At 49.5% G+C, this 63301-nt stretch overlaps 3 protein-coding genes and 1 pseudogene across 3 annotated transcripts in view; 3 read left to right on the plus strand and 1 right to left on the minus strand.

Moving 5' to 3' along the window:
• Positions 1-5301, minus strand: part of LOC117883158 — a 6358-nt gene extending 1057 nt beyond the window's left edge. The window contains 1 exon segment of the mRNA XM_034782256.1: positions 1-5301. This exon segment is cut by the window's left edge and continues 1 nt beyond it. Within this exon segment, the coding sequence (XP_034638147.1) occupies positions 1-4831 (4831 nt within the window). The 5' untranslated portion in view covers positions 4832-5301.
• Positions 5302-15657: 10356 nt separating this feature from the next.
• On the plus strand, positions 15658-16593 carry LOC117872017 (olfactory receptor 51G2-like). The gene has a single exon (XM_034759968.1). It carries the CDS (start codon positions 15658-15660, stop codon positions 16591-16593), a length of 936 nt encoding a protein of 311 aa, XP_034615859.1.
• Positions 16594-35147: 18554 nt separating this feature from the next.
• LOC117872022 (olfactory receptor 51G2-like) lies at positions 35148-36083 on the plus strand. Its single transcript, XM_034759977.1, has one exon. It carries the CDS (start codon positions 35148-35150, stop codon positions 36081-36083), a length of 936 nt encoding a protein of 311 aa, XP_034615868.1.
• An 8144-nt stretch (positions 36084-44227) lies between these two features.
• LOC117872029 lies at positions 44228-49750 on the plus strand (annotated as a pseudogene).
• Positions 49751-63301: the final 13551 nt, after the last annotated feature.

A 63301-nucleotide genomic window follows, 5' to 3' on the forward strand; every position in this document is an offset into this window, starting at 1 on the left:
GTGCCAGCGAGGGCCCCTCGGGCGCTGGGCGAGAGGCTGCGCGAGCGCTTTCTCCCGCAGACCAGTCGGAGGCCCTGGACTCGCTGCCCTCCAGAGACGACGGAGAGGAGGCAGGTGGTTCATCTTTGGCCACGCTGGGAGCGCCCTGCCCCTGCCATCCAGGCTCAGCATGCAGAGGGTTTGGATCTGCCGCGTCTCCTAGGAGAGTTGCTGACCCCCTTACATGGATACGCTCTGTCTGCCACACCGGAGAGCTGGTCCCCGGAGAGCGGGCGCCATCCTCCCCCTCTAACTTGCAGCACGGGCAGTCCAAGCATGTGCAATGGTCCATTTCCAGGTGGCCCACGATTTCCAGAGACAGAGGCTGCTTCCCCCCTGGGCCATGGCGGCTGCGGCTCCGGACCATTCTCCTGAAGCTGGATTCCAGCTCCCGTGAGATCCTCTTCTCACTCCAAACGGCTGTCTCCACGGACGAGCTCTGGGATCGCCTGCCGGTCCCCGCCAGCCGCGGAGCTCCTTCACCATCATGGGTCCTCCAGTGCCCGGGACTTTCCTCAGAACTCTGCTCTCTCTGCTGTGGGTGAGGCTCATGGGTCGCTAGGCGAAAGGCCAGTCTCTGGGACTCCTGGGCCCGGTGGGAAATACCCAGCACCTTCTTCCCGGGAAAGTCCAGGGTGGATTTCAGCTCTGCCTTGTCCTCCGGGAAGTGGCGTGAGGAGCCGGGGGACCCTTCCCCATCACTCGTCTGGGAGGTCTCCTGGCTTCTCCTGCTGCTGCTCCCCAGGACGTGTTGGGACACTGCCTCGGGGCAGCTGGCTTTGCCCTCCTTTACCCCCATTTCATGCCAGTGCTGGGACCGGTGGGTGAGGGGCTCCCTGGGGCCTGGCTGGAGCTCTCCCGATTGCCCCATGGAGAGGGCTGTAGGACCTTGGCGGGGTGTATGGCAGACATTGAGCGGGGGCTGGGTTTGGCCTCTGGGCTCTGCTCCTGGTGGGGCAGGTGGCAGGAACAGCCGCAAGGACTCCTGGATCCTCCGGGAAAGCCCCCACCTCCGCTGCAGCGTCATCTTCTGGAGGTGGCGCTCCAGGCGGCCTCTCGTGTCCCCGTCCATGAGCGAAGGCTGCTGCCCCAGGACGAGGATGTGCAGCTCGGCGCACTGGCAGGCTGCGGTCGGCCCCGGCAGCGGGGGCTCCGGCATAAAGGCTCTGAGCGACCGTTGGATGAGTGCGGGGAAGCCCCATGCGTGCTGCAGCCCTTTTTTCCTAACGTGCAGCTCCAGGGCCTCTCTGGCCTCCGCGCCCAGAAACAGAGCCTCCCGCGCCCGGAACTCGACTTCAGCCTCACGGGGTGGAACCGGCGCACGGGGCGCCCTGGGAACCATCCTGCTGAGGGACTGGGTGTAGAGAGTGCCCAGGCCCCACAGGGCCGTGAGATGTTTGTGCTGCACATTCAGCTCTAGGTGGCAGACGTCCTCCGGGTGCACAAAGGGCAGCAGGGGGTTCCTGGCTTTCGGGGCCCTGTCCCCAGCAGGGATCAGCTTGGGGAGGGGCAGCCGGGACACGAGATGCAGCCTTTGCCAGGAGCGTCTCACTGCAGCGGGGATGGCCCCCAGCCGGGTCTCCACACATTTCTTTGCCACGTGGAGCTGCAGCCTCTCCTGAGCGTCACGTCCCAGGATGAGCCGCGGGCGGGGAGCAGCAACCACTCTCCTGGCTTTCCCCACGCCCCGCTCCAGGTGCACGGTGCTCTTGTGCCAGGGCAGCAGGAAATGCCCCTCTACATCCTTTTCTGTACGGCTGCGAGGCCCGAACTCCGCGGGGGCTGAGGCAGGTCGGAGCATCCACACCGACTCCTGGATCCTCCTGGGCAGCCCCCAGCGCCGCTGCATGAGTCTCTTGCGGAGGCTGAGCTCCAGCTCTCGTCTGCTGCCCTCGCTGAGGAAGGACAGCTCGGCCTGGAGAACGGCCACGTCCCCGTCGGCCGGCGGAGGGGCCTTGGGCTGTCCGGGGCAGGGGGGAGCCGCCATCAGGCCCCGCATAGATTTCTGGACGATGAGAGGCAGCCCCCACTCGTGCTGCAGCCTTTTCTTCCTGACGTGCAGCTCCAGGGCCTCTCTGGCCTCCGGGCCCAGGAACAGAGCCTCCCGCGCCCGGAACTCAACTTCAGCCTCACGGGGTGGAACCGGCGCACGGGGCGCCCTGGGAACCATCCTGCTGAGAGACTGGGTGTAGAGAGTGCCCAGGCCCCACAGGGCCGTGAGATGTTTGTGCTGCACATTCAGGTCTAGGTGGCAGACGTCCTCCGGGTGCACGAAGGGCAGCAGGGGGTTCCTGGCTTTCGGGGCCCTGTCCCCCGCAGGGATCAGCTTGGGGAGGGGCAGCCGGGACACGAGATGCAGCCTTTGCCAGGAGCGTCTCACTGCAGCGGGGATGGCCCCCAGCCGGGTCTCCACACATTTCTTTGCCACGTGGAGCTGCAGCCGCTCCTGAGCGTCACGTCCCAGGCTGAGCCGCGGGCGGGGAGCAGCGACCACTCTCCTGGCTTTCCCCACGCCCCGCTCCAGGTGCACGGTGCTCTTGTGCCAGGGCAGGAGGAAAGGCCCCTCTGCATCCTTTTCTGTACGGCTGCGAGGCCCGAACTCCGCGGGGGCTGAGGCAGGTCGGAGCATCCGCACCGACTCCTGGATCCTCCTGGGCAGCCCCCAGCGCCGCTGCATGAGTCTCTTGCGGAGGCTGAGCTCCAGCTCTCGTCTGCTGCCCTCGCTGAGGAAGGACAGCTCGGCCTGGAGAACGGCCACGTCCCCGTCGGCCGGCGGAGGGGCCTTGGGCTGGCCGGGGCGGGGGGGAGCCGCCATCAGGCCCCGCATGGATTTCTGGACGACGAGAGGCAGCCCCCACTAGTGCTGCAGCCTCTTCGTCCTGACGTGCAGCTCCAGCTCCTCCTGGGCTCCCGGTGGGAGGAAGGGCAGCTCCTGCTCCAGGAACTCGGTCCCAGCTGCGCGGGAGCTGGAGGGCGGTGGGGCGGGCGAGGGGCCTGCGTGGAACAGCTTGGCCAGGGACTGTCGGTAGAGCGTGGGCAGCCCCCACCTGAAGCTCAGGTGCTTGTGGAGAAGGTTGAGCTCCAGGTGATCCGACGTCGCCTGCTCCAGGAAGAACAGCTCCCGGGGCCGCTGCTCCAGGGATCTCTGGCCCGGCCGAATCAGCCGGGGCAAGGGGAGCTTTCCCGCCTGGCGGGCGGCTTCCTGCGAGTGTTGGGCCCTGCGGGGGATCAGGCCCAGGCGGATCTCTATGTTTTTCCTGGTCACATGTCTCTCCAGCAGCTGGTGGCACGTGTCCGGGCTGAGCTGCTGGCTCCATGCGGTTCCCAGGGGCCTGGCTAAGGAGACAGCCACCGCTGCGGGGCCCACAGGTGCCCCCCTGGAGGGTGATTCCCTTGGAGCCCTTCTCGCTGACAGCCCCCTGAGAGGCCGGCTGGCCCTTCTGCCTCGCGTGTCTGGATGTGTCCCCGGAGCTGCGGTCGTGGGGGGCATGAAGCCCCGCAGGGACTCCCGCACCCTCCTGGGGAGCCCCCACCTCCTCTCAGCCACCCTCTGCCGGATGTGGGCTTCCAGGTCCCTCTTGGTGGCCAGAGGGATGGGAGGGGCCCCGCTGCTGACACGGAGCTCCATGGCTGCCGGCCGGACTCTCCCCTTGGCCCTGGGGCGCGTGGGCGGGGGTGGCATGAAACACCTCAGCGATCGCCGCACCAGGCCCGGCAGGCCCCATTTGTGCTGCAGCCGCTTCCTCAGGACATGCCTCTCCAGCAGCTCCCGGCCCTCGGGGGCCACGAAGGGAGTCTCCAGCGGGCAGAACTCGATGGCCGTGCCGTGGGGCAGCAGGGGGGCGTGTGGCATGGGCGGGCTGGGCACCATCTTGGCCAGGGACTCCGCGTACAGGGTGGGGAGAGCCCTGAAGTACTGGATGTGTTTGTGCCTCACGTCGAGCTCCACGCTGCCCGCCTTGCAGCTGAGCAGGGGGCAGAGCCGGTGACGGGTCAGGGGAGCCTTGTGGCCTGGGGGGATCAGTTTAGGCAGGAGCAGGTCTCTGCGCCCCAGGGTAGCCATTTTCTGAGAGCTCCTCAGCACGGCGGGCAGCTCGCCCAGTCTGATTTCCAAGCCCTTCCTGGCAATGTGTCCCAGCAGCTCCCGGGTGTCTCTGCAGCAGTGCGAGCCGGGTGCGGATACGGACGCTCTGGCGGGGCCCTGGGAGGCCCGGGCTAAGGCTCTAGCTCTGAGGCCGGGCGTCTGGGCTGCCCTCGTCACTGGGCCTGGCCCCTTTGGAGCCCATCTCCCGGATGGCTGGGGGCCGAGCCGGGGGTGTGGAGATGTGGCTGGCATCAGCAGCCTCAAGGACTCCTGGATCCTTCTGGGCATCCCCCATCTCTTCAGATGCACCATTCTTTGCAGATGCCGCTCCAGCTCCATCCTGGAGCCGACGCTCAGGAAGGGCAGGGCCTGTGGTATCGTCACCACGCTGCCTGCCCCCGAGGGTCTGCGTGTGGTGGGTTTCGGTGCTGGGGGCATGAAGATCTTCAAAGTGTTCTGCAGGGTGCAGGGCAGCCCCAGGGCGTGCTGCAGCCTCTTTACCTGGACGTGCCGCTCGAGACTCGCCCTGACGTCGCTGTGGAGGAAGGGGGTCTCCACTTCGGCCAATTCTATCCTTCCGGGCACATGCAGGGGTCCAGGACTGACCCGCACCGGGGGTCTCCCAGCCAGAGATGTCAGAGCTTTCCCCGCGGCCCTGGGTGCCGCGCTCTCTTGATCTCGCTGCCGTTTGGCCTCCCGCCCTGACATCCTGGCCCCACCTGGGGACTTGGCCAGAAACGGCACCCAGTCGGGGCGATGCACCTGCTTCTGGGGAGCAGCCTGGGGGCTCCTTGCTCTGCCTCTGCGCAGGAAACTCCTTCCCCAGCCACGTTCCCCTTGGCTTGGAGGGAAGGGCTCGTGCTGGGCAGGAGAGGGGCCGGGGTACTCCTCATGCCTGGGAAGAAATGTCTCGTGCTGGCTCGATCCAGTTCTCAGCTCCCAAGCGAGTAGGGGCGGCTCGTGCTGGAGAGAAGAGGAGCTCCGAGCTAGCCCCCAGCTGTGCAGGAACGGCTCCTGCTGGCTCCGTGCGATGTTCTGCTCCGGCTTCCAGCTGACGCGGGATGGTGTGTAGTGGCCGGACAAGGAGGTGGGAGGGGGAGGTGACCCTGGCCCGGCAGGGACCCACGCGCCGGTCCTGTTGGTGTACGCCAGCCGCTCAGCTTTCCGGGCTGCCTCGTTGCACANAATCCCTGCAAGCTGCAGGGCGCTTTTTAAAGACACCATAATAGAGGCCCAACTTCAGTGTATCCCCCAAATTAAGAAACACAGTAAAAGAACTAAAAAAGAGCCACCGTGGCTTAACAACCATGTAAAAGAAGCAGTGAGAGATAAAAAGACTTCCTTTAAAAAGTGGAAGTCAAATCCTAGTGAGGTAAATAGAAAGGAGCATAAACACTGCCAAATTAAGTGTAGAAATGTAATAAGAAAAGCAAAAAAGGAGTTTGAAGGACGGCTAGCCAAAAACTCAAAAGGTAATAACAAAAGTACATCAGAAGCAGGAAGCCTGCTAAACAACCAGTGGGGCCCCTTGATGATCGAGATACAAAAGGAGCCCTTAAAGACGATAAAGTCATTGCGGAGAAACTAAACAAATTCTTTGCTTCAGTCTTCACGGCTGAGGATGTTAGGGAGATTCCCAAACCTGAGCCGGCTTTTGTAGGTGACAAATCTGAGGAACTGTCACAGATTGAAGTGTCACTAGAGGAGGTTTTGGAATTAATTGATAAACGTAACAGTAACAAGTCACCAGGACCAGATGGCATTCACTCAAGAGTTCTGAAAGAACTCAAATGTGAAATTGTGGAACTATTAACTAGGGTTTGTAACCTGTCCTTTAGATTGGCTTCTGTACCCAACGACTGGAAGATAGCTAATGTAACGCCAATATTAAAAAAGGGCGCTACAGGTGATCCCGGCAATTACAGACCAGTAAATCTAATGTAGGTGTGACGAAATGGGGGATTTTCTTGTCTATTTTCTTGTTTTCAGTGGGGTTTCAATGGTTTGCATGCGGAGGGGGTGGGACTCAGTTTCCCTGGGTGTTACTGGTTTAACGAGGTGAGTGGAGAGGGAGTTTGTTGTTACCGAGGACCGGAGAGGCAATGTGGGACCCCAACCAATGGCCTGGAGGATGGATACCCCAGCGACCGGACCCGGAGACCCAGCTCAGGAATCGCAGCCGGTTCTGCCCAGTGGGAGGACAATGGCTGCAGAGTGAGGAGCCAGTGACCTAACCAGCCGGTTCCAGCCAGAGGACAGAAGCGAGGAGAGGAGGCCCCGGTTTATGACACTGTTTATCTGGAGAGAAGACAATGGACAGAGGCCGGGCTTGGGGCCGGGGATCTCAGATAACCAGCTGGGAAGCAGGGGGGCTCTGGGCTGGAGAGGGGGAGCAGGTAAAGCCCACCTGGATGCAGAGAGACTGGGATGTGCTGGGCTGAGGGAGGCCAGGCCTGAGGCCCTGAGAGATTCTTGTGCTGCGTTCAACTCTCAATAAATCCTCCTGTTTTATGGTAGCTGAGAGTCACTCCGGTCTAGAGAACAGGGTTGCATCAACCCCTTCGGGGGTGGAGTCCCCGGGGGTCCAGAGCGAGTGGACTCCCTGAGGGGGCCCACAGCAGAGACAGACGTGCTAAGGCTCAGAGAGGTGCGGCTCCAGGAGGCGGAGGGGCCTGACCCCGAGAGAGAGTGGACCCCCAAGAAGGGCTGTCGCACTGAAAGGGGCACCCCCCACGGACCGCACGGGGCCAAGAGCGGGCACGATCTGTGAGTCCGTGACAATAGGTACCGGGCAAATTAGTCGAAACAATAGTAAAGAATAAAATTGTCAGACACATAGAAGAACATAAATTGTTGGGCAAAAGTTAACATGGTTTCTGTATAGGGAAATCATGTCTTACTAATTTATTAGAGTTTTTTGAAGAGGTCAACAAACATGTGGACAAGGGGGATCCAGTGGACATAGTGTACTTAGATTTCCAGAAAGCCTTTGACAAGGTCCCTCACTAAAGGTTCTTACGTAAATTAAGTTGTCATGGGATGAAAGGGAAGGTCCTTTCATGGATTGAGAACTGGTTAAGAGACAGGGAACAAAGGGTAGGAATTAATGGTAAATTCTCAGAATGGAGAGGGGTAACTAGTGGTGTTCCCCAAGGGTCAGTCCTAGGACCAATCCTATTCAACTTATTCATAAATGATCTGGAGAAAGGGGTAAAAAGTGAGGTGGCAAAGTTTGCAGATGATACTAAACTGCTCAAGATAGTTAAGACCAAAGCAGACTGTGAAGAACTTTAAAAATATCTCACAAAACTAAGTGATTGGGCAACAAAATGGCAAATGAAATTTAATGTGGATAAATGTAAAGTAATGCACATTGGAAAAAATAACCTCAGCTATACATACAATATGATGGGGGCTAATTTAGCTACAACAAATCAGGAAAAAGATCTTGGAGTTATCGTGGATAGGTCTCTGAAGTTGTCCGCTCAGTGTGCAGAGGCGGTCAAAAAAGCAAACAGGATGTTAGGAATCATTAAAAAGGAGATAGAGAATAAGACGGAGAATATATTATTGCCCTTATATAAATCAATGGTATGCCCACATCTGGAATGCTGCGTGTAGATGTGGTCTCCTCATCTCAAAAAAGATATACTGGCACTAGAAAAGGTTCAGAGAAGGGCACCTAAAATGATTAGGGGTTTGGAAAGGGTCCCATATGAAGAGAGATTAAAGAGGCTAGGACTTTTCAGTTTGGAAAAGAGGAGACTAAGTGGGGGATATGATAGAGACATATAAAATTATGAGTTATGTGGAGAAAGTAGATAAGGAAAAGTTATTTATTTCTTCCCATAATACAAGAACTAGGGGTCACTAAATGAAATTAATAGGCAGCAGGTTTAAAACAAATACAAGGAAGTTCTTCTTCACACAGCACACAGTAAACTTGTGGAACTCCTTACCTGAGGAGGTTGTGAAGGCTAGGGCTATAACAGCATTTAAAAGAGAACTGGATAAATTCATGGAGGTTAAGTCCATTAATGGCTATTAGCCAGGATGGGTAAGGAATGGTGTCCCTAGCCTCTGTTTGTCAGAGATCACTTGATCATTACCTGTTAGGTTCACTCCCTCTGGGGCACCTGGCACTGGCCACTGTCAGTAGACAGGATACTGGGCTGGATGGACCTTTGGTCTGACCCAGTACGGCCGTTCTTATGTTCTTATGTTCTAGGCGGCAGGGTTTCTAACCTTTCAATCATTCTTGAGGCTTTTTTTGACTTCTCTTTCATTGATAACATCCTTCTGGATGGCGTTCACCAGCATAAGCCCTTGGAGAATGGCATTAAATTGGAGTAACACCACAGTGAATCAGGCAGGTGCTGTGAGGCTCCGGATGGGACTGGTCCCCAGATCGGGTGTCTGTCTGTCAACATCCCCTGGCCACTGTCAGAAGACATGATACTGGGCTAGATGGACCTTTGGTCTGATGCAGTATGGCCGTTCTTATGTTCTTATGTGTCACCATCTTCCACCCTGGACTGTTCAATTCAGAGACAGGGAGAGGAGAATGTTCAGAAGAAAATCTGATTAAGCAATTCTCTGCTCAGTATGACTAAGGAGACCTCCATTTACTGTACACATTCACACAGCATTGCTCATGCTTGCATTTCATCAGGAGATTCGCTACATTTGATGCAAAGCCTCAACTGCTGGAGTCACGTGATTATATGAGACTCTCAGCTTCCATGACAACAAGAAGTAAGTTTCTGGCATTCATGGTTATTCAGGAAAGAAAAAAATGTGACCCAAATGCATCCTAAAGATTGAAAACCCAGAAGGTGAATAAACAGAATCCAAATTTATTATTATTATTATTATTAAAAATCATGGTTTTGGAACCAATCTCTCGATTTTTGGGGTGTCCTGACTCAAGATTTTTGCACTTTGGAGGTTCATAATACTGAAATTAAAACTGTTCTGTTTGCAACACATTTGTGACCTCTTGATAACCCTCTTATTTTTCATGTAGATTTAAATAAATAAAAATAAACTGAGTTGTGGAGTTTTATTTTTGATAAATCTGGGAATTAAAGCAGCAGCCATTTCTGTATTATTATTAGAGCTGGTCCAAATTTTCAAAAGAAATATTTTTGCTGATTTTCTTTTTTCAAAACAAATACATTTGTACAAGGAATTATTGATATTGTCAAAATTCTTCATTTCCCCCCCTAAAAATATGGTTGTATTTGATTTTATTTTCAAAAATTGTATCCAAAAATGTGTTGACCTTTTCTTTCATGAACAATCATTTTGATTGTGTTTTTATAACAATCTTTTGGAAGAAAACACAAATGGACCCGTTAAAAAATGTTTGTTGGGGTGTGATTTTTTTTCAATCTCCCTCCCAAACAACACTTCCTAATCTACTTTCTTTACACCAGTCATGATTTTATAGACCTCAATCATATCTCCCCTTAGCCATCTCTTTTCCAAGCTAAAAAGTCCCAGTCTTATAGATTCATAGATTCTAGGACTGGAAGGGACCTTGAGAGGTCATCGAGTCCAGTCCCCTGCCCGAATGGCAGGACCAAATACTGTCTAGTCTTATTAATCTCTCCTCATATGGAAGCTGTTCCGTACCCCTACTCATTTTTGTTGCCCTTTTCTGAACCTTTTCCAAGTCCAAGATATCTTTTTTGAGATGGGGCGACCACATCTGCACGCAGTATTCAAGGTGTGGGTGTCCCATGGGTTTCTAGAGAGGCAACATGATATTTTCTGGCCTATTATCTATCACTTTCGTAATTCCAGCTATTCAAACAAAATGATGGGGTATAAATTAGCTGTTACCACTCAGGAAAGAGATCCTGGGGTCATTACCCCTAGTTCTTTGAAAACACCCACTCAATGTGCAGCAGCAGTCAAAAACCACAACCAAATCAAAACTAACACAATGTGAAGAACCATTAGGAAAGGGCTAGAAAATAAGACATAAAATATCATATTGTCTCTATACATACCCATGATCTGCCCAAACCTTGAATACTGCGTGCAGTTCTGGTTGCCCCATCTCAAAAAAGATATACTGGAATTGGAAAAGGTACAGAAAAGGGTGACAAAAATGATGAGGGGTATGGAACAGATTCCACATGAGGGGAGATTTAAAAGACTGGGACTGTTCAGGTTGGAAAGGAGGGATATGATAGAGGCCTGTAAAATCATGAGTGGTGTGGAAAAAGTGAATCGGGAAGCGTTGTTAACCCCTTCAGAAGAACCAAGGGGTCACCCAATGAAGTTAATAGGCAGCAGCTTTTAAAACAAATAAAAGAAAGTATTTCTTCACACAGTGCGCAGCCAGCCTGTGGACTCACTGCCAAAGGATGTTGTGAAGGCCAAAAGTATAACTGATCCAAAGAATAATCAGATAAGTTCATGGAGGGTAGGTCCATCAATGGCTAGTAGCCAAGATGGTCAGGGACACAGCCCCATGCTCTGGGTGTCTTTAAACTTCTGACTGCGAGAAGCTGGGAGCAGATGATGGGATGGATCACTCGATAATTGCCCTGTTCTGTTTATTCCCCCTGAAGCATCTGCACCAACCACTGTCAGAAGACAGGACACCGGGCTACATGGACCATTGGGCTGACCCAGTCTGGCCTTTGTCATGTTTCTAAAGTGTTCCACTGATGGATGGGCTGCTGCAGACAAGCCTTTTCCAGGGGATCCCTCTGGTACAGAGCTGGCACAGCCCCGGCCTAGCAGACGTCCAGGGGGTGCTGAGTGTGGGAGGCTGATGGAATCTAGTGCTGCCACCTAGGGGTGTGGTCCTGTAGCAGAAGGACAGAGGTGCATGATTTGACCTAGAGCTGGGCTTGAAAACAGAGTTTTTTCCCCCATGAAAATTTTTGACACAAACTAAAATGTTTCCTTTTCATCCATGTTTTGGGGTGAGTTTTCATAGAAAACGGATCATTTTTCTCTGTAAGCTCAGCTGCCATGATGCTGCCCAGCTGCAACTGCCTGGATCCCGAAGAGAAATGGAGGCTTTTCATCTGCCTCGTCCTCGTCACATAAATGAAGGTGGCACTGACCGAGTCTATGGCTGTGGTATGGAAAGGTCAGAAGCTCCTGCCCAGTCTATGGCTGGGTTATTATGCCCATCAGCTACTCTAACCAACTTCAGCAGGTGCTGCAGTGACAAACTCTATTAGCACATCTCTGAGGAGTCTGTGCTAGCAGGGAGCTGGAGAGGTCCTAGAGCAGTTGTGGTGGCCCAGAGATTGGGGGTGGGCTTGGCTACCAGTGGATCACTGAGATCTGCACCTAACTTCGGGGATCTCTGGATCCTGGGTCCCTCTGTTTATTCCACAGGTAAATTTGTTGGACTGGAAGGGACCTCGAGAGGGCATCTAGTCCTGTCCCTGTACTCGTGTCACGACTAAGTATTATATCGACCATTCCTGACAGGTATTTGTCTGACCTGTCCTTAAAAATCTCCAACTATAGAGATTTCACAACATCCCTGGGCAATTTATTCCAGTGCTTAACCCCCCTGACAGGTGAGAAGTTTTTCCCCTACTGGAACGATCCAAGGGTTAAAGCTGGTGCGCACTCAGCCAAGCAGCTGAGGTTCCCTGATGGCCAAGTGGCCCCCAAGGGAATGTGCGAACATGCTTCATAAAGACACTTGCCTCCCTATCTGAACAGATACTGCCTGCTGCCCTGCAACCTCTCCGATGACTCCTTGCCCTCTAGGATGAAGACCTCTGGCAGCTCCCCTTCTAGCAGGAATTGGGTACGTTGGCAGGTTTCACTATCTTTATAATGTGCAGTGGAGGGGAAAGGCTGCCAGCTGTTTCCATTGGCAGATGTTCTGTGCAGCGGCAGAGGACTCAGCTGGGCTGTCGGGGTGACTAAGGCTTTGGCTACACTTGAGAATTCACAGTGCTGCTGCGGCAGTGCTGTGAAGCGCGAGTGTAGTCGCGCCGCCAGCGCTGCGAGAGCTCTCATGCAGCGCTGCAAGTACTCCACCTCTCCGAGGGGAATAGCTTGCAGCGCTGCGAGCGAGCGTGCAGCACTGCAGGCTCTGATCACACTGGCACTTTACAGCGCTGCACTCGCTGTGCTCGGGGGGGGGGGGCGTTTTCACACCCCTGAGCACAGCAAGTTGCAGTGCTGTACAGCGCCAGTGTAGCCAAGGCCTCAGTGACGGGGCTGGAGGGCAGGCAGTGCTAGGTAGCTCGGGAGCCCCTCCCTGACATGTACCCAGGTTCCTCGGTGGGTCATTCAAGCTACACAGAAATTGGAGTGTTAAAGCCCTCATGCCCCGAGTCAGGATTTCTCAGTGGGTCCTATTTTTGGAGGTGCCGTGTGCTCTGTACCCGATCCTGACAGGGGCCGAGTGACAGGAGACCCCACAGAATACCAGTGACTAGTTCCCAAATCACCTCAGGTTTATTTACTCCTGGAAATTTAATCAGCAAATGTATTTTCAAAGCTTTTATTCTCTGGCTCGATTGTAAACGCAGGAATTCAGAGCTGTGTTGTTCTGTGGTAACAGGTCAGATGAGGCATATTTCTGTTTCCTGACTGGCTGAGGGCGCCATTTCTGCCTTCACAGTTACAGGGCTACCTATATCTCTGCCCCCTCTCTAGTCTCTGAGTGCCACATGTCAGGCCTCGTACCCTGCCCTCTCATGGGGTGGAGTCCGGCGATCCTACCACCTTCAGACTGGACTCTGGGATACAACACACTGTGGGTTGACTGTGCTTGCCGAGCAGGTCCGAGTGGGTTCGGCACTTGTGGTTCTTCCCTCTGGGACTCTGGGACTAGTGGTGAGACGAGTGACCAGCCAGCCTTCCCGAACCAAAATACTGTTTAATCTGAACAGTGGGGAGAACAAGAGGGTTTTCAAACAGTCTGTACACATCTCTGACCCCAAGTCCTCCCACTCTGATGGGGACTCAGACAGGCCGAGGGCCGTCAGACTTCCCCAGCACTGTCTGTGCCTGTCAGTCTGAAGAGCTTCTCAGTAACGGCTGCCCCACAAATGAAAAATGTTGAAAATTAGAGTGAGAGCCCAGGGCATGAATAATTTCCATACTGATCCCAATGTCTGTTACCACTCTGGATACAGGCTACAGACTGACAGAACAGAACCTGAGGAGAACCAGTCAGCTATTAACCCAGGGACAGAGGAGCTACTAGACTTTTGTTTGCTGACAAGGGATTGACTGAGGGCTGAGATGCTGCGAACTTTTCAGGTTCTGAAGAATTCCAGATGACAGATGTTACATTTTAAGTTCCACTCGAACCTGAGAAATCATCTCTGAAGGAAGATCAGAGGGGAAAGAATGGGTTTATGTGTGTGCTACACCATAGATGTGTAAATGATATAACTTTTCCTTTAGAAAGTATTTCAGAAGTACTCCAAATACTGTGTGCAATGGGTTTGTGCTATTAACTCTTTGTTCAGTGAACAGTTGGACGATACCGTCTCCTGGTAACTGACCAGAAGCTGTTTCTAACACTTAGATTCAGGGTCATGCACACAATATCTCTGCAATCCACGTGCCTGACTTTCCAAAAAGTCATGAGAGACCAGAACCGGTCATTAGTGTTTCAGCAAAGAGTAGAGCTGAGGTGCAGGAAAGGGGAGTGTAATAGTGCTTGTATGTAATTTAAACTAATCACCTGTACAGAAGCATGGCTGAAATCATCAACAAACCCTTGCATGGGGCGAGGATGCAGGTCCTGTGAGGATAAAGAGAAGCCTGTAGGATGAGTGAACTCTATGGAGTCAGTCAACATTGGCCAGACCAAGCACCTCATCTTCTCTTGGAGGGATTCTTGGGGGTCAAAGTATATCACTGGGAGAATTTGGAAAGGGAAAGTTAATAGAGCCCGGTTCTGATCGAATTTACACATGTAAATCTGGAGTGAAACCACTGAAGTCAATGCTATTGAATTCTGAATCTGGTCCTAAGAATTGATCCCATGTGCTACAAAGAGGCAGTGACCTAATTTGGACTCTCAGGAGTGGAGAAAATAAAGAATATACATAAAGAGGCAATGAACAACTCCACATTTATAAATTGCTTGAATGCAGGACAGATGTAACCTGATCTAAAGATTATGAATAGATTCTCGGTTATCACGTTGAGGGTTGACAGGTTCTGGTCCCAAGATCAGGCCCAGTCAGATTATTATTAAAGTTATTATATGGTTGGGAACCCCGATGTGCACAGGTGCGACACTCACACTGTCGGAACTTTTATATAGCACATCTGAATATCCATACTGACACCATCCCTTGCAGAACAACCTGAAATGTTAGCCATTATCTTCCTCATCACCGTCACCATTCTCATCTTCACCAGTGGCCATCATCTGGCCCCTCCCAAAGTCTACATCTCTCCCTCCTGCTGCCCTGGGATGCCACTTTTATAATATGTTACGCTTATGCTACCATGTCAAATGCATATTTCATAGGGGTTTCTCCCCTCTTCCTTATACATATATCCTTCCGTTACCAATGTTAAGGTGTCCTTCGTCTATAGGTTAGTGTATTTATGATTTCACCCCATTATCATATACATCAGTTCATTGTCATGGCACCCTTGCAGTCAGATATTCCAACCGAAACCTTCCAGAAGCTGGTGTCAGTTCATGTTCTATGGTTGGTTGATGTTGTTATGGATAAAATTCCCCCTTACACTTTACTTCCAGTTCCCCATAACTTAGGGGTTACCTGAGTTTATTATGCCAAAGTTCATAGGCCTCAGGCCTCATGCTAACTGCTGAAGACAATGTCTTACAGGATACGAGCCTGTAGGGTCCTTGCATTACAGTTGAACATAATAAAGCAAAATATAATGAAAAGTGGTGAATATAATAGAGATAAGTGGGCCCACTGGGCTACACAGATAAGTTTTCACCATGCATTTGCTATGGCATGATACAATGGGCCGCACTCAGAAGTGGAGGGCGAGAAAGGGTGTTTGTGGGAAGGTCACGAATGTAAAATCACACAGTGCTCAAGTAGGCTGCGGGACCCACAGCCACAATATATCAATGGAACCAAGAGGTTAGCAGGATTCAAAGAGGGACAGGATGTTTATATGGGTAACCAGAAAATACATTGTTTTAAAAAAAGTCTGGAAGGGCTCTAAACCTTCCTGATTTACACCACAAAATATGTCTAACTAGTGGGTGACAGGGGAAAAGATTCCCTGTGAGCAGGTTATCTCATAGCTGCCTATTGCAGGGCTTCTTCCATCTTCCTCTGCAGCATCTCATGATGGCCACTGGATATTGAGCTAGATGGCCCACAGGTCTAATCCAATCTGGCAGTGCCTATCTTCCTACCAGTGGAGAAAATCCAAGAGTATGTTTTTGCTGATCATCCTTGAGCTCCTGGGAATCTCTAGACTTGCACTCAGAGCAGAATGATGTCTTGTTAAATATCATCTAGTCTCCTGTTCCTTTTCCTTTTAGGAAGGAAAGTTCAAAACTCCTCGGATCTGTCCAGTACATTATGTCAGCTGTCAATGACACCAACTTCAAATCTGCAGTGTTACTTCTCACCGGGATACCTGGGCAGGAAGACGTCCATCTCTGGATCTCCATCCCCTTCTGCTTCATTTATGTTATTTCAATATTAGGAAATTCAGTCATTCTGTTCATTATAAAAACAGATCCAACCCTCCATGAGCCTATGTACATTTTCCTTTCCATGTTGGCCGTCACAGACCTTGGTTTATCGATATCCACCGTACCGTCAACACTGGGCATATTCTTGTTTAACTCTAGGGAGATCAGCCTTGATGCTTGTTTTGCCCAGCTGTTCTTCATCCACTCGTTTTCATTCACTGAATCCTCCGTGCTGTTGTTGATGGCCTTTGACCGCTTCGTTGCGATCCGTAATCCGCTGAGATATACTTCTATCTTAACCCCATCAAGAATAGCCAAGATGGGGCTAGTGTTTGTGCTAAGAGGGGTGGCTGTAATATTCCCACTCCCCTTTCTCCTGAAACGCTACCGATACTGTCGAATCAGTGTCCTCTCCCATTGCTACTGCATAAACCAGGAGGTCATGAAGATGGCTTGTTCAGATATCACAGTCAGCAGCATCTATGGCTTGTTTGTTACAGTCTCCACAGTGGGGTTGGACTCGCTGCTCATCCTCCTCTCTTATGTGATGATCCTCAAAACAGTGCTGAGTATCGCGTCCCATGCGGAGCGCCTCAGGGCCCTGAGCACCTGCATCTCCCACCTCTGCGCCGTCCTCCTCTTCTACACACCAGTGCTCGGCTTGTCTGTGATACACAGATTCGTGAAGAACTCTTCTCCCTTGCTTCCGATTCTCATTGGCTACATCTACCTAGTGGTCCCGCCCCTGATGAACCCAATTGTGTACAGCGTGAAAAGCAAACACCTTCGTGCAAGGATAATCAGGGTGTTTGTCAAGTGAAGGGTCAGTTCATCACCCGGCTCCAGCGCTGGTGACATGGGAGACAAAAAACACAGGCCACCTATTCCATCGTGGACACTTGCATCTGAGAGGACATGAGCTAGTGACTCCACTCTGTAGGGAAAGTTTCAGACGGGATCCATGGTGGCTGGTGAGGGAGGACAGGGCACTGGGGGAAGGAGACCAAGTCAGGCAGCAATATTTACAAAGTGACTGTGTTCGTTGATAGCAAGGGGATAGGTGGGATGTTGGCCCATAAAGAGCTGTATCAGTGCCTGTTCTGACCACAGAATTCCTGTTGATACAGTCAATAAAGAGAAGGGATGTGCATGTTGTTTCCCATTACACCTGGCCTGTCACTGTCCCGTCTCTGGTTAAACATCCATGGGCCATGAGAAACTGTTTGCTGTGTGATCCATGGGGCTGCACCAGCTGTGGACAGGGGCTATTCAAGGGGCACAGATATCCACCCTTCCCCTACCCCCTCAGCCAGGTGCTTGTGACTGAGTCATGTCAGAGACCATGTCAGGAAAGGCCATTCAGGCAGCCCACCCCCGCCACCCCTGTGGATGGCTCTGCACACCACACGCTTGCTGAGTCCACTCCGACCGAGGTAGGGCAGAGCTGCGTGTGTGAGTGAGGGTCTGACACATAGGAGTCCTGGCAAGAGACTCAGGCCCAGGTTCCTGCCCCATCTGCTCCATTTCTGCTGCCCCAGCAATGCAAAGGGGTGGAAACGGGCCTCAGCTCCTCCACAGAGGCACAGCGAGCTCCTATCCCAGCCCAGCCCATTCAGTGTAGGGTGACCTCTCCTGAGTCGTCACCTCCTTCTCCTCCTCTTAGGTTTGCCAGGCATCCAGTTTTCGAGCAGAATGCCTGGTGAAAAAGGGACCCTGGTGGCTCTGGCCAGCACTAATGACTGGGCCTTTAAAAGTCCAGTTGGTGGCACAGCAGTGCTAAGGCAGGCTCCCTGCCTGCCGTGGTGACGTGTGGCTCCCGGAAGCAGTGGTATGTCCCTCCTCCAGCTCCTAGGCATAGGGGCATCCAGGGGGTTCTGCGTGCTGCTCCCTCCCCAAGCACCAGCTCTGCAGCTCCCATTCACCAGGAACCACGGCCAATGGGAGTTGCGGGGGCGGAGCCTGCAGACAGGGCAGCTTGCAGAGCCACCTGGCCGCGCCTCCCCATAGGAGCCAGACGGGGGACATTCTGCTGCTTCTGGGAGCTGCTTGAGGTAAGCGCTGCCGGGAACCTGAATACCTGACTCCCTCCCACACCCCAACCTCCTGCCTCAGCCCAGAGCCCCCTCCAATACTCCGAACCCATCGGCTCCATCCCCCGGCCCGGAGGCCCTCCTGCACCCTGAACCCCTCATCCCTGGCTCCACCCCAGAGCCCGCATCCCCAGCCAGAGCCCTCACCTGCTCCCGCATCCCAACACACTGCCTCAGCTCTGAGCCCCCTCCCGCATACTGAAGTATTCATTTCTTGCCCCACCCCAGAGCCTGCACCCGAAGCCGGAGCTCTCACCCACTCCCACATCCCGACCCCCTGCCCCAGCCGGGTGAAAATGAGCGGGTGAGTGAGGGTGGGGAGAGTGAGCAACAGAGCGAGGGGGGATGGAGTGAGCGGGAGGGTGGGGCCTCGGAGAAGGGGTGAGGCAGGGGTGGGGCCGCCGAGGAGGGGCCGGGAAGAAGGCGGGACAAGGGTGTTTGGTTTTCTGTGAGTAGAAAACTGGCAACCCTACCTCCTCTTCCCCCGAAGCCCTGCCCCGGGCCAGGCGGGGAGCCGAAGCGGGGCCATGGTAAGAGCCGTCCAGGGAGCCAGAGACACTGTGAGGAGCCCCAGACCCTCCACCTGCCCTGAGTGGGGGGCCCGAGAGCAGCCCCCAGCCTGTGTCACTGCCCCTAAAACGTACCCCCTTAGGGAAGATGGAGAATCTGGGGCTCCCCACTGCAGCCTGGACTCCCAGGGCAACTCTTACCACGGCCCTGCTCCGGCCAGGCTGGGGGGGGCGGAGACTCAGGGGAAATGGAGGAGCAGGGGACGGGGCCTCAGGGCAGAGATGGGGTAGCGAGTGCGGCAAGCCTCAACCAACGCTGACCCCAGCAAGGAGAGCGGTGAGGGGCTCCTGAGTAAAGGAGGAGGTTGGGGCTGGAGAGTAGGACACCTTGTGTTTTGGAGAAGACTGAATTAATGTGACCCCACAAAGGGGGCTCTTGTTTTAAGTATCCCAGGCTGAGAGTAAGTCATTGCAAGGACCTTAGAGGGAAGGGCAGGGCCTCTGCAGGGCCACCTCAGATGCCAAAGGGACACTCTGGGTCACACCCATCCTCAGGGACTTGGCCTGATTGGGCTGTTCCCTTGGAAGCCATTACCACGAGGCAAAGGTCAGCCCAGCCCCCAGTCTGCTATAAACGCTGCTGAGGCAGGGGAAAAGAGGCCAGCAAATGTAACTGTCTCCTTGCCATCCCTGCTCTCTGCAGCACACGGGGGAGCTCAGAGAATCCAGCCGGGCCTGTCACCGCTCAGATGGCTGGAAGGCTGGTCCTGTGGTCTGGGCACGGCTCTGTGACTCAAGAGAGCTTGGTTTGATTCCCTTGCGCTGTGTGACTGGAGCAAGTCATTGGCTGTCTCTGAGCCTATGCACAGGTGGATAATATCCCTGCCCTGCGTCACAGCAGTGGTAGGAAGATAAATACATTCAAGTGCTCAGATACCCTGAGACCCTAAGCTCGGGGCTGTGTCAGGCTTTCCACAGAGCAACACCTCTGACATTTGTCTATAAAAGGCCTCTTTCATCAGCCTCCTGTGACAGCTGCTTCTGGGAAGCCCTATGACTCCAGCACTGTGGTGTCTGTGGCAGATGTGTGTGTGCTTGGGGGTCATAGTGAGGGGTAGTATTGGATTTCTGAGGGGATCGTTGGAGTTTCAGAGAGAGACCGAGCGTTTCAGCACAGGCACCAAAATGGTGTTTGCAGCCATTGAGGCTGAATGGGTCTGTCATAACTATAAAGGGAAGGGTAACAGCCCTCCTGTGCACAATACTATAAAATCCCTCCTGGCCAGAGACTCCAAAATCCTTTTACCTGTAAAGGGTTAAGAAGCTCAGGTAACCTGGCTGACACCTGACCCAAAGGACCAATAAGGGGACAAGATACTTTCAAATCTTGGTGGGGGGAAGGCTTTTGTTTGTGCTTTTTGTTTTGGTGGGAGTTTGCTCTTGGGACTAAGAGGGACCAGACATCAATCCAGGCTCTCCAAAACTTTCTGAACAAATCTCTCATATTTCAAACTTGTAAGTAAACAGTCAGGCAAGGCGTGTTAGTTTTATCTTTGTTTTCTCAACTTGTAAATGTACCTTTTGCTAGGGTGTTTGCCTCTGTTTGCTGTAACTTTGAACCTAAGGTTAGAGGGGGGTCCTCTGGGCTCTTTAAGTTTGATTACCCTGTAAAGTTATTTTCCATCCTGATTTTACAGAGACAATTTTTACCTTTTTCTTTAATTGAAAGCCTTCTTTTTAAGAACCTGATTGATTTTCCTTGTTTTTAGATCCAAGGGGGTTGGATCTTGATCCACCAGGAGTTGGTGGGAGAGAGGAGGGGAATGGTTAATTTCTCCTTGTTTTAAGATCCAAGGGGTTTGGATCTGTATTCACCAGGGAATTGGTGAAGAGTCTCTCAAGGCTACTCAGGGAAGGGAATTAGCACATTGGGAGTGGTGGCAGCGGACCAGATCTAAGCTGGTAGTTAAGTTTAGAAGTTTTCATGCAGGCCCCCACATCTGTACCCTAAAGTTCAGAGTGGGGAAGGAGCCTTGACAGGGTCTAACTGAAAAGCAATGTAGCAATGCCCACGAGGGCCTCATCTTAGATGTCTGGCTGGGAAAAAGCATCTCAGGGCAAAGGTCAGCTTCACAAATTGGCTCTGTAACACTGTCACGGCTGAGAACTACAGTGACTGGGCCCAGGCTCACATGGGTTTCAGCAAAGGCTGCTTCCACAAGAAAGGGGCAAACAGATGGGAAGATGCTCTCAGAGACACTGGGAAACTAGGCTGGGTTCCAAGAGCTCATTGGTTTCCCAAGAGAATGTAAGTTGGGCCAGTTCTGTGTCTCTGTCTCCAAAGCAAAGCCTGTCTAACTCAGCTTGTAGTGAAACATGAGATGGATGAGGGAAGACATGTGACAGCTGCCTGGTATTTTATAACCATTTTGTCCAATGCTTTGTGCTGTTTGCTAATAAACCTACTAGTTTTAAGGCGTCTGGGGGTGACTCTATAGCTCTGGTCACAAGCCCCACACACTCTGAACAGAAGAGATTGAGGTGTCCAGTCAGATCTGCTTGGTGATAAGCGTTTAGCATAGATGGGGTGTTGTTCCCAGCTCGAAGAGTGGGACAATTGTAAGACTCCCCCCGAGACAGGAAAGGACATGGTTTAGAGGGTAAAGAGATGATATATCCCGGTTTAATTGTGGCAGTCCCGATTCTTCTTGGCCAGCGTCTATCCTTGTTGACAGGTTTCAGAGTAGCAGCCGTGTTAGTCTGTATCCGCAAAAAGAACAGGAGTACTTGTGGCACCTTAGAGACTAACAAATTTATTAGAGCATTCGGATGCATCCGAAGAAGTGGGCTGTAGTCCACGAAAGCTTATGCTCTAATAAATTTGTTAGTCTCTAAGGTGCCACAAGTACTCCTATCCTTGTTGAGTGCCTGTCAGCATTCACAGGAGCAACTTGTTCAAGTTGCAGCCAAGATAACAATCCACTCAATACAATGATTCACAGAGTCATAGAATTTAAGGTGAGAAAGAGCCATTAGATCATCTAGTCCAGAGGTTCTCAAAATGGGGGTGAGCCCCCCTGGGGGGGGTGCAGAATGTATTTGGGTGGGGCAGGGGGGCATGAGATGCTTTAGGGGAAAAAACCTTCCTGTGCATATTTGAAGCACAGCAACGAAGAATTACCCAGGCTGATCATTCCAGACAGATCCGGTCCTCAGACAGCGGCTTGACTCTAGGTGGTGCTGTACATTTGGACGGATTTTGGTTAAGCTTGCACAGCATTATACAGTGTAGTTGAGATCTGTACGTGAACCCGTTTGCTACGGCATGGTGTGCACATTTCATGGTAAGTCGGGTTTTGCTTTTGCTCTTATTACAATGGACCTTTGGCTCATTCGTGCAACAACAAATAAAAAACTCTAGAGAAAAACAAAGAAGCTGAAACTGATTCAAGCGAAGCCCCACCCATGTATCTATCAGTAAGCCCCACCCAGTAACCTGGGAAATGAAAGCCCACCCATGGGCGCCTTCCCACTTGCAAGCACAGAAACTGAGTGTAGAAAAGAAACTTTTAGGGAAAGGAGAGAAGTCACCAGACAATAATTAGGGAAATGCCTCAAGCAGGATTCATAATCCTAAAACCGTGAGCTGCACACCTACCCCAGAGTGCGAGGGGCAGAGCCTTCTGCCTCATAGTCTTGAGTTCTACAACCAAAAGTTCCTTTACTGTGCCCCTCTCTGCTCCCCCACCTCACCCCACTTACTGTGTTTGTCCCTGGTCAATGAGGACCCAGGGTTGCAAGGTGCATCTGTGTGAGTTCACCTCCCACCCCCGGGAGGCACCTTGCTTGCTTTGCCATCTGAGCACTTGCCAGTCACGGGTTCCCTCCGCAGGCCACCCTGCCAGCCACGGTTCCTCTCTGCTAGTTACCCTGCCAGCGGCTCATTCTGCTCTGGCCACTCACCGCGCCTGCCAGCCTACTGTCAGTTCCCTTCTGCTGCCACCTGCCTCTCTGCTGTGTCCTCGGCAGGTCAGTCTCTTAGTGACTGCTGCCTCATGGATATTATCAGCTTGCAGGAGGCCAGGCAGGAACGCTGCCCCACCACAAGTGATTTCAGCTCTCATGTGAGAACTTAAAATAACAAAAGGTTCCTAATGGAATCTATTTAGCTCTATCTTTGAACAGTGGGCAGGACCAAGTTACATCAGACTGGGGTCCCCTACGTTAAACCTGTCCCCACCCTTCTCACTTTCACAGGGGTCTGTCATTCCAGCCCCTAGCTTAGTGAGTTTCTTTTATCTCAGAGGGACTCACTATCCTTGCATTCAGTACTACAGTGATTTGTAACCAGGGGTGAAAGTAACTTACAGGACTTACCGATACTGCCGGAGTCCTGAGGGAGGGGGCGTGGCCTCATCCGGAAGAGGCGGGGCCTCAACCGGGAGAGGCGGGACCTCTCGAGATTTAAAGGCCCTGGGGCACCAGCTATGGCTGAGAGCCCCAGGGTCTTTAAATCAACCCAGAGCTCCCAGCTGCAGAGGTAGCTGAGAGCCCCCGGGGATCAGGGGCAAATTAAAGGGCTCGGGGCTCCCTGCAGCAGTGGGAGCTCCAGGCCCTTTAAAGCCCGGCCCCAGCCCGGCAGCCGGCCTCGGGCATGGATTTAAAGGGCCTGGAGCTCCCGCAGCTGTGGGGAGCCCCGAGCCCTTTAAATCCCCCCCGCAGTTCTGGCAGCCAAGCTGGGGCCGGGATTTAAAGGGCTCAGAGCTCCCCGTCACAGCGGGGAGCCCAGAGCCCTTTGAATCCCGCCCACAGCTCCAGCGGCTGGGCTGGGGCTGGGATTTAAAGAGCCCGGAGCTCCTGCCACTGCGGGGAGCTCTGAGCCCTTTAAATCCCTGCCGTGGAAGCCGGTGCGGTCCGGCACGGTGTATTGGCTTTTGCCGGTACGCTGTGCCGGAGTGGACCAGCTTACTTTCACCTCTGTTTGTAACCCACCACCAGCCAAAGCTGATCACTTTGAGCAACCTCACTCTATCAGCTGGATATCTAGGCAGAGTAGGTGTGTTTATGTAAATACAGTTTGCTCCTGAAGTCTCTCCCTCTCCCAGCTAGCTGTCACGGGAGAACTCACTCAGACCCTGCTTACAGAGGCTTATGCATCAGGCGATATGCCGGGGTCTCCTATGATAGCAGGGAACTAGAATCCTGGACCCAGGAGGTCCCTTCCAGGCCTATGTCCCTATTGGTCACGTTAGTCCATTTTGAGTCACACTCGGAGCTCATGTGGAGTTGCTTGTTCACTATAACCCTGCTCCATGCTCTGGCTGATGGAGTTGTCCCTGAATAGATTCAGGAGAAAGCACGACTCAGCGTTATCATCTGGGAAAAGGAATTGTTCTTGGGTTCCTGTGTAGTGATGTCACAGGAGTTTAATTCCCTGAGTTTCTGGTAATCTCAGCATGCTGAACTACCAGCTGCCTCCTCCCCCAGCTCCTAGCCCCAGAGAGGAAGGATGGTTCAGGGGTTAAAGTGCTGGCCTGGGACTCAGAAGAACTGGCTTCAGTTCTAGGCTCTTTCACTGATTACTTCTGTGATCTTGGGCAACTCTATTAGTCCCTTCATGCCTCAGCAACATGTGTTTTAATATGGCTCAATGTAGAGGTGTACATCTAGGGGCAAGAGATGCTGGCCATCCTTACCGAATGCGGAATTGAGATGCAGTGACTCTGAGAAAGACTTGGGGGTCATAGTCAGCTGAACACGAGCTCCCAGTGTGGTGCTATAGATGAAAAAGTGAGTGCAACCCGGGATGAACAAAGAGGGGAATCTCGAGTAGGGGCAGAGGGGTTATGTTACCTCTGTATTTGGCTCTGGTGCGAGCACTGCTGGAATCCTGTGTCCAGTTCTGGTGTCTACAGTTCAAGAAGGATGTTGATAAATTGGAGAGGTCTTCAGAGAAGAGCCCAGAGAATGATGAAAGGATTAGAAAACCTGCCTCCTAGTGGGAGACTCACAGAGCTCAGTCTATTTAGTTTAACAAAGAGAAGGGGAAGGGGCGAGTTGGTCACAGTCTGTAAGTAGCTGCATGAGGAGCAATCATTTAACAACGGGCTCTTCAGTCTGTCAGAGAAAGTTACAAGAGGATCCAATGTCTGGAAGCTGAAGCTAGACAAATTGAGACTTGAACTAAGGTGTAATTTTTTTGAACAATGAGGGTAATTAACCATTGGAACAATTTACCAAGGGCCGGGGTAGATTCTCCATCACTGAGAACTGTTAAATCAAGGCAGGAGGTTGTTCTAACAGTTCTGCTCTAGGAGTTATTGTGGGGGAGGTCTCTGGCCTGTGCTGTGCAGGGGGTCAGACTAAAGGATCACAATGGTGTCTTCTGGTCTTGGGATCTGCCCAGTGGTGTTAGTAGCACGGCCCTGCCGCACGGGGTGTTGCTCTGATAAACATGTTAGAGATTGTGAGGTGCTCGGACACTATAATGATTGGGGTCAGAGCTAAGCGCCGTAGAGAGATTTCAGCTCTGTGTGCCTCATAAGAGTGATTTGGGGCACTGGGTGGAGAACCTGAACTCTTCCCAACACCCCTTGGTGATGAGGCCCGTCATTAGCTCAGCCCCCTTTGAGGAGGGAGTTCTGGGCCCCTCCTGCAGCTCGGCAGTAAGAGGGGGAATCAGGACGTGCTTTCAGAGAGCGAAGGATCTGGAGAGTGTTGCCTGGCCGAACTGAGCCCTGCTGGGCTGCCCTTCGCTCTGATCCTGACCCTCACCCCATCCATGAGCACTGAGAGCCGCTCTAGCACTGGAGATAGACCTCACACCCTGCATCAAAATTTCCATCATCACCAAGTTTGGGGGTAGCTGGTTCTAGGGGAGGGGGTTGTTTGGGTCCGAGGATGTGGAAAAAGCTAATGTACTCAATGATTTTTTTGCCTCTGTCTTCACGAACAAGGTCAGCTCCCAGACTGCTGCACTGGGCAGCACAGTATGGGGAGAAGGTGACCAGCGCTCTGTGGAGAAAGAAGTGGTTCGGGACTATTCAGAAAAACTGGATGTGCACAAGTCCATGAGGCCAGATGTGCTGCATCCGAGGATGCTAAAGGAGTTGGCGGATGAGATTGCAGAGCCATTGGCCATTATTTTTGAAAACTCATGGTGATCGGGGGAAGTCCCGAATGACTGGAAAAAGGCTAATGTAGTGCCCATCTTTAAAAAAGGGAAGAAGGAGAATCCGGGGAACTACAGTCCAGTCAGCCTCACCTCAGTCCCTGGAAAAATCATGGAGCAGGTCCTCAAGGAATCAATTATGAAACACTTAGAGGAGAGGAAAGTGATCAGGAACAGTCAGCATGGATTCACCAAGGGGAAGTCGTGCCTGACTAACCTAATTGCCTTCTATGAGGAGATAACTGGCTCTGTGGATGAGGGGAAAACAGTGGATGTGTTATTCCTTGACTTTAGCAAAGCTTTTGATACGGTCTCCCACAGTATTCTTGCTGCCAAGTTAAAGAAGTATGGGCTGGATGAATGGACTGTAAGGTGGATAGAAAGCTGGCTAGATCATCGGGCTCAACGGGTGGTGATCAATGGCTCCATGTCTAGTTGGCAGCAGGTTTCAAGCGGAGTGCCCCAAGGGTCGGTCTGGGGGCCGGTTTTGTTTAATATCTTTATTAATGATCTGGAGGATGGTGTGGACTGCACTCTCAGCAAGTTTGCAGATGACACTAAACTGGGAGGCGTGGTAGATACACTAGAGGGTAGGGATCGGATACAGAGGATTGGGGGATTGGGCCAAATTAGAAGATTGGGCCAAAAAAAACCTGATGAGGTTCAACAAGGACAAGTGCAGAGTCCTGCACTTAGAATGGAAGAATCCCATGAACTGCTACAGACTAGGGACCGAATGGCTAGGTAGCAGTTCTGCAGAAAAGGACGTAGGGGTCACAGTGTACGAGAAGCTGGATATGAGTCAACAGTATGCTCTTGTTGCCAAGAAGGCTAATGGCATTTTGGGCTGTATAAGTAGGGATATTGCCAGCAGATGGAGGAACGTGATCGTTCCCCTTTATTCGACATTGGTGAGGCCTCATCTGGAATACTATGTCCAGTTTTGGGCTCCACACTAGAAGAAGGATGTGGAAAAATTGGAAAGAGTCCAGAGGAGGGCAACAAAAATGATTAGGGGTCTGGAGCACATGACTTATGAGGAGAGGCTGAGGGAACTGGGATTGTTTAGTCTTCAGAAGAGAAGAATGAGGGTGGATTTGATAGCTGCTTTCAACTACCTGAAGGGGGGTTCCAAAGAGGATGGAGCTCGGCTGTTCTCAGTGGTGGCAGATGACAGAACAAGGAGCAAAGGTCTCAAGTTGCAGTGGGGGAGGTCTAGGTTGGATATTAGTTAACACTATTTCACTAGGAGGGTGGTGAAGCACTGGAATTCATTACCTAGGGAGGTGGTGGAATCTCCTTTCTTAGAGGTTTTTTAGGCTTGACAAAGCCCTGGCTGGGATGATTTAGTTGGGAATTGGTCCTGCTTTGAGCAGGGGGTTGGACTAGATGACCTCCTGAGGTCCCTTCCAACCCTGATATTCTATGATTCTATGGGTCACACCCCTTTCTATTAAGAATGTGCATGGCCTTGCTTAGCTGGTGTGTGCATGTCTCATGCCTGAGTAAGAGGAGGAGATCCTCTGAGCCGTGCTTGAGGAACCTGTGAATCTGCGAGTCAGTCACTGTTATGTCCGGCTCTCTGTGACGTAACCCTGTTCCTTACAACAGGAGGCTCTATAGCCCAATGCAGAGGGAAACAACGTCTCTGCCACTGATGGACTGTGAGACCAGAAATGTCCACTAACCAACCCTCAGTGCCTTCGTTTGTCGGTGCTCTGCTTGAGAGATGGCCAGCAGAACCAGCTCCTGGGATTTTATTGGGAGTCTCGCAATAGTTCCTGTCTTTCTGAAAGCCCCAGATTCTGAGATCACGAGACTGCTCAGGAATCTCAACTTTCAGTTTTCTTTAAAAAGTTTATTTAAAAAAGTGAGTTGCAGAGAAGTTAGAAAACTTGAAGCAAGTGATCCCAGAGGCTGAGAAACCAAAGGCATTTGAAAACGAACCTCATGTCAGTGTATTTTTAAATCTCATTATTTTTAAACCAATCTCATGACTTTTTGGGGGTGTATGACTCATACTTGTTTAATGGATCTTGGTGACACTGTGTACCGAGTTCGGAAGATATGAAAATCAACTAACAAATGACACAAAAATTAACAGCAAATTGTTTTTAAAGTACAGCAGAAGCGGTCAGCCTGCCAAACAATGAGTGGGGCCACTGGAAGATCGAGGGGTTAAAGGAGCACTCAAGGAAGATGAGGCTGTTGCAGGGAGGTTAAATGGATTCTTTGCATCAGTCGTCACTGCAAATGATGTGACGGAGCTTTCCACACCTGAGCCATTCTTTTTAGGTGACAAAACTGAGGAACTGTCTCACACTGAGGTGTGAGTAGAGGAAGTTTTGGAAAAAAACCTGATAAATGAAACAGTAATAAGTCACCAGGACCAGATGGAAGCGTTCTGATGGAACTCAGATATCAAATGATCAGCTCAGACTACTAACGGTGGTGTGTAACCTCTGGCTTAAATCAGCCTCTGTATCAGATGACTGGCACACAGCTAATGTGATGCTGATGTTTAAAAAAGGCTTCAGAGGGAATCCAGGCCAGTACCAGTGAAATTGGTTGAAAGAATAGTAAAGACCAGAATGGTGAGACACATAGTTGAACACTGTTGAACACTGTTGGGGAAGAATCGACACAGCTTTTCAAAGGGAAATCGTGCCTCACCCGTCTCCTAGAATTCTTTAAGGGGGTCAACCAACATGTGTCATATGGTGATCAGGGGCGGGGCCTCGGGCAGAAGGGGCGGGTCTGGGGTTAGCCTCCCCCAGCCAGCCCGTCAGCGCTGCCTGGCCTGTGCTGCCCGGGGCTCTGGCAGCAATTTAAAGGGCCTGGGGCTACTATGGCAGTGGGGGCTGGGAGCCCCAGGACCTTTTAAATTGCTGGGCCCTGGGGCAGCTGCCCCCCTGTGATGTTATGAGTTTAATATAATATTTCATTGGAAGGTGACAGGGCCAGAAAGAGTTAATTAACTGACAGACTGACCTGACCCATGGGTGACCCTTAAGGACTGGTTAGGAAGATATGTAAATGAATAGAGCTTTGAACTACAAGTCTGCATTGTTAGAGTTCTCACGGATAGATGTTTGCTCAGGTCTTGTGATGTAAGTAAACAAGTCTTGTCTATTGCTATAACTTTAATTCAAAGATCAAAAAAGGAATATTAACATTTATGATGATACTTCAGTGAAATAGTATTATTGTCTATATGTCTCCTTGAAGGTTGTGGTAACCTGCATCTGAACCGTTTAATGGATAAATTACCCTGTGTTAATTGCCAGGATGTTTGGAAGGAGAATTAAGCGTATTGTTTTCTCAGGCCCAAAGGCCACTGGAAATGTATAAGAACCCTGGGAGAGGATCCTTCTGCATCTCAGATCTGCTTTGCGTTTCAAGAAGGGGAAACCTTAAGCCATAAGGATTGAGATCCCCAATCATTGACTGGAGCCACTCTGAATATGGAGTTTGGACTATAACCTATGGGCTATATCTAAAAGGACTTTTGGCAACTACAAGCTCACCTCTGTTATGTATCTAAACCTCAAGAATTGAATTCAAGTCTGTCTGTATATTGATCTTTTAACCAACACTCTCTCTCTTTTCTTTTTAATAAATTTAAGTTTAGTTAATAAGAATTGACTATAGCGTGTATTTTGGGTAAGATCTAAGTTGTAATTGGACCTGGGTGTGTGGCTGATCCTTTGGGATGGGAAGAACCTTTTCTTTTATATGATGAGATAAGATTTTCAGTAATTATCATCATATCTGACAGGTGTGTCTGGACGGAGGCCTGAGGCTGGGCACTTTAAGGGAACTGCGTTATTTGGACTTCTGAGTAACCAGTGAGGTACTACAGAAGCTGTTTTGTGCTGGCTTGGTAAATCTAAGTATTGGAATAACCACCAGGGTTTGGGGTTGGTTTGCCCCGTTTTGTTTGCCGTTCATCTGATTGAGTGACCTCAGCTGGCTCCCACAGGCAGCACCATCACACAGCCCCATAGGCAGCCCTGAGAGTAGGGTCTTTAAAGTGCTGTTTGCTTTGGTCTCCCTCTCAACGGCCCTGTCGGGGGTTGGGGGGGTGCAAAAGGGTTGCCATGGCAGCACTTTAACGTCGGCTGTGTACAGTCCCGTACTGGGGGCCACTTCTCACCAGTACGCTATACCGGCCCACTTTCTCCTCTGGGGGTGATCAAGGGCATATGGGGTACTTGGACTTTCAGAAAGCTTTTGACAAGGTCCCTCACGAAAGGCTCTAAAGAAAAGTAAGCTGTCAGGGGGTAAGAAGGAAGGTTCTCTCCTAAATCAGTAACTGGTTAAAAGATTGGAAACAAAGGGTAGCAATAAATAATCAGTTTTCAGAATGGAGAGAGGTAAATAGTGGTGTCCCTCGGGGGTCTTTACTGGGCCCAGTCCTATTCAACAGATTCATAAATGATCTGGAAAAAGGGTTAAACAGAGAGCTGCCAAATGTACAGATGATACAAAACTACTCAATATACATAAGTACAAAGCAGATTACGAAGAGTTATAAAGAGACCTCACAAAATGGGTTAACTGGGCAACAAAATGGCAGATGAAATTCAGTGCTGAGAAATGCAAAGTAATGCACATTGGAAAATATAAACCCAACTGTACATACAAAATGATGGGAATTAAATTAGCTGTCACCACTGAAGAGAGAGATCTTGGAGTCATTGTGGATAGTTCTCTGAAAACATCCACTCGGTGTATTGCAGCTCGCATCTTGAATACTGATCGCAGTTCTTGTCATCCCATCACATAAAAGAGACGTTTGAATTTGAAGAACTACAGAGAAGGGTGACAAAAATGTTTAGGGGTATGGAACCGCTTCCATATGACGAGAGATTACAAAGATTGGCATTATTCATCTTGGAAAAGAGACGACTCAGGGGGAAATGATAGAAGTTCAAAACAAAAAAGGAAGTATTTTTTCACACAACATACAGTCAACCTGTGGAAATCATTGCCAAAGCATGTTGTGAAGGCCAAAAGTATAACTGATCCAATAAAGAACTAAATAAATTCCTGAAGGATAGCTCCATCATTGGTTAGTAGCCCGGATGGTCAGGGATGCAGCCCCATGCTCTGGGTGTCTCTAAACCTTGGACTGCCAGATGCTGGGAGCAGAGAACAGGGGATGGATCAATCGATATTTGCCCTGTTTTGTTCATTCCCTCTGAAGTATCTGCATGGGCCATTGTCAAGACAGGACACTGGGCTAGATGGACCAGATGTGTCCGTTCTTATGTTCATAAATTGTTCCACTGATGGATGGGTGGCTGCAGACAGGCCATTACCACGGGCTCCCTCTGCTATAGAGCTGGAGTAGCCACCCTAGGAGACACCCAAGTTCTGCTCAGTATAGGAGGCTGATGAGGTGTGGCTCCCACCTAGGGGTGTGGTCCTGTAGCACAAGGGAGAGAGGCTCATAGGTTGAGCTAGAGCTGGGATGGAAAACAGAGAGCTCCCCCCCTCCATGAAAAATTTTGACACAAATTAAATGTTTCCTTTTTCTGATTTCACTGACGGAGTCTATGGCTGCACTCTGGGCATGGAAAGGTTGAAACCTTCCAACCAGGCCATGGCTGAGGTATTGTGCTCATCAGCTACTCTAACCAGGTTTCCCATCTCTGTACAGCCCCGTCCACCCTGAACAAGGTCCCTTCAGCAGATCCTGTGGGCAGTGGTTACTGTGACAGACCCTGGTAGCACATTGTGACGTTATTGATATAATCTGGGACCATATAGATCATTGTTGCAACCAAGGTCCTGTAGTGGCACGCAAATCTTGTATAAAAGGGGTCAAATGGGGTGTCTAAGACAAGGTTATGGTTTACTGGTTATGATTATGCTGTCTATATGTGTGTATCACTTTTGTAGTTGAAGTTATGAATATTGGCTCTATACTGTCTGTATTTCAAACTTATGCTATGCTGCTGGGTGACATCCCAGACAAACTGGTGTTAGCTCCACCTAGCCTGCTTGATGGCCCATTAAGGACCATCAGCTATACAATGGACCCATTGAGAGAAGGCAGATACGCCTTGTAACTCAGCAAAGTATGCAGGGACTGGCCCATGTGACTCCAGACTCCATTTTGCTGTAATTTTCCACAGTAAGAACCAAAGAGGTGTTCTTACACCTGGAAAAGACTATATAAGGCTGATGCCTCATCTCCATCTTGTCTTCAATCCTGCTTCTTACCTCTGGAGGAACTTTGCTACAAACTGAAGCTTTGAACAAAGGACTGAGGACCCATCCCAGTGGGGGATGTATTCCAGAGACTTGATTTGAACCTGCAGTTTATTCCATCGCTGCTGCAAGCCTGAACCAAGAACTTTGCCATTACTGTATGTAATTGATTCCATTTAACCAATTCTAACTCTCATCTCTATCTTTTTCCTTTTATGAATAAACCTTTAGATTTTAGATTCTAAAGGATTGGCAACAGCGTGATTTGTGGGTAAGACCTGATTTGTATATTGACCTGGGTCTGGGGCTTGGTCCTTTGGGATCAGGAGAACCTTTTTCTTTTACTGGGGTATTGGTTTTCATAACCATTTGCCCCATAACGAGTGGCACTGGTGGGAGTACTGGGAAACTGGAGTGTCTAAGGAGATTGCTTGTGAGACTTGCGGTTAGCCGGTGGGGTGAGACCGAAGTCCTCCTAGTCTGGCTGGTTTGGTTTGCCTTAGAGGTGGAAAAAACCCCAGCCTTGGGCTGTAACTGTCCTATTTGAGCAATTTGTCCTGAGTTGGCACTCTCAGTTGGGTTCCGCCAGAACCGCATTGTCACACACATCTCTGATGAACCTGTGCTAGCAGGGAGCTACAGAGGGTCCTAGTGCAGTTGTGGAGGCCCAGAGATTGTGGGTGGGTGGGCCTAGCTACCAGGGGATCACTGAGATCTCTGCATAACTTTGGGGATTCCTGGATCCTATGGCCCCCTGTTTATTTCTCAGGGAGAAGGGAAAGGACCTCCCTTACTGGAACAATGCGAGGGGAATTTCCCTGTAGGGAGCCCTGTGGAATCCCCCTTTCCTGGCCTGCACTGTGGGTTTGTAATGCAGGAAAGAGGGCTGTCGGGGAGAAATTTGGTCCTGTGTTATTATTAATTAATTATTATTATTAATTTACTTATTTATTAATTTTATTATGGAAAGCTCACAGCTGTGACAGCATCATCGTTATAGCTCGGCCGCCCCCGAGGTAGCCCTGTGACTAATCAGAACAATAGAAACAATGATGACAAGCCCATGTTCCAGGAATAGAACCTGCAGCAGGGCTGGCGCTGCAGTCCAGTTATGTAGCATCACCCCATGTCCCCTGTGATTTGGCTTCCTGCAGTTTGCATTGGCCATGAGGGTGGTTAAAGCAGGTGCACAGAAAGCCAAGCAGCTGAGGTTCCCTGATGGCCAAGTGGCCCCCAAGGGAATGTGCAGGCATGCTTCATAAAGACAGTTGCCTCCCTATCTGAACAGATACTGCTGCCTGTACAATCTCTCCGATGACTCCTTGTCCTTTAAGGTGAAGACCTCTGGTGTCAGCGGCTCCCCTTCTAGCAGGAATTGGGTACGTTGGCAGGTTTCACTAGCTTTACAATGCGAAGTGCTGTGTAAAGGCTGCAAGCTGTTTCCATTTGCAGATGTTCTGTGCAGCGGCAGAGGACTCAACTGGGCTGTCGGGGTGACTCAGCGATGGGGCTGGAGGACAGGCAGCGCTAGGTAGCTTGCGAACCTCTGCCCTATATCTACCCATGCTCCACGGTGGGCTGTTCAAGCAACAGAGAAGTCTTACATTGAAAGCGACCTGAAAGTGTTAAAACCCCGATGCCCTGCATGAGGGTTTCTCAAGGGGCCCATTTCTAGAGGTGACGTGTGCTCTGGGCCCGATCCTGCCAGGGGCTGAGTGACAAGAGACTCCACAGAATATCAGTGACTAGTTCCCAAATCGCCTCAGGTTTATTTGCTCCTGCAAATTTAATCAGCAAATGCATTTTCAAAGATTTTATTCTCTGGATCGATTGTGCACACAAGAATTCAGAGCTGCGTGGCTCTGGGGAAAAGATATGATAGGGCATATTTCTGTTTCCTGACTGGCTGAGGGCTTCAACATGTCTGCCTTCTTTACTGCTTAATGTTTTTTTCTTTAGAAAGTATGTCAAAAGTATTCCAAATACTGTGTGCAACGGGTTTGTGCTATTAACTCTGTTCGGTGAACAGTTGTAGGATACTGTCTCCTGGTAACTGACCAGAAGTTGTTTCTAACACTTATATTCAGGGTCGAGCATTCAGTCACTCTGCAAGACTTGTACAAGTCTTTCCAAAAAGTCCTGAGAGAACAGAACTGCTGGTCTGTGTTTAAGCAAATACAGGAGCTGAAAGGGGAGTGTAATGGTGGTTGTATGTAATTTGTGCCATCTTCTCTTACGGGAGCATGGCTCAAGTATATGCACACTCAACTGGATATTAGTGTAAACCTAGTGTTTGCATATTCACCCATTTGTGACACCATCCCCTCCTCCGCCAGCTGAAGTAACTGTCTGTGTTAACTTGTAACTTACCAAAAAATATCTACAGACATTTGCCTGGGGAGAGGATGCAGGTCCTGTGAGGATGACGGGAAGGCTGTAGGATGATCGAACTCTCTGGAGTCAGGCAACATTGGCCAGGCCAAGCACTTCAGCTTCCCATGGAGGGATTCCTGGGGGTCAGAGTGTATTAATGGGAGCTTTAGTTAAGGGAAAGTTAATAGAGCCCGGTTCTGTTCACAATCGCACATGGAAATCTGGAGTAATGCAGTTGAAGTCAATTTTATTGAATTAAGAACCTGGACCTAAGAATTTATCCCATGTACTGCAAAGGAGCAAATAAAGAATATACATATAATGAGGCAATGAAAAACATTTATAAATAGTTTCAGTGCAGGACAGAAAAATATAATGTCCGTTTTCACCATGCACTTGCCATGTGTTTATACACCTGTCATGGTACAATGGGAAACACTCAGAAGTTACGAGCCAGAAAGAGTGTCTGTGTGAAGGCCACAATTGTAAAATCTCACAGTGCTCATGTAGCCTCCGGAACTCCCAGCAACAAGATATCAAAGGGGCCAAGAGCTTAGCAGGATTCAAAGAGGGACAGGATGTTTATGCGGGTAACTAGAAGATCCAATTACAGAGAAGAGGATTTTTTAAGAAAGAGTCTTGGACGGGCTTTACACTTTCTTGATTCACACAGCAAAATATGTCTAACTAGTGGATGTCAGGGGGAAACTTTCCCTGGCAGCAGGTTATTCATAGCTGCCTATTGCAGGGCTTCTTCCATCTTCCACTGCAGCATCTGGAACTGGTCACTGGATAGTGAGCTAGATGGACTGCAGGTCTGATCCAGTCTGGCAGTGCCTATCTTCCTATCCTTGGATCCAAGGATATGTTTTCGCTGATCTTCATTGAGATCCTGGGAGTCTCTAGACTTGCACTGAGAGCAGAAAGATGTCTCGTTAAATATCATCCAGTCTCCTGTTCTTTTTCCTTTCAGGAAGAAAAGTTCAAAAGTCCCGGATCTGCCCACTACTTTATGTCAGCTGTAAATGACACCAAATTCAACTCTGCAGTGTTCCTTCTCACCGGGATACCTGGGCAGGAAGACGTCTACCTGTGGATCTCTATCCCCATCTGCTTAATGTATGTTATTTCGATAGTAGGAAATTCAATCATTCTGTTCATTATAAAAACAGATCCGAGCCTCCACGAGCCCATGTATATTTTCCTTTCCATGTTGGCCGTCACAGACCTTGGCTTTTCGATGGTCACGATACCGACGATACTGGGTATATACTTTTTCAACTCTAGGGAGATCAGCCTAAATGCCTGTTTTGTCCAGCTGTTCTTCATCCACTCGATTGCAAAATTTGAATCCTCCGTGCTGTTGTTGATGGCCTTTGACCGCTTCATCGCAATCTGTAACCCACTGAGATATGCTGCCATCTTAACCCCACCGAGAATAGCCAAAATGGGACTTGTGTTTATGGTAAGAGGAGTGGTCATAATATTCCCACTCCCCTTTCTCCTGAAACGGTTCCGATACTGTTCAGACAATGTCCTCTCCCATTCCTACTGCCTGCACCAGGAGGTCATGAAGATGGCTTGTTCAGATATCAGAGTCAACAGCATCTATGGTTTGTGTACCACACTCTTAACGGTGGGGTTGGACTCGCTGCTCATTTTTCTCTCTTATGTGATGATCCTCAAAACAGTGCTGAGCATCGCATCCCATGAGGAGTGCCTGAGGGCCCTGAACACCTGCATCTCCCACCTCTGCGCCGTCCTGGTTTTCTACATACCAGACATTGGCCTGTCTGTGACACACAGATTTGGGAATAGCTCTTCTCACTTGCTTCAAATGGTCCTGGGCTATTTCTACCTGCTGGTCCCGCCCCTGATCAATCCAATCGTGTACAGTGTGAAAAGCAAACACCTTCGTGAGAGAATAATCAGGGCATTTGTCAAGTGAAGGGTCAGTTCATCACTCATCTCCAGGGCTGGAGACACAGGAGACAAAAACCACAGGTACCTATTCCACAGCCTGGATCCTCTACCCCTGAGGTCCCTCCCTCTGCCCTATCTCCAGGCTGGAAGCCAGAGCCAGGCTGTGGTACGAGCTGCCAGAGAGCCAGAGCCACTGTGAGGAGCCCCAGACACGCCACATTTTAGGCCCCTCCCCCAGGATGTACAACCCAGGGAAAGTGGAGAGTCCAGGGTTCCCCACAGCAACCTGTGCTCCTGGGGCAGCTCTTACCATGGTCCGACTCTGGCCTGGCTGGGAGGTGGAGCATCGGGGGAAGTGGAGGAGCAGGGGGCAGGGCTTAGTGGGAAGAGATGGGGAAGGGGGTGGGGCTTCAGGGGAAAAAGAGGAATAGGGATGTGGGAAATTTGAACCAATGCTGGCCCCAGCTAGCAGGGTGGTGGGGGGCTCCTGAGTTAAGGAGGAGGATGGGGCTGGGGGTTAGGAGACCTTATGTTTTCGAGAAGTCTGAATTAATGTGAGCCTAAAGAGGGGGCTCTTTTTTAAAGTATCCCAGGCTGAGAGTAAGTCATTGCAAGGACCTTATAGGGAAGGGCAGGGAACCTGCAGGGCTACCTCAGGCCCCCAGGGGACACTCTGAGGTGGCCCCTGTCCACAGGGACTTGGCTACACTGTGCCATGCTCTTGGAAGCTGTTACTAATGGGCAGAGGTCAGCCCAGCCCCCAGGCTGCTCTAAACTCCGCTCAGGCATGGGGGAGAACAGGCCAGCAAATCAACCCCCTGGAACTGACTCCTTGCCATCTCCGCTCTCTGCACCACAGTGGGGAGCTCTGCTAGCACAGCAGAGAATCCAGCCGGGCCTGTCACCGGTCAGATGTCTGGAAGGCTGATCCTGTGGTCTGGTCACTGCTTGAAACTCAAGACATCTGGGTTTGATTCCCTGACATGTGTGACCATGGGCAAGCCATTGGCTGTCTCTGAGCCACTGCACAGGTGGATAATAGCCCTGCCCTGCCTCACAGAGGTGGCAGGAGGATAAATACATTCAAGGTGATCAGATATTCTGAGACCCTAAAATCAGGGCTATATCAGTGTTCCACAGAGCAACACCTCTGACATTGGTCTATAAAAGGATTCTTATCACAGCCTCCTGTGACAGCTGGTTTCTGGGAAGCCGTGAGACTCCAGCTCCTTGGTGTCTGTGGCAGCAATCTGAGGGCAGAGGTGAGCTTCAAACCTAGGCCCTGAAACATGGACATGGAGGAGCACTATGGTGACTGGGCCCAGGCTCACACAGGTTTCAGCAAAGGCTGCTTCCACAAGAAAGGAGCAAACACATGGGAAGATGCTCTCAGAGACACAGGGAAACTAGTCCGGGTCCCAAGAGCTCCTTGGCTTTCCAAAAGAATGTAAGTTGGGCCAATTCTGTTTCTCTATCTCCAGAGCGAAGCCTGTCTCACTTAGCTTGTAGTGATACATGAGATAGGTGAGTGTAGACCTGTGACAGCTGCTTGGTATTTTAAAACCATTTTCTCGAATGCTTTGTGAGATTTGTCAATAAAACTACTACTTTTAAGGAGTCTGGGGATGACTGTATAGCTCTGGTTACAAACACCCAAAGGGAATGGACTGAGGTGTCCAGTTGGACCTGCTTGGTGATAAGCATTTTATAGAGATGGGGTGTTGTTCTCAGCTCGAAGAGTGGGACAATTGTGAGATTCCCCCCAAGACAGGAAAGGACCTGGTTTAGAGGGTAAAGAGACCATATATCCTGGCGTTACTGTGACAATCCCCCTTCTTCTTGGCCAGCATCTATCCTTCTTGAGTGCCTATCAGAATTCAGAGGAGCAACTTGTTCAAGTTGGATCCAACATAACTCATAGACTCATAGACTTTAAGGTCAGAAGGGACCATTATGATCATCTGGTCTGACCCCCTGCATGCTGCAGGCCGCAAGACCCTTCCCTGGACTCTGCCATTGAAGTCCCCAATCCTGTGTTTTAGTGACTTCAATCGGCTGAGACCCTCCTGCTAGTGATCCCTGCCCCATGCTGCAGAGGAAGGTGAAAAACCTCCAGAGGCTGAGCCAATCTACCCTGGAGGAAAATTCCTTCCCGACCCCAAATATGGCGATCAGTAATATCCCGAGCATGTAGGCAAGAGTCTCTAGCCTGACCCTTGTTGGCCAACGTTCCACTCAAGACAATGATTCATAGAGTCATAGAATTTAAGACCAAAAAGAGCCATTAGATCATCTGGTCTAGAGGTTCTCAAACTGCGGGGTGGGCCCCCCTGGGATGTGCGGAATGTATTCTGCTGTGGGGGGCATGAGAAGCTTTAGGGGAAAAACCAGACTGTGCACATTTTACCCACAAATGTGAATAATTAGCAAAGCTGATTCCTCCAGACACAGCCAATCCTCAGAGGGCACTCTACATTTGACTCTAGGGGGTGCTGTGTATTTTGACGGATTTCTATTAAGTTTGCACAGCATGATACAACGTTGTTGCCATCTGTATGTGAATCCATTTGCTACCGTGTGGTGTGCACATTACATTGTAATCAGGGACCACAATCGCAGTTTTGTTTTGCTCTTATTACAGTGAATCGCTAGATCATTCGTGCAACAGAAAGAAAAGCACAACTGATTCAAGTGAAGCCCTGTCCCCCGCATGTATCAGTATATGTATTCGTGTGGTGGGGGGCGTCTACTCTTACAGACACAAAGAAGTGGGGGCGCAAACAAGAAGTTTGAGAATCACCGATCTATTCTGACCTCCTCTTTACCACAGGCTGCAGAATTTCACCCATTTACCCCTGTATTGAACCCAATGACCTTGTTTGACTAACTCATAACCTGTGTTCATCCAAAGCGTATCTTCCAGGAAGGCATCCAGTCTTGGTTTGGAGATAGCAGAAGAATCCACCACCTCCCTTGGGAGTTTGTTCCGGCGGTTAGTCACCCTCACTGTTAAAAATGTGTGCTTCATGTCCAAATTTAGTTTGTCTGGTTTCAGTTTCAAGCTATTGGCTCTTATTATACCTTTCCATGCTTGATAAAAGATCCCGTTAGTAGCTGGTATTTTGTCCCTGTGAAGGTGCTTGTACACTGTTATCAAGTCAGCTCTCAGCCTTACTTTTCATAAGCTAAATGGACTCAGCCCTTGAAGTCTCCACTGTCAGGCATTTTCTCCAGCCCTTCAGTCATTTTTTGGTTCTTTTCTGCACCCACTCCAAATTTTCAATCTAGGCACCGGACCTGGATGCAGAATTCCAGCATTGGTCTCACCAATGTCATATACAGACGTGAGATCACTTCCCTAGTTGTAGTCCTTACAAGCCTGTTTATACAGCCAAGAATATGCTGGAAATGAGAGAAGAGAAGACATGGGTGTGTTAGTCAGTCCCAGGATGACTGTGAGTCGCGGCTATGAACAAGGCGCATGAGGTCCTAGAATGTGTTAGGCAAGATAGAGAATTATTAATATGACTATACAAGGCACTGGTGAGAACTCCTCTGGCAAACTGTACAATTCTGGTCACTTCTATGCTAGAAAGAAGAATTCAGGCTGGAACAGGTGCAAAGAAGGGCTGCTAGGATGGTCAGGGCAATGGGGGGCCTGGCTTACGAGGAGACTGAAGGAGCTTGGCTGGTTTAGCCGAACACAAGGCAGACTGAGCACAGATCGGATTGCTCTATAAATACACTAGGGGAGTAAAAACCGAGTGGGGAGAGGAGCTCCTGAAGCTAAAATACAGCGTTGGCACAAGAACAAATGGGGACAAGCTGGCCAGGAGCAAACTGAGGCTGGAAAGGAGAAGGAGGTTTCTGACCATCCGAGCAGGGAGGTTCCGGAACAACCTCTCAAGAGCAGCAGTGTGGGGCAAACAACCCAGCTGGTTTTAACATGGAGCATGAAAGGTGCATGAACCAGGCAATATGCCAGGGTCATCTGCCATAGCAGGGAATTGGGCTCATGGACCCATGAAGTCACTTCCAGACCTATATCCCTATGGGTCACATTCACCCATTTTCACAGAATCATAGACTCATAGGACTGGAAGGGACCTCGAGAGGTCATCTAGTCCAGTCCCCTGCACTCATGGCAGGACCAAGCAGCATCTGGACCATCCCTGACAGGTGTTTGTCTAACCTGCTCTTAAACAGCTCCAAGGATGGAGATTCCATAACCTCCCTAAGCAATTTATTCCAGTGTTTAACCACCCCGACAGTTAGGAAGTTTTTCCTAATGTCCAAACTAAATCTCCCTTGCTGCTATATAAGCCCATTGCTTCTTGTCCTATCATCTCTAGTGCTGGTGATAGACCTCACACCCCGTGTCCAAATTTCCATCATCACCAAGTTTGGGGATAGCTGGATGTGGGGGAGGGGGTTGTTTGGGTCCAAGAGAGAGCTAGGAGCAGGCATTCGAAGCTGAGCTTTCATCATGCCACTTTCTATTAAAAATGGGGATGGCCCTTGCTTAACTACATGTGCATGTCTAATGCCTAAACATGAGGAGAGACCCTCTGAGCTGTGCCTCAGGTACCCAGTGCCTGCGTGAGCCCATCACTGTTATGTCCGGTTGTCTGTGGTATAACCTGTTCCTTACAACAGAGGGCTCTGTAGCCCAGTGCAGATAGAAACAGCGTCTCTGTCACTGATGGACTGTGTGACCGGAGATGTCCACTAACCAACCCTCAGTGCCTTCGTTTGTGGGTGCTCTGCTTGAGAGACGGCCAGCAGCACCAGCTCCTGGGATTTTATTGGGAGTCTCGCACTAGTTCCTGTCTTTCTGAAAGCCCCAACTTCTGGGATCAAGACACTGTGTGGGAACTTCGGCTTTCCACACCTGAGCCATTCTTTTTAGGTGACAAATCTGAGGAACTGTCTCACACTGAGGTGTGAGTAGAGGAGGTTTTGGAAAAAAATCGGATCAATTAAACAGTAATAAGTCACCAGGACCAGATGGAAGAGTTCTGATAGAACTCAGCTATCAATTGATCAAATCAGACTAGTAACTGTGGGATGTAACCTATGGCTGAAAACAGCCTCTGTATCAGATAACTGGCACACAGCTAATGTGATGCTGATGTTTAAAAAAGGCTTCAGAGGGAATCCAGGCCAGTACCAGTCAAATTGGTTGAAAGAATAGTAGAGACCAGAATGATGAGACTCATAGTTGAACACTGTTGGGGAAGAATCAACACAGCTTTTCAAAGGGAAATCGCGCCTCACCCATCTCCTAGAATTCTTTAAGGGGATCAACCAACATGTGTCATATGGTGATCGGGGCGGGGCCTCGGGCAGAAGGGGCGGGGCTGGGGTCAGCCTCCCCCAGCCAGCACTTCAGGGCTGCCTGGCCTGTGCTGCCCGGGGCTCTGGCGGAGATTTAAAGGGCCTGGGGTTACTGCGGCGGCAGGGACTGGGAGCCCCAGGTCCTTTTAAATCGCTGGGCCCTGGGGCAGCTGCCCCCCACCCCATCGGCAACCCTGCGAGTCGGGTCTTAAAAGCGCTGCTGTGGCAGCGTTGCGTGGCAGCGCTTTAATGTGGGCTGTGTAGAGTCCCGTACCGGCGGCCACTTCTTACCAGTACGCCGTGCCGGCGCGTACCGGCCCACTTTCACCTCTGGGGGTGATCAAGGGACTATGGGGTACTTGGACTCTCAGAAAGCTTTTGACAAGGTCCCTTATGAAAGGCTCTTAAGAAAAGTGAGCAGTCATGGGGTAAGAAGCAAGGTCCTCTCCTAAATCAGTAACTGGATAATAGATAGGAAAGAAAGGGTAGCAATAAATGGTCAGTTTTCAGAAAGGAGAGGGGTAAATAGTGGTGTCCCCCAGGGGTCTGTACTGGAACCAATCCTATTCAACATATTCATAAATGCTCTGGAAAAAGGGGTAAACAGTAAGATGCCAAATATACAGATGATACAAAACTACTTGATATACATAAATACAAAGCAGATTATGAAGAATTACAAAAAGAACTCATAAAATGGGTTAACTGGGCAACAAAATGGCAGATGAAATTCAGTGCTGAGAAGTGCAAATAAGGCACATTGGGAAATAGAAACCCAACTGTACATACAAAATGATGGGAATTAAATTAGCTGTTACCACTCAAGAGAGAGATCTTGGAGTCATTGTGGATAGTTCTCTGAAAACATCCACTCAATGTGCTGCAGCCCGCATCTTGAATACTGATGGCAGTTCTTGTCGCCCCATCACATAAAAGATACGTTTCTATTTGAAGAACTACAGAGAAGGGCAACAAAAATATTTAGGGGTATGGATCCGCTTCCATGTGAAGAGAGATTACAAAGATTGGGATTTTTCAGCTTGGAAGAGAGACGACTCGGGGGATATGCTAGAGGTGTATAAAATCATGAATAATGTGGAGGAAGTCTATAAGGAAGTGTTATTTACCCCTTCACAAGAGCCAGGGGTCACCCATGAAATCAAGAGGCAGCAGGTTCAAAACAAAAGAGAAAGTATTTTTTCACACAACGTACAGTCAACCTGTGGAACTCATTGCCAAAGGATGTTGTGAAGACCAAAAGTATAACTGGTCCAAAAAAGAACTAAGTAAGTTCCTGAAGGAGAGCTCCATCATTGGCTAGTAGCCAAGATAGTCAGGGATGCAGCCCCATGCTGTGGGTGTCTCTAAACCTCGGACTGCCAGATGCTGGGAGCAGACAACAGGGGATGGATCACTCGATATTTGCCCTGTTTTGTTCATTCCCTCTGAAGTATCTGCATGGGCCATTGTCAAGACAGGACACTGGGCTAGATGGACCAGATGTGGCTGTTCTTATGTTCATAAATTGTTCCACTGATGGATGGGCGGCTGCAGACAAGCCATTTATAGGGGCTTCTTCTGCTATAGAGCTGGCATAGCCACCCTAGGAGACACCCAAGGTCTGCTCAGTATAGGAGGCTGATGAGGTCTGGCTCCCACCTAGGGGTGTGGTCCTGTAGCACAAGGGAGAGAGGCTCATGGGTTGAGCTAGAGCTGGGATGGAAAAGAGAGAGGATTCCCCCCCCTCCATGAAAATTTTGACACAAACGAAAATGTTTCCTTTTTCTCCATTTTCTGGGGTTAGTTTTCATAGAAAATGGATCATTTTTCGCTGAAAGCTCAGCTGCCATGATGCTGCCCAGCTGCAGCTGCCTGGATCCCCAAGAGAAACTGGAGGCTTTTCATCTGTCTATCCCTCATAACGTAAATGAAGGTTGCACTGAGGGAGTCTATGGCTGCACTCTGGGCATGGAAAGGTTGAAACCTCTGGACCAGCCTGTGGCTGGGGTATGGTGCCCATCAGCTACTCTAACCAGCCTTCCCATCTCTCTACAGCACCTGCCACCCTGTACAACACCCCTTCAGCAGATCCTGCGGGTAGTGGCTACTGTGACAGGATCTAGTAGCACATAACTGATGAACCTGTGTTGGCAGAGAGCTGGAGTGGGTCCTAGAGCATTTGTGGGAGCGTAAAGATTGTGGGTGGGCCTATCTACCAATGGATCACTGAGATCTGTGCATAACTTTGGGGATCCCTGGATCCTGTGGCCCACTGTTTAGTCCTCAAAAAGAAGGGAAGGGACCTCCCCTACTGGAACGATTGGAAGGAAATTTCTCTGTAGGGAGCCTTGTGGAATGTCCCTTCTCTCACCTGCATGCGGGGTTTGTAATGCAGGACAGGGGGCTGCGAGGAGAAATCTGGTCCTATGTTATTTTATTATTAATTTACTTATTTATTAATTTCATCATGGAAAGCGCACAGCTGTGACAGCATCATCGTTACAACTCGGCCGCTGCCGAGGTAGCCCTGTGACGACAAGCCCAGATTCCAGGAACAGGGCCTGCAGCAGGGCTGGCACTGCAGTCCAGTTGGGTAGGATCACCAATGTCCCCTGTGATTTGGCCTCCTGCAGTTTGCCATTAGCCATGATGGGGTTAAAGCTGGTGCACACTAAGCCAAGCAGCTGAGCTTCCCTGATGGCCAAGTGGCCCCCAAGGGAATGTGCAGACATGCTTCATAAAGACACTTGCCTTCCTAGCTGAACAGATACTGCCTGCTGCCTGTGCAACCTCTCCGATGACTCCTTGTCCTTTAGGGTGAAGACCTCTGGTGTCAGCGGCTCCCCTTCTAGCAGGAATTGGGTACGTTGGCAGGTTTCACTATCTTTAAATTGCAAAGTGAAGGGGAAAGGCTGTGAGCTGTTAGAATTTGATGATGTTCTGTGCAGCAGCAGAGGACTCAACTGGGCTGCTGGGATGATTCAGTGACTGGGCTGGAGGACAGGCAGCGCTACGTAGCTTGGGAACCCCTCCCCTACATCTGCCCATGCTCCACAGTGGGCTGCTCAAGCAACACAGACGTCTCACATTGAAAGTGGATGTGTTATTCCTTGACTTTAGCAAAGCTTTTGATACGGTCTCCCACAGTATTCTTGCCGTCAAGTTAAAGAAGTATGGGCTGGATGAATGGACTGTAAGGTGGATAGAAAGCTGGCTTGATCGTTGAGCTCAACGGGTGGTGATCAATGGCTCCATGTCTAGTTGGCAGCCGGTTTCAAGCGGAGTTCCCCAAGAGTCGGTCCTGGGGCCGGTTTTGTTTAATATCTTTATTAATGATCTGGAGGATGGCGTGGACTGCACTCTCAGCAAGTTTGCAGATGACACTAAACTACGAGGCATGGTAGATACACTAGAGGGTAGGGATCGGATACAGAGGGACCTAGACAAATTAGAGGATTGGGCCAAAAAAAGCCCAATGAGATTCAACAAGGACAAGTGCAGAGTCCTGCACTTAGAATGGAAGAATCCCATGCATTGCTACAGACTAGGGACCGAATGGCTAGGTAGCAGTTCTGCAGAAAAGGACTAGGGGTCACAGTGGACGAGAAGCTGGATATGAGTCAACAGTGTGCTCTTGTTGCCAAGAAGGCTAACGGCATTTTGGGCTGTATAAGTAGGGGCATTGCCAGCAGATCAAGGAACGTGATCGTTCCCCTTTATTCGACATTGGTGAGGCCTCATCTGGAGTACTGTGTCCAGTTTTGAGCCCCACACTACAAGAAGGATGTGGAAAAATTTGAAAGAGTCCAGCGGAGGGCAACAAAATGATTAGGGGTCTGGAGCACATGACTTATGAGGAGAGGCTGAGGGAACTGGGATTGTTTAGTCTCCAGAAGAGAAGAAGAATTTGATAGAAGCCTTCAACTACCTGAAGAGGGGTTCCAAAGAGGATGGAGCTCGGCTGTTCTCAGTGGTGGCAGATGACAGAACAAGGAGCAATGGTCTCAAGTTGCAGTGCGGGAGGTCCAGGTTGGATATTAGGAAACACTATTTCACTAGGAGGGTGGTGAAGCACTGGAATGCGTTACCTAGGGAGGTGGTAGAGTCTCCTTTCTTGGAGGTTTATAAGGCCCGGCTTGACAAAGCCCTGGCTGGGATGATTTAGTTGGGAATTGGTCCTGCTTTGAGCTGGGAGTTGGACTAGATGACCTCTCCCTTCCAACCCTGATATTCTATGATTTTATGATTCTAAAGTGACCTGAAAGTGTTAAAACCCCGATGCCCCGAGTCAGGATTTCTCAAGGGGCCCATTTCTAGAGATTCTATGTGCTCTGGGCCCGATCCTGCCAGGGGCTGAGCGAGAGGAGACCCCACAGAATATCAGTGTCTAGTTTCCAAATTGCCTCAGGTTTATTTGCTGCTGCAAATTGAACCAGGAAATGCATTTTCAAAGATTTTATTCTCTGGCTCGATTGTGAAAGCAATATTCAGAAAATAGGTCTCATAGGGCATATTAGTGCTTCCTTAGCGGCTGAGGGATTCAGCATTTCTGCCCTCCAGATACCCCTCCGGGTTACAGGGCTACCTACATCTCTGCCCCTACTCTGGTCTCTGAGTGCCAGATGTCAGGCCTCGTACCCTTCACTCTCCTGGGGTGGAATCCCGTGACCCTCCCACAATCAGACTGGGCCCTGGGCTACCACACATTGCTGGTCGACTGTGCTTGCAAAGCAGGTCTGAGTGGGTTCGGCAGCTGTGGTTCTTCCCTCTGGGAGTCTGTGACTAGTGGGAGACAAGTGACCAGCCAGCCTTCGGGAACCAAACTACTGTTTAATCTGAACAGTAGGACTAAAGCCTAACAGGGGAGAATAAGAGAGTTTTCAAACAACCGTCTTCACCCGTTTCTGACCCCAAGTCTTTCTGCTCTGAGGGGGACCCAGGCAGGCCAAGGGCCTTGAGACTTCCCCAGCGGTGTCTGTGCCTGTCAGTCTGAAGAGATTCTCAGCATTGTGAACTCGGTAACGTGGCTGGAGTCCAGAAACAGGCTCATCCCAGCTTGTAGCTCTGGTGTTGTCTCTCAACCACCCTGAGGTGCTGACTGAGAAATAGCTTAATTGAGCTGTTGATTCCCTTGGTGTTTGTTTTCCAGCAGCCCGCTATTAAACAAAGATGAGCCATACTGGTTTCTCCTCATATAGCCATAACATAAACATTCCAGTGGTAAACCTAATATAGCGCTACAGCAAACATCCCCAGAACTGGGTTCAACATACACATTCATTATGGCAGCTCAGCTCCAAGTATCTCACAATGATATTCCCTGGTGCTACGGATTTTATGAATACAGAATATAGCCAGTCACAAAGAGAGAGAGAGAGAGAGAGCGAGAGAGCAATAAACTACTTACCTGTGGGAAATGACGTGGCATTTCCATGAATACTCATGCTTTTGACTTTGAAATCCACTTCCTGCAAACCCTCATCGTGCCTGAATAACAGGTACTGAGGTCACTGTGTACTAGACAGTGAGAGCTCAGGAACTCAGTATTATCTACACTGATCCCAATGCCTGTTACCACTCCGGATACAGGCCAGAGACTGACAAAAAAACAGAACCTGAGGAGAACCAGTCAGTTATTAACCCAGGGACAGAGGTGCTACTAGAATTCTGTTTGCTGACAAGTGACTGAATGAGGGCTGAAATGCACAATCTGTTCAGGTTCTGAAGAAATCCAGATGACAGATGCTACATTTTAAGCCGCTCTCTAACCTGAGAAATCATCTCTGAAAGTTCAGAGGGGAAAGAATGGGTTCACACATGAGTACTAAAGTACAGATGTGTAAATGTTATGCCAAAACTTTTCATTGTAATACAAATATTACAAACCAGACTTTCATGATCTGAATGAATATCAAAAGCCAGCAGCAGAGTTGTTGGAATCTCTACAGGAAGGAGCAGTGGAAACTTTACTGCTTAATGGCTTTTTCTACATTTGAATGTATGTCAAATGTATTCCAAATATTGTGTGCAATGGGTTTGTGCTATTAATTCTTTGTTCAGTGAACAGTTGTATGATACTGTCTCCTGGTAACTGACCAGAAGTTGTTTCTAACACTTATATTCAGGGTCCTGCATTCAGTCACTCTGCAAGACTTATACAAGACTTTCCAAAAAGTCCCAAGAGAACAGAACTGCTGGTCTGTGTTTAAGCAAAGACTAGAGCTGAAAGGGGAGTGTAATGGTGGTTGTATGTAATTTGTGCCATCTTCTCTTACAGGAGAATGGCCCAAGTATATGCACACTCAACTGGATATTAGTGTAAACCTAGTGTTTGCATAATCAGCCATTTGTGACACCATCCCCTCCTCCGCCAGCTGAAGTAACTGTCTGTGTTAACTTGTAACTTACCAAAAAATATCTACAGACATTTGCCTGAGGAGAGGATGCAGGTCCTGTGAGGATGACGGGAAGCTTGTAGGATGATCAAACTCTCTAGAGTCAGGCAACATCGGCCAGGCCAAGCACTTCAGCTTCCCATGGAGGGATTCCTGGGGGTCAGAGTGTATTAATGGGAGCCTGAGTTAAGGGAAAGTTAATCGAGCCCGGTTCTGATCACAATTGCACATGGAAATCTGGAGTGACGTGGTTGAAGTCAATTTTATTGAATTAAGAACCTGGACCTAAGAATTTATCCCATGTACTGCAAACAGGCAGTGACATAATTTGAACTCTCAGGAGTGGAGCAAATAAAGAATATATATAATGAGGCAATGAAACACATTTATAAATAGCTTCAGTGCAGGACAGATAAATGCAATGACTGTTTTCACCATTCATTTGCCATGTGTTTATACACCTGTCATGGTACAATGGGCAACACTCAGAAGTGGAGGGCCAGAAAGGGTGTCTGTGTGAAGGTCACAATTGTAAAATCACTCAGTGCTCACGTAGCCTGTGGAACTCTCAGCAACAATATATCAAAGGGGCCAAGAGCTTAGCAGGGTTCAAAGAGAGACGGGATGTTTATGCGGGTAACCAGAAAGTCTTGGACAGGCTCTACACTTTCTTGATTCACACCACAAAATATGTCTAACTAGTGGGTGTCAGAGGGAAACTTTCCCTAGCAGCAGGTTATTCATAGCTGCCTATTGCAAGGCTTCTTCCACCTTCCGCTGCAGCATCTGGAACTGACCACCGGGTAGTGGGCTAGATGGATTACAGGTCTGATCCAGTCTGGCAGTGCCTATCTTCCTAGCCTTGGATCCAAGGATATGTTTTTGCTGATCTTCATTGAGCTCCTGGGAGTCTCTAGATTTGCACTGAGAGCAGAAAGATGTCTCGCTAATTATCATCTAGTCTCCTGTTCTTTTTCCTTTCAGGAAGTAAAGTTCAAAAGTCCCCGGATCTGCCCAGTACATTATGTCAGCTGTCAATGACACCAAATTCAACTCTGCAATGTTCCTGCTCACCGGGATACCTGGGCTGGAAGACGTCTACCTGTGGATCTCTATCCCCATCTGCATAATGTATGTTATTTCGATAGTAGGAAATTCAGTCATTCTGTTCATTATAAAAACAGACTCAAGCCTCCATGAGCCTATGTACATTTTCCTTTCCATGTTGGCCGTCACAGACCTTGGCTTATCGATAACTACCATACCGACAATACTGGGCATATTCTTGTTCAACTCTAGGGAGATCAGCCTAAATGCCTGTTTTGCCCAGCTGTTCTTCATCCACTCGTTTTCAAAATTTGAATCCTCCGTGCTGTTGTTGATGGCCTTTGACCGCTTCATCGCAATCTGTAACCCACTGAGATATGCTGCCATCTTAACTCCACCGAGAATAGCCAAGATGGGACTGGTGTTTGTGCTCAGAGGGGCGGCCACATCATTCCCATTCCCCTTTCTCCTGAAACGGTTTCGATACTGTCGAGATAATGTCCTCTCCCATTCCTACTGCGTGCACCAGGAGGTCATGAAGATGGCTTGTTCGGATATCACAGTCAACAGCATCTATGGCTTGTCTACTTCACTCTTAACCATGGGGTTGGACTTGCTGCTCATCTTCCTCTCTTAGGTGATGATCTTCAAAACAGTGCTGAGCATCGCATCCCACGAGGAGTGCCTGAGGGCCCTGAACACCTGCGTCTCCCACCTTTGCGCCGTCCTGCTCTTCTACACACCAGACATTGGCCTGGTTATGATACACAGATTCGGGAATAGCTCTTCTCACTTGCTTCAAAAGCTTTTGGGCTATTTCTACCTGCTGGTCCCACCCCTGATGAACCCAATCGTGTACAGTGTGAAAAGCAAACACCTTCGTCAGAGGATAATCAGGGCATTTGTCAAGTGAAGGGTCAGTTCATCACTCATCTCCAGGGCTGGAGACACAGGAAACAAAAAACACAGGCACCTATTCCATCCTGGATCCTCTTCCCCTGAGGCCCCTCCCTCTGCCCTATCTCCAGGCTGGAAGCCAGAGCCAGGCTGTGGTACGAGCTGCCAGAGAGCCAGAGCCACTGTGAGGAGCCCCAGACCCTCCACATTTTAGGCCCCTCCCCCAGGATGTACAACCCAGGGAAAGTGGAGAGTCCAGGGTTCCCCACAGCAACCTGTGCTCCTGGGGCAGCTCTTATCATGGCCCGACTCTGGCCTGGCTGGGAGGTGGAGCATTGGGGGAAGTGGAGGAGCAGGGGGCAGGGCTTAGTGGGAAGAGATGGGGTAGGGGGCGGGGCTTCAGGGGAAAAAGAGGAATAGGCATGTGGGAAGCTTGAATCAATGCTTGCTCCAGCTAGCAGGGTGGTGGGGGGCTCCTGAGTTAAGGATGAGGATGCGGCTGTAGGGTAAAAGAGCTTGTGTTTTGGAGAAGACTGAATTAATGCGACCCCACTGAGGGGGCTCCTTTTTAGGTATCCCAGACTGAGAGTAAGTCATTGCAAGAATCTTAGAGGGAAGGGCAGGGTACCTGCAGGGCTACCTCAGGCCCCAAGGGGATACTCTGGGGTGGCCCCTGTCCACAGGGATGTGGTGAGAGTGGGCTGTGCTCTTGGAAGCTGTTACCAATGGGCGGAGGTCAGCCCAGCCCCCAGGCTGCTCTATACTCCGATCTGGCAGAGGGAAAAGAGGCCATCAAATCAAACCCCTGTAACTGGTTCCTTGCTATCCCCACTCCCCGCAGCACACTGGGGAGCTCTGCTGGTGCGGCAGAGAATCCAGCCGGGCCTGTCACCGCTCAGATGGCTGGAAGGCTGGTCCTGTGGTCTGGGCACTGCTCTGAGACTCAAGACATCTGGGTTTGATTCCCTGACATGTGTGACCAGGGGCAAGCCATTGGCTGTCTCTGAGCCTCTGCACAGGTGGATAATAGCCCTGCCCTGCCTCACAGAGGTGGCAGGAGGATACATACATACAAGGTGCTCAGATACTCTGAGACTCTAAAATCAGGGCTATGTCAGGGTTCCACAGAGCAGCACCTCTAACATTGGTCTATAAAAGGATTCTTATCACAGCCTCCTGTGACAGCTGCTTCTGGGAAGTCCTGTGACTCCAGCACCTTGGTGTCTGTGGCAGCAATCTGAGGGCATTGGTGAGTTTCACACCTAGGCCCTGTAAGAGGGACATGGCGAAGCACTATGGTGACTGGGCCCAGGCTCACACAGGTTTCAGCAAAGGCTGCTTCCGCAAGAAAGGGGGAAACAGAGGGGAAGATGCTTTCAGGGACACTGGGAAACTAGGCTGGGTCCCGAGAGCTCCTTGGCTTCCCAAAATAATGTAAATTGGGTCAGCCTGTCTAACTGAGCTTGTAGTGATACTTGCTATAGATGAGTGTAGACGTGTGACGGGTGTTTGTTATTTTAAAACCATTTTCTCCAATACTTTGTGAGATTTGCTAATAAAACTACTACTACTTTTAAGGAGGCTGAGGGTGACTGTATTGCTCTGGTCACAAACACCTGAAGGGAATGGACTGAGGTGTCCAGTTGGACCTGCTTGGTATTAAGCATTTTATATAGATGGAGTGTTGTTCCCAGCTTGAAGAGTGGGAGAATTGTGAGATTCCCCCCAAGACAGGAAAGGACTTGGTTAATAGGGTAAAGAGACCTTATATCCTGGTTTTACTGTGACAATCCAAATTCTTCTTGGCCAGCCTCTGTCCTTGTTGAGTGACTATAAGAATTCAGAGGAGCAACTTGTTCAAGTTGGATCCAACATAACGATCCACTCAAGACAATGATTTATAGGGAGGCTGCAACTAAACTAGAGCTGGCCAGACTAGAAGCAGAAGCAAATGAAAAGAAACATCAGAGACTACTCGAATTAAAAAAACAGCAGATAATCCTACTCAAGAGGCTCAGGCAGACCCTGAAATACCACATAGTGCACCAGCGGAGAGTGGTTCACAGTCAACGGAAACAACCCCAGCACCAGAGGGACCAAGCCCAAGTCCACAGTCCAAGGAGGAATTGATGTCTCCAGCATCAAGGGAACAGTTGCAGGCCGAGCAGGAAGCAGATGACAGCCTTCAGAAAGCTTGGAGGGTGGCACGGAGCACCTCACCGCCTCTCAGCCCTTCTAACTGATCCTGGTTTGTTGTAGAACAAGGATTTTTATACAAGGAGACTCTTTCTGGTAGGCACCAGGAATACTGGCATCCTCAAAGACAGTTGGTAGTTCCCACTAAGTACCGGGTAAAGCTCTTGAGCTTAGCCCATGATCATCCCAGTGGCCATTCCGGGGTGAAGGGAACCAAAGACCAGTTGGGGAAGTCCTTCCACTGGGAGGGAATGGGCAAGGACATTGCTAATTATGTCCAGTCTTGTGAGGTGTGCCAACGAGTGGGAAAGCCCCAAGACCAGGTCAAAGCCCCTTTCCAGCTACTCCCCATAATTGAGGTCCCATTTCAGCGAGTATCTGTGGATGTTCTGGGTCCTTTCCCAAAGAAGACACCCAGAGCAAAGCAGTACATACTGACCTTCATGGATTTTGCTACCCGATCGCTGGGAAGCAGTAGCTCTAAGCAACACCAGGGCTAAAAGTGTGTGCCAGGCATTAGCAGACATTTTGCCAGGGTAGGTTGGCCCTCCGACATCCTTACAGATTCGGGAACTAATTTCCTGGCAGGGACCATAAAAAACCTGTGGGAAACTCATGGAGTGAATCACTTGGTTGCCACCCCTTACCACCATCAAACCAATGGCCTGGTGGAAAGTTTTAATGGAACTTTGGGGGCCATGATATGTAAATTTGTAATGAACACTCCAATGATTGGGACCTAGTGTTGCAGCAGTTGCTTTTTGCCTACAGGGCTGTACCACATCCCAGTTTAGGGTTTTCACCATTTGAACTTGTGTATGGTTAAGGGGCCATTACAGTTGGTGAAGCAGCAATAGGATAAACATTCCAGAGAACAGTCCTTCAAAGTAGGAGACCAAGTCATGGTCTTAAAGGCGCTCCAGGCCCATAAAATGGAAGCGTCATGGGAAGGACCATTCACGGTCCAGGAGCGCCTAGGAGCTGTTAACTATCTCATAGCATCCCTCACCTCCAACATAAAGCCTAAGGTATACCATGTTAATTCTCTTAAGCCCTTTTATTCCAGAGAATTAAACGTTTGCCAGTTTACAGCCCAGGAAACAGATGACGCGGAGTGGCCTGAAGGTGTCTACTACGAAGGAAAAAAGGATGGTGGCGTGGAAGAGGTGAACCTCTCCACGACCCTTGCACATCTGCAGTGACAGCAGATCAAGGAGCTGTGCACTAGCTTTGCGCCAATGTTCTCAGCCACCCCAGGACGGACCGAACGGGCATACCACTCCATTGACACTGGTAATGCTCACCCAATTAGAACCCCACCCTACCAGGAGTCACCTCATGCCCAAACTGCTATAAAACGGGAGATCCAGGACATGCTACAGATGGGTATAATCTGCCCCTCTAAGAGTGCATGGGCATCTCCAGTGGTTCTAGTTCCCAAACCATATGGGAAAATATGCTTTTGCATGGACTACCATAAGCTAAATGCTGTAGCTCGTCCCGACAACTATCCAATACCACACACAGATGCGCTATTGGAGAAATTGGGACATGCCCAATTCATCTGTACCTTAGACTTTACTAAGGGGTACTGGCAAGTACCACTAGATGAACTCGCCAAGGAAAGGTCAGCCTTCGTCACCCACGCAGGGGTGTATAAATGTAATGTGCTCCCTTTCGGGCTGCGAAATGCCCCCGCCACCTTCCAAAGACTTGTCGATGGTCTCCTAGCAGGATTGGGAGCATCTGCAGTTGCCTACCTCGATGATGTGGTCATTTTTTCTGATTCATGGGCAGAACACCTGGAGCACCTGGAAAAAGTCTTCAATCGCATGAGGCAGGCAGGACTAACTGTTAAGGCTAAAAAGTGTCAAATAGGCCTAAACAGAGTGACTTACCTTGGGCACCAGGTGGGTCAAGGGACTATCAACCCCCTACAGGCCAAAGTGGATGCTATCCAAAAGTGGACTGTCCCAAAGTCAAAGAAACAGGTCCAATCCTTCTTAGGCTTGGCCGGATATTATAGGTGATTTGTACCACACTACTGTCAAATTGCTGCCCCACTGACAGACCTAACCAAAAAGAAACAGCCAAATGCAGTTCAGTGGACTGATGAGTGTCAGAAGGCCTTTAACCAGCTTAAGGCGACACTCACGTCTGACCCTGTGCTAAGGGCCCCAGACTTTGATCAACCGTTCCTAGTAACCACAGATGCATCTGAGCGTGGTGTGGGAGCAGTGTTAATGCAGGAAGGACCAGATCAAGAATTCCATCCTGTCCTTTTCTCAGCAAGAAACTGTCTGAGAGGGAAAGCCACTGGTCAATCAGCGAAAGGGAATGCTACGCCATTGTGTACGCCCTGGAAAAGCTACGCCCATATGTTTTGGGATGGTGTTTCCAACTACAAACAGACCATGCTGCGCTACAGTGGCTTCATACTGCCAAGGGGAATAACAAAAAACTTCTTTGGTGGAGTTTAGCTCTCCAAGATTTTGATTTTGAAATACAACACATTTCAGGAGCTTCTAACAAAGTGGCTGATGCACTCTCCCATGAAATCAACTGGTTAAAAATTCTTCTTGGAATGTGGGACATATTGTTAGTTTTTATATAATCAGTAGTATGTCTAAAGATGCATGTGTCTTATTAACTCTGTTTTCTCCTAGAGCTCCAGGAAGAAATCATAGCCAGTGTGGAACCGGCTGTCCAACAGTATCTGTGATTTGGGGGGCATGTCATAACTATAAAGGGAGGGGTAACAGCCCTCCTGTGTACAATACTATAAATTCCCTCCTGGCCAGAGACACCAAAATCCTTTTACCTGTAAAGGGTTAAGAAGCTCAGGTAACCTGGCTGACACTTGACCCAAAGGACCAATAAGGGGACAAGATACTTTCAAATCTTGGTGTGGGGAAGGCTTTTGTTTGTGCTCTTTGTTTTGGGGGTTGTTCGCTCTTCGGACTAAGAGGGACCAGACATCAATCCATGCTCTCCAAATCTTCTGAACAAGTCTCTCATATTTCAAACTTGTAAGTAACAGCCAGGCAAGGTGTGTTAGTTTTATCTTTTTTTTCTCAACTTGTAAATGTTCCTTTTTCTAGAGTGTTTATCTCTGTTTGCTGTAGCTTTGAACTTAAGGCTAGCGGGGGTTCCTTTGGGCTCTTTGAATCTGATTACGCTGTAAAGTTATTTTCCATCCTGATTTTACAGAGATGATTTTTGCCTTTCTTTAATTAAAAGCCTTCTTTTTAAGAACCTTATTGATTTTTCATTGTTTTAAGATCCTAGAGGGTTGGATCTGGACTCCCTAGGAATTGGTAGGGGGAAAGGAGGGAGAATGGTTAATTTCTCCTTGTTTTAAGATCCAAGGGTTTTGAATGGTGTTCACCAGGGAATTGGTGGAGAAGTCTCTCAAGGCTACCCAGGGAAGGGTTATAGTACTTGGGAAGGAGATATTCTGGGGGGGGTGGTAGACAGAGTTTCCCAAATAATTCATAAATAATTTGGGTGGTGACAGCAAAAGCAGATCTAAGCTGGTAGTTAAGCTTAGCGGTTCTCATGCAGGTCCCCCACATCTGTACCCTAGAGTTCAGAGTGGGGAAAGAATCTTGACAGGGTAAAAACTTTACTGTGCACATTTTACCCACAAAAGTGAATAAGTTTCAAAGCAGATTCCTCCAGACACATCCAATCCTCAGACGGCACTGTGCATTTGACTCTATGGGGTGCTGTGTATTTTGACGAATTTCTGTTAAGTTTGCACAGCATGATACAACGTTGTTGCCATCTGTATGTGAATCTGTTTGCTACGGCGTGGTGTGCACATTACATTGTAAGCAGGGACCACTATTGCAGTTTTGTTTTGCTCTTATTACAGTGAATCGCAGAATCATTCGTGCAGCAGAAAGAAAAGCACAACTGATTCAAGTGAAGCCCTGCCCCCTGCATGTATCAGTATATGTATTCGTGTGTGCGGGGGGGCGTACACTCTTACAGACACAAAGAAGTGGGGGCACAATCAAAACGTTTGAGAATCACCCATCTAGTCTGACCTCCTCTTTATCACAGGCTGCAGAATTTCATCCATTTACCCCTGTATTGAACCCAATGACCTTGTTTGACTAACTCATAACCTGTGTTCATCTAAAGCGTATCTTCCAGGAAGGCATCCAGTCTTGGTCTGGAGATAGCAGGAGAATCCACTACCTCCCTTGGGAGTTTGTTCCAGCAGTTAGTCACCCTCGATGTTGAAAATGTGTGCCTCATGTCCAAATATAGTTTGTCTGGTTTCAGTTTCAAGCCATTGGCTCTTATTATACCTTTCCATGCAGTGTGGGGCAAACAAGCCAGCTGGTTTTAACATGGAGCTTGACAGGTGCATGAACCAGGCAATATGCCAGGGTCACCTGCCATAGCAGGGATCTGGGTTCATGTACCCATGAAGTCACTTCCAGGCCTATATCCCTATGGGTCACATTCACCCATTTTAGGAGAATCCACCACCTCCCTTCTCTATGCATTCGAAGAAGTGAGGTTTTTACTCACGAAAGCTTATGCCCAAATAAATCTGTTAGTCTTTAAGGTGCCACCAGACTCTTTGTTGTTTTTGTAGATACAGACTAACACGGCTACCCCCTGATACTTGACACCACCTCCCTTGGGAGTTTGTTCCGGCGGTTAGTCACCCTCGCTGTTAACAATGTGTGCTTCATGTCCAAATTTAGTTTGTCTGGTTTCAGTTTCAAGCCATTGGCTCTTATTATACCTTTCCATGCTTGATAAAAGATCCCGTTAGTAGCTGGTATTTTGTCCCTGTGAAGGTGCTTGTACACTGTTATCAAGTCTGCTCTTGGCCTTCCTTTTCATAAGCTAAATGGACTCAGCCCTTGACGTCTCCACTGTCAGGCATTTTCTCCAGCCCTTCAGTCATTTTTGTGGCTCTTTTCTGCACCCACTCCAATTTTTCAATCTAGGCACCGGGCCTGGATGCAGTATTCCAGCATTGGTCTCACCAATGTCATATACAGACGTGAGATCACCTCCCTAGTTCTAGTCACTACACGCCTGTTTATACAGCCAAGAGTATGTTGTAAACAAGAGAGGAGAAGAAAGACGTGGGTGTATTAGTCAGTCCCATGATGACTGTGAGTCACGGCTGTGAACAAGGCGCATGAGGTCCTAGAATGTGTTAGAGAAGATAGAGAATTATTAATATCACTATACTGGTGAGACCTCCTATGGCAAACTGTAAAATGCTGGTCACTCCCATGCTAGAAAGAATTCAGGCTGGAACAGGTGCAGAGAAGGGCTGCTAGGATGGTCAGGGCAATGGAGGGCCTGGCTTACGAGGAGACTGAAGGAGCTTGGCTGGTTTAGCCGAACACAAGGCAGACTGAGCACAGATCGGATTGCTCTATAAATACACCAGGGGAATAAAAACCAAGTGGGGAGAGGAGCTCCTGAAGCTAAAATACAGCATTGGCACAAGAACAAATGGGGACAAGCTGGCCAGGAGCAAACTGAGGCTGGAAAGGAGAAGGAGGTTTCTGACCATCCGAGCAGGGAGGTTCCGGAACAGCCGCCCAACAGCAGCCGTGTGGGGCAAACAAGCCAGCTGGTTTTAACATGGAGCTTGACAGGTGCATGAACCAGGCAATATGCCAGGGTCACCTGCAATAGCAGGGAACTGGGATCATGGATGGACTTCCAGACCTATATCCCTATGGGTCACATTCACCCATTTTCACAGAATCATAGAATCATAGGACTGGAAGGGACCTCGAGAGGTCATCTAGTCCAGTCCGCTGCACTCATGGCAGGACCAAGCAGCATCTGGACCATCCCTGACAGGTGTTTGTCTAACCTGCTCTTAAAAAGCTCCAAGGATGGAGATTCCATAACCTCCCTAAGCAATTTATTCCAGTGGTTGACCACCCCGACAGTTAGGAAGTTTTTCCTAATGTCCAACCTAAACCTCCCTTGCTGCAATTTAAGCCCATTGCTTCTTGTCCTATCATCACAGGTTGAGGAGAACAATTTTTCACCCTCCTCCTTGTAAAACCTTTTAGGTCCTTCCAAACTGTTATGTCCCCTCTCAGTCTTCTCCTTTCCAGACTAAACAAACCCACTTCTTTCAATCTTCCCTCATAGGTTTTCTAGACCTTTAATAATTTTTGTTGCTCTTCTATGGACTTTCTCCAATTTGTCCACATCTTTCCTGAAATGTGGCGCCCAGAACTGGACACAATACTCCAGTTGAGGCCTAATCAGCATGGAGTAGAGAGATTTCAGCTCTGTATGCCTCATACTGGTGATTTGGGGCACTGGGTGGAGAACCTGAACTCTTCCTTGGTGATGAGACCTGTCATTAGCACAGCCCCCTTTGGCAGCAAGAGGGGGAATCAGGACGTGATTTCAGATAGTGAAGGATCTGGAGAGTGTTGCCTGGCTGAGCAGAGCCCTGCTGGGCTGCCCCTCAGTCTAATCCTGATCCCCACCGGCTCCATGAGCACTGAGAGCCTCTCTAGTGCTGGTGATAGACCTCACACCCTGCGTCCAAATTTCCATCATCACCAAGTTTGGGGGTAGCTGGATGTGGGGGAGGGGATTGTTTGGGTCCAAGAGAGAGCTAGGAGCAGGCATTCGAAGCTGAGCTTTCATCATGCCACTTTCTATTAAAAATGGGGATGGCCCTTGCTTAACTACATGTCTAATGCCTAAACATGAGGAGAGACCCTGTGCCTGAGGTACCCAGTGAGTGTGTGAGCCCATCACTGTTATGTCTGGCTGTCTGTGGTATAACCCTGTTCCTTACAACAGGGGGCTCGGTATCCCAGTGCAGAGGGAAACAGTGTCGCTGTCACTGATGGACTGTGTGACCAGACATGTCCACTAACCAATGCTCAGTGCCTTCGTTTGTGGGTGCTCTGCTTGAGAGACGGCCAGCAGCACCAGCTCCTGGGATTTTATTGGGAGTCTCACACTAGTTCCTGTCTTTCTGAAAGCCCCAACTTCTGGGATCAAGACACTGTGTGGGAACTTCAGCTTTCCACACCTGAGCCATTCTTTTTAGGTGACAAATCTGAGGAACTGTCTCACACTGAGGTGTGAGTAGAGGAGGTTTTGGAAAAAAATCGGATCAATTAAACAGTAATAAGTCACCAGGACCAGGTGGAAGAGTTCTGATAGAACTCAGCTATCAAATGATCAAATCAGATTAGTAACTGTGGGATGTAACCTATGGCTGAAAACAGCCTCTGTATCAGATGACAGGTTTCAGAGTAGCAGCCGTGTTAGTCTGTATCCGCAAAAAGAACAGGAGTACATGTGGCACCTTAGAGACTAACAAATTTATTAGAGCATAAGCTTTCGTGGACTACAGCCCACTTCTTCGGATGCATATAGAGTGGAATAAATATTGAGGAGATATATACACACACATATACAGAGAGCATAAACAGGTGGGAGTTGTCTTACCAACTCTGAGAGGCCAATTAAGTAAGAGAAAAAAAACTTTTGAAGTGATAATCAAGCTAGCCCAGTACAGACAGTTTGATAAGAAGTGTGAGAATACTTACAAGGGGAGATAGATTCAATGTTTGTAATGGCTCAGCTATTCCCAGTCCTTTTTCAGTCCTGAGTTGATTGTGTCTAGTTTGCATATCAATTCCAGCTCAGCAGTCTCTCATTGGAGTCTGTTTTTGAAGTTTTTCTGTTGTAATATAGCCACCCGCAGGTCTGTCACTGAATGACCAGACAGGTTAAAGTGTTCTCCCACTGGTTTTTGAGTATTATGATTCCTGATGTCAGATTTGTGTCCATTAATTCTTTTGCGTAGAGACTGTCCGGTTTGGCCAATGTACATGGCAGAGGGGCATTGCTGGCACATGATGGCATATATCACATTGGTAGATGTGCAGGTGAACGAGCCCCTGATGGTATGGCTGATGTGATTAGGTCCTATGATGATGTCACTTGAATAGACATGTGGACAGAGTTGGCATCGGGCTTTGTTACAAGGATAGGTTCCTGGGTCAGTGGTTTTGTTCAGTGAAGGGGTAAATAACACTTCCTTATAAACTTCCTCCACATTATTCATGATTTTATACACCTCTATCATATCCCCCGAGTCGTCTCTCTTCCAAGCTGAAAAATCCCAATCTTTGTAATCTCTCTTCACATGGAAGCGGATCCATACCCCTAAATATTTTTGTTGTCCTTCTCTGTAGTTCTTCAAATAGAAACGTATCTTTTATGTGATGGGGCGACAAGAACTGCCATCAGTATTCAAGATGTGGGCTGCAGCACATTGAGTGGATGTTTTCAGAGAACTATCCACAATGACTCCAAGATCTCTCGCTTGAGTGGTAACAGCTAATTTAATTCCCATCATTTTGTATGTATAGTTGGGTTTATATTTCGCAATGTGCCTTATTTGCACTTCTCAGCACTGAATTTCAACTGCCATTTTGTTGCCCAGTTAACCCATTTCATGAGTTCTTTTTGTAATTCTTCATAATCTGCTTTGTATTTATTTATATCAAGTAGTTTTGTATCATCTGTATATTTGGCATCTCACTGTTTACCCCTTTTTCCAGAGCATTTATGAATATGTTGAATAGGATTGGTTCCAGTACAGTCCCCTGGGGGACACCACAATTTACCCCTCTCCTTTCTGAAAACTGACCATTTATTGCTACCCTTTCTTTCCTATCTATTATCCAGTTACTGATTTAGGAGAGGACCTTGCTTCTTACCCCATGACTGCTCACTTTTCTGAAGAGCCTTTCATAAGGGACCTTGTCAAAAGGTTTCTGAAAGTCCAAGTACACCATATGCCCTTGATCACCCCCAGAGGTGAAAATGGGCCGGTACACGCCGGTACGGCGTACTGGTAAGAAGTGGCCGCCGGTACGGGACTCTACACAGCCGACATTAAAGCGCTGCCACACAACACTGCCACAGCAGCGCTTTTAAGACCCGACTCACAGGGTTGCTGATGGGGTGGGGGGCAGCTTCCCCAGGGCCCAGCGATTTAAAAGGACCTGGGGCTCCCAGTCCCTGCTGCTTCAGTAACCCCAGGCCCTTTAAATCTCCGCCAGAGCCCCGGGCAGCACAGGCCAGGCAGCACTGATAGGCTGGCTGGGGGAGGCTAACCCCAGCCCCGCCCCTTCTGCCCGAGGTCCCGCCCCTGATCACCATATGACACATGTTGGTTGACCCCATTAAAGAATTCTAAGAGACGGGTGAGGCACGATTTCCCTTTGAAAAGCTGTGTTGATTCTTCCCCAACAGAGTTCAACTATGAGTCTCATCATTCTAATCTCTACTATTCTTTCAACCAATTTCACTGGTACTGGCCTGGATTCCCTCTGAAGCCTTTTTTAAACATCAGCATCACATTAGCTGTGTGCCAGTCATCTGATACAGAGGCTGTTTCCAGCCATAGGTTACATCCCACAGTTAGTAGTCTGATTTGATCATTTGATATCTGAGTTCTATCAGAACTCTTCCATCTGGTCCTGGTGACTTATTACTGTCACTCAGCAAGGATAGATGCTGGCCAAGAAGAATCTGGATTGTCACAGTAAAACCAGGATATATGGTCTCTTTACCCTCTAAACCAGGTCCTTTCCTGTCTTGGGGGGAATCTCACAATTGTCCCACTCTTCGAGCTGGGAACAACACCCCATTTATATAAAATGCTTATCACCAAGCAGGTCCAACTGGACACCTCAGTCCATTCCCTTTGGGTGTTTGTAACCAGAGCTATACAGTCACCCCCAGCCACCTTAAAAGAAGTAGTTTTATTGGAAATCTCACAAAGCATTCGAGAAAATGGTTTTAAAATACCATGTAGCTGTCAAATCTCTATAGCTCAGTGGTTTGAGCATTGGCCTTCTAAATCCAGGGTTATGAGTTCAGTCCTTAAGAGAATCACTTAGGAATCTGGGCCAAAATCAGTACTTGGTTCTGTTAGTGAAGGCAGTGGACAGAACTTGATGGCTTTTCAAAGTCCCGGCCAGTTCTAGGAGATAGGATATCTCCATTAATTTATTTATCACTATAAGCTAAGTTAGACAGGCTTTGCTCTTGAGATAGAGAAAGAGAACTGGCCCCACTTACATTCTTTTGGGAAGCCAACGAGCTCTTGGGACCCAGCCTAGTTTCCCTGTGTCTCTGAGAGCATCTTCCCATGTGTTTGCTCCTTTCCTGTGGAAGCAGCCTTTGCTGAAACCTGTGTGAGCCTGGGCCCAGTCACCATAGTGCTCAGCCGTGTCCATGTTTCAGGGCCTAGGTGTGAAGCTCACCTTTGCCCTCAGATTGCTGCCACAGACACCAAGGTGCTGGAGTCACGGGGCTTCCCAGAAACCAGCTGTCACAGGAGGTTGTGATAAGAAGCCTTTTATAGACCAATGTCAGAGGTGTTGCTCTGTGGAACACTGACATAGCCTTGATCTTAGGGTCTCAGAGTATCTGAGAACCATGAATGTATTTATCCTCCTGCCACCACTGTGAGGCAGGGCAGGGTTATTATCCACCTGTGAAGAGGCTCAGAGATAGCCAACAGCTTGCCCATGGTCACATCAAACCCAGCTGTCTTGAGTCTCAAGCAGTGCCCAGACCACAGGACCAGTCTTCCAGCCACCTGAGTGGTGACAGGCCTGACTGGATTCTCTGGTGTGCCAGCAGAGCTCCCTCCCTGTGCTGCAGAGAGTGGGGATGGCAAGGACCCAGTTACAGGGGTTCGATTCACTGGCCTGTTTTCCCCCTGCCTGAGCAGAGTTCAGAGCAGCTTGAGGGCTGGGCTGACCTCCGCCCATTAGTAGACTAACACTCATCCTGGGATACATGAAAAAGGAGCCCCCTCTTTAGGGTCGCATTAATTCAGACTTCTCCAAAACAAAAGGTCTCCTAACCCCCAGCCCCATCCTCCTCCTTACCTCAGGAGCCCCCCACCACCCTGTTAGCTGGGGCCAGCATTGGTTCAAACTTCCCACATCCCTATTCCTCTTTTTCCCCTGAAGCCCTGCCCCCTACCCCATCTCTTCCCACTAAGCCCTGCCCCCTGCTCCTCCACTTCCCCCGATGCTCCACCTCCCAGCCAGGCCAGAGTCGGGCCATGGTAAGAGCTGCCCCAGGAGCACAGGTTGCTGTGGGGAACCCTGGACTCTCCACTTTCCCTGGGTTGTACATCCTGGGGGAGGGGCCTAAAATGTGGAGGGTCTGGGGCTCCTCACAGTGGCTCTGGCTCTCTGGCAGCTCGTACCACAGCCTGGCTCTGGCTTCCAGCCTGGAGATAGGGCAGAGGGAGGGGCCTCAGGGGAAGAGGATCCAGGATGGAATAGGTGCCTGTGTTTTTTGTTTCCTG

The sequence above is a fragment of the Trachemys scripta genome, chromosome 1, assembly GCF_013100865.1.
Source record: "Trachemys scripta elegans isolate TJP31775 chromosome 1, CAS_Tse_1.0, whole genome shotgun sequence".
Lineage (NCBI taxonomy): Eukaryota > Metazoa > Chordata > Testudines > Emydidae > Trachemys > Trachemys scripta.

Excerpts from the sequence above, each read along its gene's own strand:
- LOC117872017 (XM_034759968.1), top strand. The coding sequence starts at position 15,658 with ATGTCAGCTGTCAATGACACCAACTTCAAATCTGCAGTGTTACTTCTC.
- LOC117872022 (XM_034759977.1), top strand. The coding sequence starts at position 35,148 with ATGTCAGCTGTAAATGACACCAAATTCAACTCTGCAGTGTTCCTTCTC.